Here is a 72,089-nt window from a genome sequence, read left to right as displayed (position 1 = left end):
ACACCATATGATCCCTTAGGACACAATATGGCCCCTAACGACACCAGTGATAACTTTAAGAAACCCCCCCTCAAAGAAAGATATAAAATATTGGCGAATTTTTATTTATTGTGGATAAAAATAATAATTTTTATTAGTGAATTTTTCATTTTTTAAAAGAAAAATATAATTTTATTAGCGAATTTTTTTACATCAAATTTTTTTGATAGAAAATCTTGGCGAATCTTAGAAATAACACAAGTATGCATTAATTACTATTCAAATAATTTTATTTTAAAAAATAAATTCTTATAGAAAAGTAGATGCTTAAGGTGGAAATCATCAATGAGTTTAAAGGGTAAACATTACTTTATTAGTTACTAGCATTAATTTACATTAATCTAATAGAACTGTTTGTAATACTCATGGGGCCCAAAATTATTTTTATACCATTGATTTCCATTGAGGCCAACAATTGAAAAGAAACTCAATTACAACTTGTAGGTACAATTTACCTCATGGAATGCAATGATGGTCATTAGATTATATTTTGAATCAGTGGTGGTAACTAAAGATTGCTGGTAACACCCTAAAGTAGCTAATAACTATGATGTATTATTGGTGAATTAATTTAATTTTTTACAATAAATAATAACATTTTGGCGAATCTTTGATTTCAAAAATTTAATAAAATAAATTCTTTGGCGATTTAAATAAGTTTGAAATAAAATTTTGTAAAAATGTGGCGATTTAGGTTACCTTAAAACTTGAACTATTAGCCAAATTTTGATTTCCAATATTAAAAAATAGTCAATTGGCAAATATTAGCCACTAAAAAAATCACCGAACGATACCTAAGGGGTCATATGGTGTCCTATGACCCATTAAGACACCATATGGTGTCGTTATGGGTTGTATGGTGTCCTAAGGGGTCATATGGTGTCCTATGACCACTTAGGACAACATATGGTGTCATTATGGGTCCTATGGTAACCTAAGAGGTCATATGGTGTCCTATGACCCCTTAGGACACCATATGACCCCTTAGGTGTCGTTAGGGGTCATATTGTGTCCTAAGGGGTCATATGGTGTCCTATGACCCCTTAGGACCTAGAGAGAGGAGGGAGTGAGGAAGAAACTAAGGGAAAGAGGTGAGAGAGGGAATTAGATGGGTGTAAGGATGGAGAGGGAGATAGCTTGAGGGATAGGGGAATAAGGGAATTGTGAGAGATAGAGAGGGGAGGGACAAAGAAGAGTATGTATCTATAAGAATGAAGAGCCCAAGAAAAGATAAGGGGAGAGAGAGAATATGAGATCTAGTTCATAGAGAGAGATGGAACTACAAGGGAAGGGAGATAAAGAAGGGAGAGGTGAGATGGGGGTTTCTCTGTACACATTTGGTGCTCTCCCTATTTGGTGCGCACCAAATGTGGAATATGGACCACATTTGGTGCACGCCAAATGGGAAAACCCATTCATCACATTTGGCGCACACCAAATAGGGCGAGTGCCATATTTGGCGTACGCCATATTTGGCATGCACCAAATGACCCGCTTTGGGAAACACCAAACCTATGGGTTGGATTTGCCTTGGGCATCCAACCTAAAGGTTTGGACGACCATTTTAGGCTAGAGACGTGTTTTTATTAGAACATTGAAAATTTTGACATATTTTGGTCGTGCTCTTTATCAAGTTTGCACGTGTTTCAATGAAGTTAAAAAATACCGTGGTAAACTTGAGGTCCCTCTTAGCTATCCAACAATGTAATTTATTTCAAATTTTGATTTTGTTAAGTCTTTCATCTATAATTTCTTTTGTTAGTGTGTTTGTTTTTTGTCAAAAACCAACATGCACTATTTTGGGTATAGATTTTCACACGTTCATTAGATTTTGAAAACACTTACATTTTTAGAAACTAGACTCCATTCTACACAATTTAAAATTTTATTTTTTATTTTTTATTAGTTTTAAATGATTTTAGGGGGGAGCACGCTCAAACTTCTATTTTTCAGGATGTGTCCACTTCGAAAATTAGTAAAAAATCATATACTCATTAAAAAATTAGCTGAAAAATTTGGCATAAACTACAAGGTGTTAGCTAATTTCTCACTAAAGCGATTTTAAAAATTCAAAAAAAAAGTTAACATTTTAGGGGGGCCACAATAGATGCTATGTTATGTTTTTTACATAAAAATGGGACCACTTTTTGTGGCCCCCCTTTTTGAAGCCCTTAATCTCCACCATTTTCAAAACAAGTTAGTAGTTTAAAAAGTAGAATCAAAGCACTCCGACTCTTGTTCTTGTTGCATCTTCAAATTTGGAGTGTAATTAGGTTCAATTTATCGTTGAAGTTCAGACTTTGCTGATTTCAGAAAAGAAAAAAAAGTGGCATCTTAAGACCCCCTTTTGGTACCACAACTTGGTGCATATACCCCAAAGTGTAGGAAATTATGTATCTTCCTCACATAAATTGATGAATTCTAACCTAACTTAGATACCACCTAGATATTAGCCCTAACTTAAAAGTTCATTTTCTATTTTTAGATATGATATAGTGTGAATTTATTGGTCAATCATATATCATGCCAAACAAAATCTCAAGGTCTCTAATTTCCATGTGACAAAGCCCTGGGTTAATTCTTCCATTGCCATGATATCTTTGTATATGCCTATTATTCAAAATTTGACCATCTCCATTCAGCTCAGCGATGTCGAGACTTCTAATCATAATTCTCACTTTGAATCACTTTGTAATCAAAATAAAAGTGAGATAACCACTGAATATTACAAATCTTAATCTGGGAAATAAATAAGTTACATGATGATGAAAATTTATCATTCTTAGTTGAGAACTCCAATTCCTAATTTAATCAAACCTTAAGTATTGAATATATTAAAAGGACTTAATCAAATTGTTGGGGACATTACTTCCTCTCATGACTCTTCCATCCATCTCATTTGTGTTTTTTATCATCATTCCCTCAAGCAATCATGTAATCACCTTCATGTCATCTTAAGTGTCCTCTCTCATTCATCACCTATAGTTTTAGCACCATTGACCATGCCATTTCAACCTATGTTCATGTCTATAATCCCTTCCATCATTACACCTACCCACACCCATATCTCTCCCACCCATCCTTTCCATTCCATCCCTCATTCTAGACCAATTATACCCTCCTCCATTATTCATTCATAGTCCACTTACATACAATCTATTACGACTTGCATATAAATTCACCCTCTACTCCTCCAAAACTATCAACATTAATTACCATGAAAGAGAATACCAAGGTCAAGAACCATCTTAACAAATTTCCATCTTACTCTAAAAATAATAAATAATGTGTCATGTACCTAATTTTTATAAAGTGACTTGATAAAATTAATTAAATGACATGTCCAAAAATTAATATTTTTTTAAAAGGGATGACTTTAATTAATTATTTTAATAAAGTGAAAATAATAATATGTCATGTTATTAATTAAAGCTTTCCAATATTCATGTTAGTCTAATCTTCTAGATATTTTCTAGAGCTCTTTATTAGGAGGCTGGCTGGGAGTAGTAAAGCATGCATTGGTTTTGATATGATAATTTGTGATTTTTGGAGATGGAAACTTTGAGGAGTTTGATGGGTTAGAAGAAAATCAAACTCTTCCTAGGAGTGGATTCATGATGGAGTTCACAACTGAACCAAATTTGTAAAGTCTCAATTAGGAACAATTTGAGATAAATTCTATTAAATAAGTAATTTGCAAATATTTATTGTTGATTCAGAAGTGAGAATGTGAATATTACCAGATGACTTGTTTTAACACAATGTACTTTTGAATATTCTAATAGCAAGAATAATAATATTTGTGATGATCAATTTATAATAGGTTGATGTTTAATGTTATCATGGGTCTTTCCTCATTGTCATAGTATGTTGGCATTGAGTTGTCATTGATGTCAACCGATATTCCAGGATACCGATAGGGCATGTCAACCTGGTATGAAGAAGATTAAATCGATATAAGGAAGATTAACATGAAGGCTTGTCAACCAGTATGGTGGAAGACAAGTAGGTATTGAGACTATCAGTGACATCATCGGTAGAGGTGATATGAAGTTGTGTGTTGGCATGACCAGTTGTAAACGGTATAAAGGTTGACGGTTTGCTTGTGATAATGTTTGTGATAAAGAGGCAGAGTGACAAAGAGATCACAAACCACCGGAAGTGAAGTTGTGCTACTGATGTAGTGAACAATACCAGTTAGTAGTAGGAGAAGGTCTCACCGGTAAGGGCTTGTGTTGGTATAAGATTATTGAATGTTCAAGTTTAAACCGATCTTTTGTCGGTGAGCTAAGTGTATGCCGATGTGATACCACATGGAGTTGGGAAGGCGAGCATGCAAAGGTCAGTGAAGTTTCCATTGACATGGCTGTTGGAGAAGTTAGTCGACATTAAATGAAACTACCAAAAATCATGGGTCGATAACAAATTGATGCGGCTCAAGGAAGAATGAACGACAGAGAAAGATGAGGAAGTTGTTGGTTCTTGGATCAAAGAAAGGAAATCAGATTGCAAGAGGACCTCGAGAAGGAAACAACTGGGTCATAAATGAGTCAATAAATTTCAAGGCTGGAAATCATGGTCGGGTTTTCTATTTTTGGTAAACATATTATGGACAGATGGAAAATGCGTGATGTCTTATTCCTTCAATGCAGATGTGTGATCCAAGGAAAATCAAATCAGATTGGATGCAGATTTTGTCAGAAGAAGGAAACCCTAGCCACCCTCTGTTTAAATCATTTTTTTGCGGGAAAGCTTAAGATTAAATATGGTGACCTAAGATAGATATAGTTTTTGTTGTTGTTGTTGCTAAAGGAAAAATAAGTGAGTGAAATTATCATCGAAGAGCCGAAGAGAAAGACACTTGAAGTGTTTGTGAGTGAAGATTGTACTAGTAAGGAGAAGTAGGGTAAATTGGTGTAAGGAACAAACCAGAAGAGTGAGCATAGAATGTAGAGGTGACAAACTAAAAGAAGTAGTATCTAATAGAGAGTGACCAAGTGTGATTTAATTTCAGCAGAATAGAGGGAGATAAGATTGAGGGGAGTTAGAATCAGCAGGAAGGCTAAGTTGCAGTGTATGTTGAGTTGATATAAACCAATAAGATAGAAACTACAGTGCAAAGCTTTGAAAGGTTGCAAAAATTCATTTGCAGCAAGGATTCAAATTGTTTATCTAAGTTTTTCATATTGTTTACACTGAGTAGGTTCTTAGTGCAGGGGTTGTAGCGCCTTTAGGTTGTAGCCTATAAATTGTGTAGGGGTTGGTGCTCCTTTGAGTTGGTGCTCATAAATCAGGGGTTGGTGCTCCTTGGGTTGATGCCCTAAAAATTGTAATTAGATCTTTTTATTGTGAGGTTGGATTGGAGCAGAAGATCTCCTCCAGCTATTCTCACCGAGGTTTTTCTCACATTGGGTTTTCCTCGTACATCTGGTGTTATGTGTTGCATCTTCATATGTGTGAAGTATTAATCCTTTAGTCATTTGTCCTACACACATTGTTTGCATTGCTTTGGTAACCGGTCTTCATCTTGTGTATTTTATATTGAACCAATATAGCTCTAATTAAATATAAAGAGGTTAAATCACTGATTCACCCCCCTCTCGGTGATCCATTGTGTCTAACAATTGGTATCAGAGCACAGGTTCCCTGTTTTGTCAAAGCATTCTCTAGCTTGGGTAGATCTTGTCAAGTGTTCACAATGGAAAGAAATGAATCAGCCTCCTCAAAATCCCCTATGTTTGATGGTGTCAACTATGCCTTTTGGAGTAGAAGAATGGAAACCTATTTGTCCTCCCTAGGGTGTGATGTATGGATGTCGATTGTAAATGGGTATACTCTCCCTAATAATCCTCCTATTGATCCAAATGCTAAGAAGGAATATGAGAACAATGCTAAGGTAAAGAATCTTATTCTCAGTGGGATGTCTGATAATGAGTTTGTTAAAATCATGCACTACTCATCCGCCAGAGCAACTTGGGATAAGTTGCATAAAATATTTGAAGGCGATGCTAAAGTCAAGGAAGACAATTTATAGACATTGCAAGCACAACTTGAGGGTTTGAAGATGAGAGATAAAGAGAAGATTATTGATTATCTCCAAAGGATTGATGAAATAATAAACACTATTAGAGGGCTTGGAGAAGAAATAAAAGATGAGGTAGTAGTGAAGAAAGTACTTAGATCCCTTACACCTAAGTATGATACAAAGGTTTTTGCAATAAAAGAGGCAAAAGATTTGAAAGTCTTTACAATGGATGAGTTGTATGGTTCCCTAACTGCTTATGAAATGAGGACTGTTGGTACTGAGGTTGTGAAGAAGGAAGCTGCATTCAAAAAATCAAGAAAAGGAAAATAAGAGTCTACTCATAATGGAACCGGTCAAGAATCTAATGATAACATGGAAAACTTTGTCAGAAGACTCAAGATGGGTTCAGGCAAATACAAAGGCAAGTTGCCCTTGAAATGTTTTAACTGTGGAAAGATTGGACATTTTGTTGCTAGATGTCCCTATGGTGATAGGAAAGAAGATGATTAATCAAGTGGTCAAAGATCATACGGTAAAGACAGGAAGAAGAATGTCTACCTGTATGGTAGAAGAGGCAACTAGAAGCAGAACCGTCTCTACACACATGAAAATGATACCATCGATGAGGAAAGTGTCTCAGATGATTGTTGCAGTGAAGATGATGTCAGTGTAACTCTTTTCATGCCCCAAAAGGTTCTGGTACCTAAAGAAGGAGAAGAGGAAGAGCAAGAAGGAGAAGTACATCTTGAAGCAGAGCTCATCAGTGCTTTAGAAGAGCTAAAGAAAATAAGAAGAGATCTGAAGAAGGAGAAAAAGACTACAACTGAAGAACAAGAGATGTTGGAGAAATCTCTTGAAGAGTCAAAGAAAATAATTTCAGATCTAAAACTTCAATTGGAAGAAGCCAAGAGGATCTATGAAGTTACTAGCACTGATTTGAGTAAAAAGGAGAAGGAGCATCAGAACCTAGAAGAAGAAATTGTCAAGCTCCGGAAGGAATTAGAGAAAAGCAAGGAAGAAATGAAAAGGAGAAGTAAATATGAAGGCAACACTGAAGCTTTAGACAAGATGTTGAGCAAACAAAAGCAATCTAAGGATACCGGTGGCTTAGGATTTGAAGAGGGTCAAAGTTCAAATAGAAAAAACACACCCAATAAGGAGATATTGTTTACTTCTTCAAATGAAAGTAAAGAGAAGAAGACATTCACAGTAAGCAAAGATACCAGTAAGAAGACATATGCAGATGTTGTCAAGAATCATCACACAAACCAATATACACAATCAATGAACTGGAGACCATACTCAATGCACCAACATGCAGATCTAAGGAGAAATGCAAGAGTTGATCATGAAGGATTCACTAGAGTTAGCAGCATGAAAGGAAGACCCCCGGTAAGGCAGTCATTTGCAAGACTGAGATAATCTAACCGGTATGTTCCAAACTTTCATGGTTATTGTCACTGGTGTAATAAGTTCGGTCATAGAATGACAAATTGTAGGAAAATGAATGTAAATCCCATTTTTGAGAGTAGAAACTCATTTGCTACATTACAAGGTCCAAATGTTACTTGCTACAATTGCAGTGAGTTTGGTCATAAGAGTTATGAGTGTAGGAGAAGAGTGCAGATGTCCTACAAGAATGCTTTGGATACATCTTTCATTGCTAATGTAAAATGTTATAAGCATCAAAATTTTGATCACATAGCAAGGCATTGTAAGCTGATAACTGGTGAGCAAAAGAAAATTTTACCAGATCATAAGATAGAGACTAAACCGGAACACAAGATGACAGAAGAGGAGAAGAAAGAAGAGAAACAGGTTTGGATAGAGAAGGAAAAGAACAAGACAATGCCAAGCTTGATTGTGCAGACTGCTCTACATGTTGAAAGGAAGAATTTATAGGTAGTTGATAGTGGTTGCTCAAATCACATGACCAAAGACAAGAAAAATTTTATCAGGCTTGATGATTGGAATGGTGGTTCTATCCATTTTGGTGACAACTCCTCCATCAAGACTAAAGGTCGTGTTACATTGAATATTGATGGCAAGCTTAAGGCTCATGATGTTTACTATGTGGAAGGCCTGAAGAATAATCTGTTGAGTGTAAGTAAGATGTGTGACAAAGGGTACAAGTTCACATTTGATGCTACCGATTGTCAGATAAGAACGCAAAGTATCGATCAGGTTGTGGCAGAATGAAAGAGAACATATGGTAATGTCTACAGTCTGAAGGAATGCTATGTGTACCAATGCATGTTGGGACAAGTTGATGAAAGCTGGTTGTGGCACTGAAGATTAGGTCATGTGAACTTTGACAATCTGGTGGAAATAAGCCATTGGGACAAGTTGATGAAATCTGGTTGTGGCACCGGAGATTAGGTCATGTGAACTTTGACAATCTGGTGGAAATAAGCAAGAACCGGTATGTAAGAAACATTCCACAAATAAGTAAATGAGAAAGTACCTTCTGTGATGAATCCATCAGAGGCAAGCAAATTAGAGTAAGCTGCAAAATAAAAGAGTATAATACCTCAACACCTCTAGAGTTAGTAAATACAAATTTGTGTGGACGATCAAGGACAAGGGCTTTGACCGGTGAGAGATACTTCATGTTATTCATTGATGACTACTAAAGGATGACTTGGGTGACATTTTTTCATGAAAAATCATAGGCATTTGAAAGATTCAATATTTTTAGAACGATGGTTGAAAATGACAGTGGACACCGGTTAAAATGTTTAAGATGTGACCGGGGTGGAGAATATTCTTCAAGTGAGTTTATTGACTACTATGAGAAACATGGAATTCAGAGATAGTATTTAGTAGCAAGAACACCATAGCAGAATGGTGTGGTAGAAAGGAAGAATAGGACAATAAAGGAAATGACTAGAACAATGTTAAATGAGGCTAGCATACCAGATACATATTGGAAGGAAGAAATTCATATTGTTGTCTATACATTAAACCGGTTACAACTAAGAGTAAACCGTAGAATGACTCCCTATGAGTTATGGTACAACCAAAAACCGTCACTCAAACATTTTAGGGTGTTTGGAAGTAAGTGCTTCATCAAGAGAGATGTAGATGGATTAGGAAGTTTTGATTCTAGAAGTGATGAAGGAATCTTCTTGGGTTACTCAACCAAGAGAAAATCCTACAAATGCTACAACAAGAACTTGAGAAAAATGGTTGATAGCATAAATATGAGAATAGATGAAGATCTACATAAGAAAGAATCTGCACCAGCACCCTGTATTGATGTTTTAGATGATGAGCATGAATACCAATATGAAAAATGGACTAGTAGAGGAAGCACTGAGAAATAACTCCAATCGGTATGTGCAGAAGAATCATCTAGAAGAATGGATCATAGGAGATAAAAATGAAGGGATACAAACTAGAAGAAGACTAGCCTGAAATGACGAGCAAGTAAATTTCTGCGTCATGACAGAACTTGAACCCAAAACTTTTGATGAAGCTAGAAAAAGTGAGAAATGGGTAGATGCCATGGATGAAGAGTTGACACAAATTGAGAAGAATAAAACATGGGAACTTGTTCCTAGACTGGCAGACAAGAATGTCATAGGTACCAAGTGATCTATCGAAATAAGATGAATGAAGAAGGCAAGATAATCTAGCATAAAGCAAGGTTAGTTTGCAAAGGATATGCTCAAGTGGAAGTTATTGACTTCGAAGAAACCTTTGCACCGATTGCTAGGTTAGAGGCAATAAGAATGTTTTTAGCTTTCTCTGCCTATAAAGGTTACAAAGTCTACCAACTGGACATCAAAACTACCATTTTTAATGCTAACCTTGAAGAAGAGGTATATATGGAATAACTAGAGGGTTATCTTTTATATGATGATGAGAGTTTTGTATGCTGGTTGAAGAAAGCCTTGTATGGTTTGAAGTAGGCTCCCAGAGCATAGTATTCCCGGTTGGATAAATACTTGAAGGAGCAAGGATTCCACAAAGGGAATGTAGACAGTAACTTGTATGTCAAGGTAAATGAAGATCACATGATTATAGTGGTTGTATATGTGAATGATACTATCTTTGGTGGAGACAAGGACATCATGTGCAAAGAATTTGTAGATCAAATGAAGACAAAATTTGAGATGTCTATGTTGGTTGAGTTGTCTTATTTTCTTGGGCAGATCTCACAACAAGAGAAAGGAATTTCCATCTCCCAAACCAAGTATGTGAAGACATGTTGAAGAAATTTCAAATGGAGGATATCAAACTGGTAAATACTCCCATGGTCACTGGTTGTAAGTTAAGAAAACATTGTATAGGTTTATGATTGGTAGTTTGTTATATTTAACAACATCTAGACCATATATTATACAAGTGATTTGCATGGTAGCAAGATTCCAAGCTATTCCTAAATAGTCTCACTTAAATGCAGTCAGAAGAATCTTCAGGTATATACAAGGAACTATCAACTATGGCCTGTGGTATCCAAAGAAAGGAGACTTCTCTTTGAAGGCTTATACTGATGTAGATTGGGCAGGAAGTATTGATGACTAGAAAAGTACAAGTGGAGGTGCTTTCTACTTAGGAGACCAGTTAGTATCATGGCACAACAAGAATCAAAAATCGATGTCATTATCCAGTATTGAGGCCGAATATATAGCTGTTGCGACATGTTGCTCACAAGTGTTATGGATAAAGCAGACATTGAAGGATATATAGGTGGAGATACAGGATCCTATTCCAATCTGGCGTGATAACTCAAGTGAAATCAACATCTCCAAAAATCCAGTAATGCACTCAAGAACAAAACACATTGCAATCAAGTATCACTTCTTGAGGGAGAAGGTAGTAGACAAGGAAGTCATTGTTGAATACTGGATCCTATTCCATTTGAGCATGTTGATATATTTACCAAGCCACATCCTTTAGGTCCATTTGAGTACTTAAGACAAAAGATGAGAGTTGTCCCGCCATCCAGCAACACTTAAATGTGTAGAAGGGTGCATGGTTTAGGGGGAGTCAACAATTGTTACTATCAAATGACTCTTGAATCATGAAGCATGGACACAGGGGGAGAATGTGTCCTAACTGTATGTAACCAAGGGAGAAATTATTGGTGTCATATTGAGGCTCCCTTTTTCCGTTGTTGTCAAAGGGGAAGAGAAACCAGCATAAGATAATGTTGACATCAATGCCAAAGGGGGAGATTGTTGGCATTGAGTTGTCATTGATGTCAATCGGTATTGCAAGCTATCGGTAGGGTATGTCAACCCGGTATGAAGAAGATTGAACTGTCATAAGGAAGATTAGCATGAAGGCTTGTCAACTAGTATGGTGGAAGACAAGTAGGTATTGAGACTATCAGTGACATCACCGGTAAGAGGTGATATGAAGTTGTATGTTGGCATGACCAGTTGTAAATGGTATAAAGTTTGTCTATTTGCTGGTCATAATGTTTGCGATAAAGTGGCAGAGTGACAAAGAGATCACAAACCACCAGAGGTGAAGTTCTGCTACCGGTGTAGCGTACATTATCAGTTAGCAGCAAGAGAAGGTCTCACCAGTAAGGGCTTGTGCCGGTATGAGATTGTTGAATGTTCAAGTTTAAATTGACCTTTTGTCAGTGAGCTGAGTGTATGTCGATGTGATGCCACATGGAACTGAGGTGGCGAGCATGCAAAGGTCGGTGAAGTTTCCATCAACATGATTGTTGGAGCAGTAAGTCGACATTAAATGAAACTACCAAAAATCATGGGCCAATAACAAATTGATGCGGCTCGAGGAAGAATCAACAACATAAAAAGATTGGGGAGTTGTTGGTGCCTGGATCAAAGCAAGGAAATTTGATTGCAAGAGGACCCCGAGAAGGAAACAATTGGGTCATAAATGAGTCGACAAATTTCAAGGCCGAAAATCATGGTCAGGTTAGCTATTTTTGGTAAACATATTATGGATAGATGGAAAACACATGGTGGCTTATTCCTCCAATGCAGGTGTCCAATCCAAGGCGGATCGAATCAGATTGTATGCATATTTGGTCAAAAGAAGGAAACCCTAGCCACCCTCTATTTAAATTAGATTTTGGTGGGAAATCTTAAGATTAAATATGGCAACCTAAGACAGATAGAGTTATTGTTGTTGTTGCTTCTAAAGGAAAAAGAAGTGAGTGAAATTTTCGTCAGAGAGCCAAAGAGAAAGACACTTGAAGTGTTTGTGAGTGAATTTTGTACTGGTAAGGAGAAGCAAGGTAAATCAATGTAAGGAACAAACTGGAAGAGTGAGCATAGAATGCAAAGGTGACAAAGTAAAAGAAGCAATACTTGTTAGAGAGTGACCAAGTGCAATTTGATTTCAGTAGAACATGTTAGAGTATTCAGGTATTTACTTGATTAATTAAACATTATTTGTTTAATTATTTAAGTTCCCTTTATCTCTTTTACAATTAAGCTAACTTTAGGTGCATATAATTAATTATTTTAATTAATTATTATGTGCAAACCTAGGTTGTTCCCTTTTAGGGTTTCTTGACCTATTAAAGGTTGAGTTCTTTCTTTTCATTGTAAGAATCACATTACATATTTTTGTGAATATTGAGCTCTCTCTTTTTGAGCATATTCTCTATATATTTGTTTTTTTGTAATTTACTTCATTGCTTCTCCTTGTAATAGGTTTTTCAGCTTGCAGAGATTATTTGGGTTCCTGTGGTGTTGTATTTTCTCAACTCCTATATGGTATTAGAGCTTCAGATCTGAAACTACCTGTTCTTGTTTTGAGAATTTTGCTTTGGAAGCAGATCTGGGGTTTTAGGAAATTTTTTTATGTACCTAGGGTTTGACCTTTTTCTGAGCACTTTGGGCCTAAACGAACCTCACCATCATGCTCAGAAGGCCCAAAAACCCCTATGGTCATATAAATTCAACCTATTTTGGTTCTTGAGCCTCTGGGTGAATTTTTTTCTCAGATCTAGGCCGTACGGCCCTGGCACGCAGATCGAGAAAAAAATTTGAAAAAAAAAAATATTTTGCCTTTTTACGGCATGTAGGCCGAAATTTGCTTTTAAAAAAAAATCTCTTGAAAAAAAAACAAAAAAAAAAAAGAGTTTGTTTCTTTTTAAGAAAAAAAAAAATTTTGGGAAAAGTTTTTTTGGGGGGTGGGGATCCCACGGTACGTAGGGTACCGTGGCCCCCTTGGCTCCGCAGACCCTACAGGACCTCAGGCCCCGCACCCCCTGCCGACCTCCCTGCACTTTCTAGCACCGGCCCCCACCGGCCCCCTTCCGGCGACACTCGTCACCACCTGCGGCCCCACGGTCGCTACCTGCAGCCCCCACCACCCGGCCCTCTATCGCTGGAGCGCCACCGGAGCGCCGCTCCCTGGCCACCAGACCACCCACTGGCCACCAGACCCCTTTTTTGGCTTTTTCAAGGGGGGATTTGGTTTTTTGGCCCTATCTTGGGCATACGGAGTCATTTTTTCGAAAACGAATAGGCATCGGAAAGCTGGTTCTGAGGCCAACCTCTTGGTGTTGGTATTTTTTTCTATTTTTTCTATTTGACTATATTTTTTTTGCAGTCAAAATGAAGTCTCTTTTTTGCACTCCGGGAACCATAGAATGAGCATTCGACCTCCGTTTTTCAAAAATTTATATTTTTGGAAAGCGTGTGTTGTGTACTTTCTAGCCATCTAAGTTTTATTTCCAGATTCTGCTCCATACATATTTTATTCAGTTTTTTGCTTTTCAACACTCTGGTGGATATCGTGGTTGTTTCAGGTCCTGGGATCTTTTCTCTGAGTAGGGTGTCTCTTTTTTGGTTCATGTTTCTTTTTCCAATCTTCTTATCATTGTAGCTTGTATATATGCAAATGCACTAAGATAAAGTGCCATCATGCATTATTTACTTGGAATCTTGCATATCTTGTGTCTTGTTGTACATGCACTATTGATCAAGTGCCATGAGGGGGTTGATGTTTACCTATTGTTTGCCATCTTCCTTTGTCAAGTGAGTGTTCCTTCCATGACATTCACCTCATGATGATGTGTCTCAGCACCTTTGATGTTCTTGGTTCTTCGTCATGCAGTTTTTAGTGGCTGTCCTTTTTAGTGTTCTTGTCCCTCTCCCACTTCTGCATTATGGGGAGGTTTATCCTATTGGTTCTACTGCTTCCATGGTTCGATTGATCAGCTCTTCAGGCTTTGGTTTCTCATGCCATCTATATCTTCGATTTCAGTTGTTTTTGCCTTGTTTGCCTCCTGATTCGAGTAGTGTCATTTGAGCACACTCATGTAGATTACAGTCTTCTCTACCTAGTCATGTTCTATTTCAGTGGAGGTTCTCCAGATCAGCAGTTATTCTTTGACAGAGTTTGCAGGTTCTTCATGCTTCAGTGATATTCTTTTCCATCTCTTTTTGGAGTAGAGTTTTGTTCCCACATGGTTTTCTCTATTTCTCCAGTTCATAGATATTTCATTGTATTTGGGTACCTGATCAGGCCTTGTTGCCGGAACCTATCTTTATTGCTTTCAGTAGCTGTTCTAGGTTTTAGCTTCTCCCTAAGTCTAGCTTAAGGGGGGGTGTTAGAGTATTCGAGTATTTACTTGATTAATTAAACATTATTTGTTTAATTATTTAAGTTCCTTTTATCTCTTTTACACTTAAGCTAACTTTAGGTGCATATAATTAATTATTTTAATTAATTATTATGTGCAAACCTAGGTTGTTCCCTTTTAGGGTTTCTTGACCTATTAAAGGTTGAGTTCTTTCTTTTCATTGTAAGAATCACATTACATATTTTTGTGAATATCTCTCTCTTTTTGAGCATATTCTCTGTGTATTTGTTTTTATGTGATTTGCTTCATTGCTTCTCCTTGTAACAGGTTTTTCAGCTTGCAGAGATTATTTGGGCTCCTGTGGTGTTGTATTTTCCCAACTCCTATAGAACAGAGGGAGAGAAGATTGAGGGGAATTAGAATCAGTAGGAAGGCTAAGTTGTAGTGTGTGTTGAGTTGATATAAACTGGTAAGATAGAAACTAATAGTGCAAAGCTTTGAAAGGTTGCAAAACTTCATTTGCAACAAGGATTCAAATTATTTATCTATGTTTTTCATATTGTTTACACTGAGTAGGTGCTTAGTATAGGGGTTGTAGATCCTTTAGGTTGTAGGCTATAAATTGTGTAGGGGTTGGTACTCCTTGGGTTGGTGCCCTAAAATTTGTAATCACATCTTTTCATTGTGAGGTTGGATTGGAGCAAAAGATCTCCACTATCTATTCTCACCGAGGTTTTTCCCACATTGGGTTTTCCTCATACATCTGGTGTTATGTGTTGCATCTTCATGTGTGTGAAGTATTAATCCTTTAGTCATTTCTTCTACACACATTGTTTGCATTTCTTTGGTAACCCATCTTCATCTTGTGTATTTCATATTGAACCGGTATAGCTCTGATTAAAGGAAAAGTGGTTAAATCACTGATTCACCCCCGTCTCAGTGATCCATTGTGTCCAATAGTAGTAATATACATATTAGGATTTTTATTAATTGGGTACGATAAGTTTTATATTGACCATGGGAAATGATATTTCTGAAGGCTACCAATAATAGCGATTGATCATTCTAATATTCCTTTGTACTAAGCATGAGGGTTTATAGTGACATTCTTTGATAGCGTGATGATCTTCTCATGGAGAAGGTTCTTGTTGTGATTATTCAAACTCTGATATTTCATTGTCGTATCTGAGAATAAACTTTAATATATTATTTCAGATTTCAACGCAAATGATCTATATTCATTTGAGCAAATTACAATGCTTAAACTTAATACTTCTGATATCGATTGAGTTTTAGGAGAGTGTTTGAAGCAAGAGCATCCTCAATTCGTGGCAATCTCGCATCAACTGAAAATATTTCCTTTCCATTTTTCTTTATGTTTTATAGTTTCAACATTTCCATATGTATTTTTTGGCATTAGCTCACTGGATCTCGAGGAGTTGTATTTTTTATTGAAGATTTGATCATCTACCTTATTCCCAAACTGCGAAGAATTTGGATCATTTTTCGGCAAGTTATCGCTATCGGTTTCTGAGATAGTTTTCCGGTACCAGTTTCCTAGACCTATTTGCATTTGTAATCTACCAGATCCCTTCCATAGCTTATGGAGCCCTAAGCATTGATTTCGATGTTCCTTGGAATGTGACCGACCTTCCACTTTATCAGCACTTTATCGCTTGTATTTTATGGAGGAATTTCTTTGGTGGAGGTCGACCTTGTTATTTTTACACGTTAGGTCTTGTTCTTTGGTATTTGATCCCTTTTAGGCTGACCGGATCCCCTTGGATTGTATAAATCATTGTAATTGAGCATTAGAATAGAGATAAATTAAGAGATAGAACATAGAAGATAGATCCTAAGATTTGAGGTCCTGATTGTGACCTGTTATGTAATTAAGCATGTTTTAGCAAGCCAGTACGCCAGTTTCTGTAACTCGATTGTTATCAGTTGAGTGTAATCAGTTTTCATGATATAATTCATTCAGTTTTGCATTGCCTCCATCATACCCTTGTGTTTTCGTTGTGTTTACTCTTGTTGACTGGTTCGGATTGATCTCTTTGAGGTCCCTCCTAACTAGTGATTGCACCAAGTGGTATCAGAGCGAGATTTTGTTCTAGAGATTGCATTGTCCTAAGAATTTTGTTGTAGGGTGGCAGACTATGGATCTGACCTCTAGCTGCAAAGGACTAGCCTGAAGATGACGCGAAGAGGAAATAGGAATGGTGGAGCACATGGGAATACAGACCTTGTTGTGATAGAAATGTTGCAAGGAATTGCAACCTGGTTGGAAGTCGTTTGGACAACCCAGAGAAGAGGTTGACATATTGAAGATGCGAGTGAAGATAAAGGAGAAGAAGCCTTGGGAGAACAAGTTAACCCATGGGCGATTGATCCAAATGAAGAAATGTTTTTGATGGTTTTGAGTAGGGTGAATACTAAACCTCATTTACCTCACTGGAATATGATGAAAAGTTGGATTCGGATGAATTGATGAATCGGATCTTGGAGATGGAGAAATATTTTGATTTTGAGAACACTACATAAGAAAGAAAGGTGAAATATGCATGTACCAAGTTAAAAGGTCATGCATCTCTTTGGTGGAAGCATTTATAGGTTGATAGACAAAGAAGAGGTAAAGAGAAGATCAAGACATGGGATCAGATGGTTGCTAAGTTGAAATCAAAATTTATGTCAGCTGACTACCAAGTGAATTTGTTCCATAAGTTGCAGAATTTGAGGCAGAAGGAATCTACTGTGAAGGAGCACACTGAAGTATTTTACAAGTTGAATATCAAATCTAGACATGTTGATGATGAAGTTAAATAAAATTCAAGATATTTGAATGTATTGCGGATTTCTATACAAGATGAACTCAGTTTGATCAAATTGCAGAGTGTTGAAGAATCTTACTAGTATGCCCTAAAAGCATAAGAGAAGCTGAACAAATGACATGATTAGAGATAGAGTGGTAGAGGTGGAAGGTTTTCTGAAGGAATATTTCAAGGAGAAAGAGGATATACCGAAGGTAGAGGAACCTGTACAAATTAGAACAAGGACAAGGAAGTGAGAAAAGAAGGTAATTCATATTGGAAAGATGATAGAAATTTCTACTCGAGGAGAGATCCAAATGGCTACCGGAATAAGAATTTTGGAAAAGATGACAAAAGAAAAGACAAGAGAGTGTTTAGAGGAACTTTCTATAAATGTGGAGGAGAAGGACATCGTTATTTCGAATGTAAGAAGACAAAGAATACTATAAGAACAAAAGTGGTGGAAGAAAACCCCACTGGATCAGCTAATAAACCAAAAGATGGAGAACTGTTGATGATGAGAAGAGCTTTGTGTCATACCAAAGGAAATGATGAGCCCTTGTAGAGGAAGAATTTGTTCAAGATCAGATGTCAGGTATCTCGTAAGTGTTGTAAAGTTGTTATTGAGAGTGGTAGTTTGGATAATCTTGTTTCAAAAGAGATGGTGAATAAGTTGAATTTGAAAACATTGAAACACCCTAAGCCTTATCAGATAGCATGGAATTGGGATGATCATAAGTTGTTAGTAAGTGAGTAATGTTTGGTGAAATTGAAAATTGGGAATTATCATGATGAAGTCTTGTGCAATATTATGCCTGTGTATATTTGTCACCTTATTGTTGGGTAGACCTCGGTAGTTTGATAGAAAGACAATACATGATGGGAGGAATAATACATACACAATTGTGGCCAATGGGATGATGCAAACCTTATTGCCCTTGGAGGATCCTTTGAAGAGTGAAGTATGTACGAATGCTAGAATTTGTTTGGTGGATTGAAGGAAATTCCTAGATGAAATGAGACATGAGAATGCATGTTTTTCCTTAGTTCCTAAAAAGACTGAGAATCTAGAGCATGAAGAAGAACAACTGAAAGAGATAAAAGAGTTGCTGACAGGGTATGAATACATCATTTCAGATAATGTACCTGATGGATTACTATCTGTGAGAAGCATCAGTCATTGCATGGACCTGGTTCCCAGAACTAGTTTGCCTAACAAAGTTGCACACCAGATGATGTTAGAGTATTCAGGTATTTACTTGATTAATTAAACAATATTTGTTTAATTATTTAAGTTCCCTTTATCTCTTTTACACTTAAGCTAACTTTAGGTGCATAATAATTAATTCTTTTATTAATTATTATGTGTAAATCTAGGTTTTCCTTTTTAGGGTTTCTTGACCTATTAAAGGTTGAGTTCTTTCTTTGTATTGTAAGAAGGATTATAACATTACACATTTTTTGTGAATATTGAGCTCTCATGTTTTTTAGCATATTTTTTGTGTATTTATTTTATCTGTTATTTGCTTCCTTGCTTCTCCTTGTAACAGGTTTTTCACCTTGCAGAGATCATTTGGGCTCCTGTGGTGTTGTGTTTCTCAACTCTCACATGGTATTAGAGCTTCAGATCTGTAGCTATCTGTTATTGTTGTGAGAATTTTTGCATTGGAAGCAGATCTGGGGTTTCGGGAAGTTTTTTTATGTACTTAGGGATAGGCCTTTTTTCTGAGCACTTTGGATGTTAACGTACCTCACCATCATTCTCAGAAGGCCCGAAAGCCCCTATGGTCATATAAAAATTGACCATTTTTTGGCTCCTGAGCCTCTAGGGGTATTTTTTCTCTAGTACCAGACCATACAGCCTTGGCACACAGTTCGAGAAAAAAAAAAAAAAATTTTGCCTTTCTATGGCATGTAGGCCGAATGATTTTTCTTTAAAAAAATCTTTGGAAAAATAAAAAAAATATATTGTAAAAGGCGAAAAGGGCAAGTTTTTGTTTTTGGAAAAAAAAATTGTTTTTGGGGGGTTCCCCATGGTATGCAGGGTACCGTAGGGCCCCCTGACAACTTGCAGGCTGCCCGCCACCACTGTTAGAGCGGGCCTCGTCAACATCCCTTAGCCCGACACTAACCCTACCCTCTCGGGGCTTGCTAGCGCTTCCTCCGGCTTCCCGCAACTCCCCGGTCCCCCCAGCTACCCGGTCCTCGTCGTCGTAGCCCCTATCGGCCCCTTTCTGACCCACGCTGCCACTGCAACACCCAACCTGCCACCCAGACTGCACTTGTGCCCAACCACCACTCTGTCTACGGCCTCTCTGCACCACCAAAAACAGCCCGACCACCACTCAATCTCTGCCCTGGCATCGGGGCACCACCCGACCACCACCCCTACGCCGCCCACTGGCCACCACTACCAAGCTCCAGCCACCAAACTACCCCTCCCTCTTGTTTTGAAGGAGGGTTTGGTTTTTTGGCCATATCTTGGGCATATAGAGTCATTTTTTCGAAAAATGAATAGCCGTCAGTAAGTTGGTTCCAAGCCAGACCTCGTGATGTTGGAATTTTTTTCCAATTTTGTTATTTGACTATTCTTTTCAGTCAAAGTGGGGTCTCATTTTTGCACTCTGAGAGTCGTAGAATGAGCATCCGAACTTCATTTTTCAAAAAAATTATATGTTTGGAAAGCGTGTGTTGTGTACTTTCTAGCCATATGGGTTTTATTTCCAGATTCTGCTTTAGGAATATTTTCTTCAATTTTTTGCTTTTTCAGCACTCTATGGATATTTTGGTTGTTTCAGGTCCTAGGATCTCTTCTCTGAGTATGATGTCTCTATTTTTGGTTCTCCTTTCTATTTCCAGTCTTCTTATCATTGTAGCTTCTTTTATGCAAAATTACTAAGATAAAGTGCCATCATGCATTGTTTACTTAAGATCTTGCATGTCTTGTGCCTTATTCTACATGCACTACTTATAAAGTGCCATGGGGGGGTTGGTGTTTGTCTTTTGTTTTCCATCTACCTTTGTCATGTGAGTGTTCCTTCCACGACATTAGCCTCATGATGTGTGTCAAGTGAGTGTTCCTTCCACGACACTATATACTTTCTTAGCACCTTTGATGTTCTTGGTTCTTAGTCGTGCAGTTCTTGATGGTCATTTTTTCAATGTACCTATCCCTCTCCCTTTTCAGCATTATGGGGAGGTTTGTCTTGTTGGTTCTATTGCTTCCTTGGTTTGATTGATCAGCTCTTCAGGCTTTAGTGTCTCATGCCATCTGTATCTTTGATTTCAGTTGTTTACCTTGTTTTCCATTTGATTCAAGTAGTGTCATTTAAGGGCACTCATACAGATTACACTCTTCTCTACCTGGTCATGTTCTATTTCAATGGAGGTTCTTCAGATCAGCAGTTTCTCTTCGACAGTGTTTGCATCTATTTCATTCTTCCGTGGTATTCTTTTCCATCTCTTTTTGGAGTAGAGTTTTTTCTCACGTGGTTTTCTCTATTTCTCCAGTTCATAGAGATTTGGTTGTACTGGGTACCTGATCAGGCCTTGTTGTCAGGACCCATCTTTCTTGCTTTCAGTAGTTGTTCTAGGTTTTAGCTTCTCCCTAAGTCTAGCTTAAGGGGGGTTATTAGAGTATTCTGGTTTACTTGATTAATTAAATAATATTTGTTTAACTATTTAAGTTCTCTTTATCTCTTTTACACTTAAGCTAACTTTAGGTGCATAATAATTAATTCTTTTATTAATTATTATGTGCAAACCTAGGTTTTCCTTTTTAGGGTTTCTTGACCTATTAAAGGTTGAGTTATTTCTTTTAATTGTAGGAAGGATTATCACATTGCACATTTTTTGTGAGTATTGAGCTCTCATCTTTTTTAGCATATTTTCTGTGTATTTGTTTTATCTGTTATTTGCTTCCTTGCTTCTCCTTGTAACAGGTTTTTTAGCTGGCAGAGATCATTTGGGCTCTTGTTGTGTTGTGCTTCTCAACTCTCACAGATGACATCAGAAGAGAATGAAGAGTTGAATAGAAAAGTGCAAGAATTGTTGAATAAATGTTTGATCAAAGAAAGTTTGATTCCTTTTATAGTACCAATAGTATTATCACCTAAGATGAATGGAGAATGGAGGATGTGTACCGATTCCATAGCAATAAACAAGATCACAGTGAAATATCAGTTTCCTTTGCCTAGGATGGATGACATAATGGATTGTTTGAGTGGAACCAAATACTTTACAAAGATAGACTTGAAGAGTGGATATCATTAGATCATGATCAGAGAAGGAGATGAGTAGAAGACAACATTCAAGATAAATGACAGAATGTATGAGTGGTTGGTGATGCCTTTTGGGTTAACTAATGCACCAAGTAATTTCATGAGGGTGATGATTGAGGTATTGAAGAAATTATTGGGTAAGTTTGTTATTGTATATTTGGATGACATTTTGATTTTCAGTAAGACAAAAGAGAGGCATTTGTTGCATTTAAGACAAGTTTTGCAGAGGTTGAGAGAAGAAAAGTTGCTAATAAATATTAAGAAGTGTACTTTCATTAAGGAAGAGTTAGTCTATATGGGATTTCTGATATTTGAGGATGGTTTGAAGATGGACCCTGAGAAGGTAAAAGAAATGATTGAATGGCCTACATCGGAAAGCATTGGAGAGGTAAGATCATTCCATGGATTGGCTAGTTTCTACCATAAGTTCATTAGAAATTTCAGTTCAGTTTGTAACCCTATGCCTAAGACAATGAGGGGAGATAGGAAGGAGTTCAAGTGGACCACTAGAGAAAACAAAATTTTTGAATTGTTAAAGCAGAAAGTGACTGAGCATTCTGTGTTATCTTTACCGAATTTCAACAAAGTATTTCAAGTGGAACAACAATTGGAGCAGTATTGAGTTAGGAAGGGAGAGCAGTAGCTTATTTTAGTGAGAAATTGAATGATGCCCAGAGGAGATATTCAGTGTATGATCAAGAATTTTATGCCATAGTTCAAGCCTTGGAGAAGTGGTGACATTACCTATTGCCTAAGGAGTTTGTGTTTTATATAAATCATCAAGACTTGTAGTAATTGAATAGTCAGAGTAAGTTGAATCAATGACATATGATATGGGTAGAATTTTTGCAGAGTTACACCTTTGTGTTGAAGCATATAAGTGGGAAATATAACAAATTTGTTGATGCATTGAGTAGAAGAAGGAATTTGCTGACAAAGATGACAATGACAGTATTAGGATTTGAGGAGTTGAAGACCTTGTATGATAATGACCCAAATTTTGTAGAACCTTGGAGAGCATGTAGAGAATAGGTTACGGTAGATAGAAGAAAGTGGTTTGATTACTTCATTCAGGATTGGATGTTATCTAGAGGAGTTCAATGTTGCATACCTAAGAGTTCTACGAGGGAGAATCTAATAAAGGAGAAACATAGTGGAGGATTATCCGGACACTTTGGTGTTGATAAAACAATAGTAGTGGTGAGTGAGCATTACTTTTGGCCCTAGATTCATAAGGATGTTGGGAAATATGTGAAAAGTTGTAGAATTTGTCAAGTTGCAAAGGGTAGTAGTCAGAATGTGGGATTGTATAAACCTTTGACAATACCAGAGAGACCTTGGAAAGATATTAGCATGGATTTCATACTTGGATTGCCTAAAACATGGAGATGGAATGATTCTATATTTGTGGTAGTGGATAGATTCTCAAAGATGGCTCATTTCATACCTTGTAAGAAGACATCAGATGTAGTGCATATAGCTGAGCTATTTTTCAAGGAAGTGGTGAGATTGCATGGATTACCTAAGAGCATAGTTTCAGACAGAGATACTAAGTTTGTTGGTTTCTTTTGGAGAAATATTTGGAAGAAGATGAAGACAGATTTGAAGTTCAGTTCTACTTTTCATCCATAGACTAATGGATAGACAAAAGTAGTTAACCGGAGCTTGGGAAATTTGTTAAGATTCCTAGTTGGAGACAAAATTGAAAGTTGGGACTTTATTCTTGCACAAGCAAAGTTTGCCTACAATAATTCAGTAAATAGGAGTACCGAAAGGATACCTTTTGAGATTGTTACCAGAGCACACCCTATAGGTATATCAGAATTAAGAGATATTAGCAATGAAGACCGGATAAGTTCAAAAGAAGAAGAGTTTATAGATCACATAAAGGACACATATTCAAGTTAAGAAACATTTGGAGGATATGAACAAAAAGTATAAGGAGAAAGAAGATGAGAAGAGGAGACATAACGAATTTGAAGTTGGCGATGAAGTGATGGTGTATCTAAGAAAATAAAGATTCCCAGTTGGAACTTAAAACAAGTTGCAAATGAGGAAGTTTGGACCTTGCAATATTTTGAGAAGGTTCAGCTCTAGATATGCATATGAAGTGGAGTTACCAGATAGTCTGAGTATTTCACCTGTATTTAACATTGCAGATCTACATCAGTATCATGAACTAGAATTCAGTGAGGATAATATTGCAGACTTGGAGAAATAGTTTCCCCAGAAGGAACTAGATTAGATTGAAGACATTTTGGATAGTAGGATTGGGCGTAGTACCCAGAGCAGTCAGTATAAGGAGTATCTTGTAAAGTGGAAGGACAAACCAGTTGAAGATTCATCTTGGATTTCTCAAGCAAAGGTAGACCGCCTCGCTTTTCCTCTGATCCCAACAAAGTGAGAGACTCACTTTTTCAACCACCCCAGATGTGTGATATAGGAGAATCCCCGGTTCGTGACAATCTTGCATCAACCAAAAATATTTCCTTTCTATTTTTCTTTTTGTTTTGTAGTTTTAGCATTTCATTCTACATTTTCTAGCATTGCCTCACCAGATCTTGAGGAGTTAGATTTTTGTTTGAATACTTGATCATCTACCTTATTCCCAAATCATGGAGCATTTAGATCATTTTCCAGCAAGTTATCACTACCGGTTTCTGAGATAGTTTTCTGGTATAGGTTTCCTAGACCTATATACTGCATAGTATATCACTCCTTGGTGCCTGCAACAACTGCGCATCTTATGTTTACACAATTATAAATTTAAAAACCCTTTCAATGTAATATTTTTGTGGGAGGGTAATGAGGAGGTTCTCATCCATATTATCAATGACTCCATCAATGTTGCACAAATATGCATGCTCTAACACCATCTGGGTGAGTTTTTTCACCCACTCCTTGGAAACCCTGACATATGACAACATGCCAAGAAAAAAGGTCAGAGTGTCCGAACTAACCCTATGCCTGTGATACGCCATCAGAAACTCCAACCCTAGCATTGTCTTGACCACATGCATTATGTACGAGTGGCCATTCACCAAGACCCCCCCTAACCATTTATCTGTGACTTCACCTACAAACGTTGTTTATGGTTTTGTTGCCCTAAGCATAATTGGCGTGTCTATCACTCCCACCTCAATGTTTCCAACTCGAACATGTAATGTGAAAATATGATAATTACCCCAATGCCCAATTTAAAGGCTTTTGATTAGCTTCAACATAAATGTCTCATTAAATGCACACTTACCATAAGTTGCCTTGGGCGATATATATTAATAGTATTTTTTTTTTCTAATTTTTTATACAAGTATATAAACCCACAAACAAAATTCCACTTTCACAAGAGATTTGCAAAGACAAATAACAAAACCATTGATATTATTATTCATATGAGATCAAGAAGTACATTCTACAGACTATATCTATAGTAATTGTCATGACAGATCATAAACTAATTAATATTGCTGAAGGAGTATATACATTCTTCACTGTGTAAGACTCCACATTATAACTTAGACACTACTACTATACCCTTTTCCAAAGAGACCAAGATTCCCTCCAAACAATTCTCTTAATTACAGCCTTGGAATTCCTTTTATAAGAGTAAGGAATGCAACAAGCTTCAGGCTGTATACAACTGCCATGGTCTCATTTGACATATGTTTGCTTTATATGCATGGAAATGATATATTCCGCTATGAAATCTAAAATAGAATAGAATAACTTATTAAACCATATGACTAAAACTATCATGAAACTATCATGGACCACGATGAAGAATAAAATATTATGGACCATCACATTGTTGATAACTTTATGGATTCAAGATTCTAACTATAAAAACTAGAGTAGTTTTACAAATGCAAGATTCTAGCTATAAAAACTAGTGGATGAGCTCCACAAAAACTACTAGATGAGCTCTAGAGATGAGTATTGTAATCATAACAGGGGTCCAGCTTTAGTTATCAATTTTAACTAAATAGGCTCCTTGCTAGAGCTGACTCTTCCCTGTCCTCATTGTTCTCCTCCCCGCTCCCTCTCACTATTGGGCTTCAGGAGACGAGGGGGAAAATGTAGGTAGCCAAGGAAAGGACATCTAAAGCTATAGATGGCCTTTAAAAATCCCTTTATCTACCTCCTCTAATTTGAAAGTCCCTTTAGCTACAAAGCAATCTGTTGTGCTACTATAAACACAGCCTTCCTGAAATATTCTCCACCCGGTGTCATTAAACCTATATCTTATGAACACACAGGAAACATCTACATATGGACATTCCATTTCTGATATTGTTCTTGAACAAGTGTAGAGGGAAATATTTATAATGCTCCTTAATCAACTCAACTGCTACCGATTTATGAAAAACCTCAAAGCTCTAAATATTCCTTTTCACCTTTTTGCCTTTCCAAAGAATTAGAACTCTCCATGTTGGCATGCAACTCTTCATTCCACCTAATGAAAGGATCAAAACTCATCAGTCTACTATAATAATTTAACCTTCAATTCAATATTTTCTTCAAGATCAAGCTAACATCCATACCCATGCAACTCTTCATCAAAATGACAAGCATAAAGTCTTATGATAGGAGGAGTGTCTTCTATGCAAAAAGATCACTTATAATCTGAGATGAAGATTTTATATGTTCTAAAAAGTACATTTATAATTTCAATGGATATGCAGTACACTTTCTATATGTGTTATTTTTCAGAAAATAAAAGTGAAAGATGTGCCTTAATTATTGTACATTTAATTGGACTTTGATTGTGAACCCTGCAGTTGCACTCGAGCCTTTTAATAACCCTCTGACTACAAGGTAAGTCATTAATTTTCTTTACTCATGGCATCTACAAACCTTCAGCCATATCTCCTTATGCCAGAATTCAGTTGCACCTGCTATGCACTTCATTTTAAAACCTCTGTAAGCAAAACAACAACACTTCCTATAAACTTATCTCTAGAAAATGTCTATCTTCTACATTCTAAAATGCAACATGCGAATGATATAACTTCTATCTTCTACAATCTAAAATGCAACATGCAAATAATGACCCTATTTCTCGATTTACGAAGTGGCGACAATTGACTGTCAAGTCTATACTTTGGATTATTCCATATACTATATTAATCTGTGTGAGATGTACTTTTCTCCCATTCCAAAAGAAAGATTTCATTCCAATATTTCTAAAATGTGTACATGACTCACAAACCTCAGCACAGATTAATACTGGTAGCTTCTCATTGAATATTAAATATGTGTTATCCTCTGACACACGCAGTGTTTTGAGTTTTCTATGCAAAAGGATAGCAAAGAATCTTCGATCAAGATTTCATACGTGTCAAAAAGTGCCTTTCTAAAAGATTTCATATAGATATGCAGGATACTTATAGCAAAGATTTGATGTGTTTGCTATATTAGTTTTCTTCTCCAATTAGTAATGGAAGGTTAGCCTTAATTATTATTTTCCCCCAAAAATAATGAATGATTTGCCTAAATTTTTCCATAATTTTCATGCAATATAAACAAAATCGGCAATGTAATTATTATTTTTCCCCAAAAATAATGAAATATTTGCCTTAATTTTTCAAAAAAAATCATGCAAAAGAAAAAGATTTGCCAATAAAATTAATATTTTTTCCCAAAAACAATGAAAAATTGGCCTTAATTTTTGTATAATTCTTACGCAACTGAGAAAAATTTGCCAATGGAAATTTTTTATTTTTCCCCTATTTAAAAAAAAAATCGCCAAAAAAATTAATATTTTCCCCCAAAATATTGAAAGATTCACCAAGATTTTACACCTTTACCTGGGGGGTTTCTTAAAGTTATCCTTGCACTAGATCTACAAACTTAACTACAAAAACATATATGATAAACTATAGTAATAATAACGATAAGCAAATTAATAGCACAACACACAACACTGAGATTTTGATGTGGAAAACCTGTTTAAGGGAAAAACCACGGTGGGAACCTACCCATAGTAAGATGATACTCTGTAGTAGTGTGTGAAATATTACAACGAGGAATGCACATCCATTCAGGTACACTTTCTAGAGGTCAATGTTCAAATATAATGACCCGAAGGGCTACAACCCTCAAGGAATTCTCACTGACTTACAACAAGATTCAGACTGCAATCTAAAAGAAATGAACTAAAAGAATAGCATCCCCAAATGCCTGATTACAGTTCTGGTTAAGCACAGTTGTTTGCTCAGCAACACCAATCTCTCCTTAATCACAACACTGAAACATGAATCACTTGATCGCACATACACCACTCTTTCATAATGCATACACAACCTTGACACCTAAATTACATAAATATATCGCCTATTTATACAATTCATCAACCTTGATGACAAGGTCAACTAAACCCTCAACTCAAAATTGCAAAGCTACATCAAACAGTACAAAGATCAACCATTGGACCAATATAATGATTTACATGACATAACATGGACCTAATTCAAATTCCCAAACACACAACTCAATCGAAAATTATGCCAAGATCAACCGCAACATGCTACACCACCAAAAATACTACATAACACAGAAATCATCACCGGTTCATAGAAACCATCAAAAAATCACACAACAATCAATGCACGTCACCAGAACAAATATGACATGACTAGGAAATATGAGCAAGCACGTTAGAATCCTCAGAAACAAATGCACTAATGCCACTTATCAAATCTTCATCTATTTGTTGTCCATATGATGGAATTGATTATGTGTTGCATTGATGTTTTGTCATTAATGTCAACACTAGTTGTTATGGTTGTTTATCGGCTTCTCGTAGAAGGATTGGATTGGAAAGATTATCAGTTGATTATCACCGGTATGATTTGGATGATAGAATAAGTTTGTATGGATGGTTCATATTCTTCTGAAGTATGTATTAGTTAGTTGGTATTGACTTAATGATCGTATTCTATCTCATGTTCTAGTAAGCCTGCTTTATTGGTTCGATAAAGGTTTCATCGACATAGCTTTATTGAAGATATTTGATGTAATCCATAAGTGGTGTTGGTGCATCTTCTAGAAGGGATTTAGGATGATGATGATGATTATGTTCATACCTCAACTGATTGGTATCATTGCTTTGGCATGTGTGGATCTAATTTAGGTCTGGTGCTATCTAGGTTATGGATCGGTTTTCATGTAACATGTTGGTGGATCCTCCGATGTGCTTCTGAGATGTTTTATTGATTCGATCATGTTTGTTTGGTCTTAGGCCAACATGTGTTATGATTTTATTTCAAGATTATGTAATGGATCTATTGAATTATCATTTGGGTGGCTGACCTAATTGGTTAGGTCCCAGGTTGGTATAAATGTATGTAAGATCTCATTGTAGATCATGGAAAGGAGTGAATAATGTAATAATAATTTGTGCAAAGGATTTGGTCAATCATAGGTGATCAAGTTGGGTTTATGTAAGAGGTTTTAGACCTCCAGTATTGAGCTTAACTGGAACTGTAATCTGGCATGTTTGATGCTCTCACCGACAACTCTTCTTTCTAAATTTTTGTCCAAATATCTTGAAGTGGTTGATATATTTGTAGTCAGTGATACTCCATTGTGATGAGCAGTGCACTCTAGGAAGTGTGCCTTCCTGCATGTGCAGACCCACATTGTAATCATATACTTTCTGTAGAAGTATCATCTGACTATGGGTAGGGTTTCCCACCATGGTTTTTCCCTTTACCCATTTTTCCATGTACAAATCATGGTGTTATGTGTTATGGTTGCCTGGTATTGATTCTTTAGTTTTCAACTATGCTTCAATGCTTAATCAGTTATTTCGGTATAAGGTTTTAAGTGCTTTAATTCTCATAATCTATTAACAACTGATTCACCCCCCCCCCCTCTCAGTTGTTCATTGGTTATCCTAACAATTGGTATCAGAGCTTGGTCCTCTTTTTGCAAAAGCTTAACCGCTTGAGGAAGTTCCTATGACAACTAATAGTTAAACTACTATTTTTTGGAAGGACAACCCTAGGTTTGATGAAACAAACTATGGAGTATGGAAGATTCAGATGGAGACTCATTTGAGATGCATTGGAAAGGAAATTTGGGGAATAACTCGGAATGGTTACACTCCTCATAATCCGACATCTAGCATTCCTGCACTGATAGAATTGGATAAGAACATTGAGAATGACTACAGAGCTAGAGAAGCCCTCTTAAGCACCTTATTAGATCAGCAAATCATGGGACTATCAGACAAATCATCGAAAAAAGCTATATGGGATAGGTTGGAGACTCTAAATGAAGGTGATCCTACTGTTAAAATTCCAAAACTTGAATGTTATCGGGTAAGATATGAAAGCTTGAAGATGGAGGAAGATGAAAGAATTTTTTTATTCATGGAAAGGGTAAATGAAATTGTATTGGGAATTCAGTGTTGTGGTGGATCTCTTAGTGATGAAGAGAGTGTTTCAAAAGTGTTAAGGGTTTTGCCACCAGCATATAAGATGAAGGTAACTGCAATTAATGAGCTAAGAACCATGCCGAATTCTTCTTTCAATAGAGATACTCTTGTTGGGAAGATATCTACTTCTGAGCTTGAAGAATTTGGTCCTCCTGGAGCTGCAAATATTGATATTGCATTTAAGGCATCTACATCATCAACCGGCAAGCGAGATTGGAAAGTTTTGTATGCGAAGGAATTGGAAGAGATTAGGAGAGAAGATGAAGGTCTTGAGCAACTTGAAGCCCTATTTTCTATAAGGATAACTAGAGGTCCGACAGGAAGTAAGTACGAAGGAAAATCTTCTTTCAAATATTTTGCATGTAATAAGATAGGTCATTTTGCATCTAGATGTCCTGAAAAGAATTCAAAATTGGAAGAAAGAGCAAGTAGATATTTTAAGCCTAACCCTGAATATCAGATCAATCATAAGTATAGGAGAAACAAAAACAAATCATGCTACTATGTTGATGAGGAAGGAGTAACTAATGACTCAGAAGAAGAACGGGTAGGAGATTTAGCTAGTGGATTCAACAATAGAAAAGACTAGGTATTTTATGCTATGAAGGAAGATGATCTGAAACTAGTTATCATAAATAAGGAAAAGATCCTTGCAGAAAAAGTTGAAGACAAAGATGAATGGGTCATAGATAGTGGATGTTCTCATCATATGACAGGGGACAAAATAAATTTTATAACCCTATAATAATTTGATGGTGGTCAATTCAGATTTAGTAATAACAAGGCATGCATGATCAAGGGAAGAGGAACCATTCCATTGGATGGTAAGAATAACACTGATAATGTCTATTATATTGAAGATTTGAAGCATAAGCTTTTGATTGTAGGACAGTTGGTAGACAAAGGATTTCAATTACAATTCAAGGATGGAAATTGCAAAATCATTAGCAAATCTGGATTGAAGATTGCAACCGGTACACAGACAAAAGGTAACATCTTTCATTTGAACTCTAATGAAAAGGCATGTTTGATTGCACATATTGATGAAAGTTGGCTATAGCATAAGAGGTTGTGTCATGTAAATTTTGATTGCATTATAAAGATTAGTTCAACTAAGGTAGTTAAAGATTTACCTAATATTGTGAAGCCTCATAATCCGATATGTAAGGAATGTCAAATGGGTAAGCAAATTAGAACTTCTTTTAAGAGAATAATAGATAAATGTAATGATATTATTGATTTGATTCATACTGACCTATGTGGTCTTGCTAATACAAGAAGATTTCAAGGAGATAGATATTTCATGCTAATCATTAATGACTATTCTAGAATGATGTGGGTTGCTTTTCTAAGGGAGAAATCTGAAGCCTTTGAGAAATTCAAGATATTTAAAGCTATGGTTGAGACAGAGACATGAATGAAAATAACGTGTCTGAGATAAGATCAAGGTGGTGAATTCAACAATTATTGTGAGATAAATGGCATTAAGAGACAGTTATCTGCACCTCGAACACCTCAACAGAATTTCATTGTGGAAAGAAAGAACATAACTATTTTGGATGCAGCCAGAAGCATGATGATGGAAGTTAAGTTGCCTCATATCTATAAGAGAGAAGAAGTAAGTACAATAGTTTATACATTAAACAGAGTTCATATCAAAAGACATACCCATAAGACACCTTGTGAATTATGGTTTGGTCATTCTCCTACTCTTAAGTATTTTAGATTCTTTGGGAGTAAGTACAATATCAAAAGAGATGATTCCATTGGAAAGTTTGACCCTAGATGTGATGAAGGAATATTTCTTGGTTATTCAACTAAAAGAAAAGCATATAGATGTTATAAGAAAAGATTGCAAAGAATTATGGAGAGCGCTAATGTGAAAGTGGATGAGAAGTACAAAGAGCAAGCTAAATCTTATGACAGTCAACCGATAGTGGAAATGATAATAATAGATCCGGTAGTGCCTATACTGGAACAAAATATTGAACCACTTACCTCGACATCATTAGAAAACTCAATGGTAACTGAAGAGCAGCACAGAGAACCTGAAAATCAGAAAACACCAAGGTATGTAAGGCTAAATTATTCTGAAAATGATATCATTGGACACAAAAACAAGGGAGTTATGACAAGGAGAAGATTGGCAAATCAAGAGGTGTGTTTCATTTCTCAGATTGAACCGACATCAGTAATTGAAGCTTGTAAAGATGAATGTTGGATGAAAGCTATGGAAGATGAATTAGCTTAGATAGAAAAAAAAATACTTGGACTTTGGTTCCCCAACCTAAAAATAAGAATGTTATTGGAACTAAATGGGTTTGTAGAAACAAACTGAATGAGGATGGACAAGTTGTAAGAAAAAAGGCTAGATTGGTCTGCAAAGGATATTCGCAGAAGGAAGGAATTTATTATGGTGAAACTTTTTCACTGGTAACTAGAATTGAAGTTGGTAGACTATTTCTTGCTTATGTAGCCTATAAGAACTACAAGGTCTATCAAATGAATGTTGTGTGCATTTTTGAATGGAGATATTGAAGAGGAAATCTTTATTGAGCAACCTGATGGATTTTTACTGACAGATGACAAAAATATGGTTTGTAGATTAAGAAAAGCCCTATATGGACTAAAACAGGCTCCTAAAGCTTGGTATGCAAGGTTGGATAAGTATCTCTTGAAGCTTGATTTTATAAAAGGTAATACTGATAGTAACCTATATTATAAGATCACTAATGATGATATTCTGATTATTGAAGTATTTATTGATGATATCATTTTTGGAGGTGAAGAAAAATTATGCATGGAATTTTTTGATAATATGCAGAGTAAATTTGAAATGTCTATGACTGGAAAAATAAGATTTTTTTCTAGGTTTGCAGATTACTCAAATTGACAAAGACATCTTTATTTTTCAAACTAAGTATCTAAGAGAATTATTGAAGAAATTTGGTATGGAAAATTCTAAACCGATTAATACTCCTATGGTTACAAGTGAAAAATTGTCAATTAATTATGTATCCCCTTCAGTAAATTCTACAAGATATAAATCCATGATTGGTGATTTGCTATATTTAACTCAGACTAGACCAGATATAATGAATGTAGTCAGTATTGTATCAAGATTTCAAAGTAATCCAAGAGAAAATCATGAAAGTGCAATAAAAAGGATATTCTGATATTTGCAAGAAACAACTGAATATGGTTTATGTTACCCTTAAGATTATGACTTTACTTTATGTGCATATACAGATGCAGATTGGGCTGGTGATGTTGATGACTGAAAGAGCATATTTGGTGTAGCATTCATCCTTGGGAAGAAGTTGTTTTCATGGATTAACAAGAAGTAGTCATGCATTTATTTATCTACTACTGAAGTTGAGTATGTTGCAGCCGCAACCAATTATACTCAAGTTCTATGGATGAAGCCGATGTTGAAGGATATAAAAGTGAGTTGTATTGATCCAATTGTTATCCATTATGATAACTCTGCAGCTATTGACATATCCAAGAATCTGATAATTCACTCCAAGACTAAGCACATATCCATCAAGTATAACTTTTTGAAGGAAAAGGTGGAAGTAAAAGAAGTCAGATTGGTTTATGTGAACACTAAAGAACAAATAGAAGACATCTTCACTAAACCTTTGTCCCAAGAATCATTTGAGTATTTGAGAGATAGATTGGGGGTTTCTACCCCTTCGACAGAGACTTAAATGATGCAGATGTGCATCAGTCTGGTATGCATTATCAAAGCTATCTTTTGCTCCAGATTGATAAAATAATGCTACTAGTCAGGGGGAGTAGTTAGCCTTGAGACTTGGAGTTTTTTAATTCTGTTTGATTCTTTGGTATTGTTGTCAAAGGGGGAGGAATATATGTGAAAATCCATTGCTATTTATTTTTTAGACTCATTGCACTCCTTAGAAGGAGTTTGGTGGTATTTGGTCTTTTGTTTCAGATTTGGTTCAGAGCTTCATTGCTATATCATTTTATGGGATATTTTTGGCGGTCTTCCATTGGGGGAGACTTGTTTGGCACTTCTTGGCACTTGAATATTTTTCACATCTAGTGTTGTCATCAATGTCAAAAGGGGATATTGTTGGCCATATGATGGAATTTATTATGTCTTGCATTGATGTTTTGTCATTGATGTCAACACTAGTTGTTATGGTTGTTTACCGGCTTTCGGTAGAAGGATTGGCTTGGGAAGATTATCAGTTGATTGTCACTAGTATGATCTAGATGATGGAATAAGTTTGTATGGAAGGTTCATATGCTTTTGAAGTGTGTTTAGTCAGTTGGTATTGATTTTAATGATCGGATGTTATCTCATGTTCTAGTAAGCCTGCTTTATTGGTCCAGTAAGTGTTTTACTGGCAGAGCTTTATTGAAGATCTTTGATGTAATGCATAAGTGGTGTTGGTGCAGCTTCTAGAAGGGATTCAAGATGCTGATGATGATCATGTTCATGCCTTGACTGATTAGTGTCATTTCTTTGGTGTGTGTGGATCTAATTTAGGTGCGGTGCTATCTAGGTTATGGACCAGTTTTCATGTAACATGTTGGTGGATCCTTCGATGCGCTTTCAGGATGTTTTATTGATTGGATGATGTTTGTTTGGCCTTAGGCCATCATGTGTTATGATTTTATTTCAAGATTATGTAATGGATCTATTGAATTATCATTTGGATGGCTGGCCTAATTGGTTAGGTCTCAGGTTGGTATAAATATATGTAAGATCTCATTGTAGATCATGGCAAGGAGCGAATAATGTAATAATAATTTGTGTAGAGGATTTGGTTGATCATAGGTGATTGAGTTGGGTTTATGTAAGAGGTTTTAGCCCTCCGGTATTGAGCTTAACCGAAACTATAATCTGGCATGTTTGATGTTATCACAAAGAGTTCTTCTTTCTAGATTGTTGTCCAAATATCTTGAGGTGGTTGACATCTCTATAGTCAGTGAGATTGCATTGTGATGAGCAGTGCACTCTAGGTAGTGTGCCTTCCTGCATGAGTATGCCCATATTGTAATTATATACTTTGTACAGAAGTATCGTCTGACTATGGGTAGGATTTCTCACTGTGTTTTTTCCCTTTATCGAGTTTTCCATGTACAAATCATGGTGTTATGTGTTATGGTTGCATGGTATTGATTCTTTGGTTTTCAATTATGCTTCAATGCTTAATCCGTTATTCTGGTATAAGTTTCTAAGTTCTTTAATTCTCATAATCTATTAACAACTGATTCAACCCTCTGCCCTCTTAGTTGTTTATCGGTTATTATAACACTATCAATGTTTGAAAAATTAAGAACACAACCAATCAAAAATTGTCACGAAGAAAGATAACTTGCGGAGCACCAAATCAAGATCCATCTAAAATAAAGATACACAAGGCCATCCCAAAAATATCCCAAAATATCAGCACAAGATCTGATCACATCGGAATATACTAGAGGAAATACTGAACTCTGCAAAGCATCAACACAACAAAATAAAATTGCAAAACTGGATCACAAGATCTTACTAATCTGCAAACACCAAAGCAAATCACAAGAATATGTTGACATCTATGAAAACAACATATTCAAGCAGCAACAATGTCCAACAATATTCAACATAATATTCATGTAATTTGGTGTGGAGGAGTTGAGTCTGCATTATCAGAGAGTGGTGTATGTGTGATCAAGAGAAATTATCTTTCAGTGTGGAGTTTAGAGCAGAGACTAGTGAATAGAAGACATTTGTGCTTAACCGAAACCGTCATCAAGCATTAGCAGATTCTATTATAGCAGCTCATTCTTTCCGGATTGTAGTTTGAATCTTATTGTAAGGTAGTGAACCTTCCTTGAGGGTTGGAGCCTTCTGGGTCATTGTAATTTGAGCAGTGAGCTATAGGCAGTGTGCTTGAATGCATGTGCATTCCTCATTGTAATATTTACACATACTACTATAGGGCATTATCTCATTGTGGGTAGGTTCGTACCATGGTTTTTGCCTTAACCAAGTTTTCCATGTCAAAGATATTGGTGTTACGTGTGTTGTTGTTATTACTATTATCTTTCCTTGTACTATAATTGATCTGATCTAAGATTGTGCTTAATTATTTTTGTAGACACCCAAATTTGTCCACTTAATTAAATGAATACTTAGTATTTATTTGATTATTTAACCATCGATCAATAATTAATTAAATTAATATTTAACTAATTCATCTTAACCCTCTTCTCCTATTAATTAAATAAATTATTGAATTTATTTGATTTAATTCATTTAACCAAGGATGGGAGTCGGGTAATCCCAACTGCAGGAAGGAACTATTGGGATAAGAGAAGTACTCTCTTATCAGTTTCATTGTTCGAAGGTAGGGCAGGTGTATATACGGACTCAGGTAGATTTTCTCTGGTTTTTTGGGACTCTGGAGGGTGTAGAGACGGTGATAGACTGCCATAAAACTCGTAATGGAGTGATCAAATCTATATTCACTAGGAGTTCACCACATTTATCGTATGTATTGAGAAGGCAACAAAACAATAGAATTTCTGGTGGATATGGGGATTGAGGAGGATTTTGGCAGAGATTTTGGCAAGGTTGACATGATGTTGATTGGACTAAAGATGATCATATCTTTTTTTTGCTTTCAATCCCGAAGTCTAGAAGTGTATAAGATGTGCATCTTTTGATGGTGATAGGATACCAGAGTGTTGTTCTCTCGTGAGCGAGGATATCATTTACATAAGGAAATAAGCTTGGGTATAATGAGACTGACAGTCAGATTGTCCCAAGCATTATTGATTTGGGTGTCGTTGATGCACGAGTGATGGGGAGGTCTATTTATGGACTCTTGTTCAGCCTGGTTTTAGCAAAAAAGAAAATGGCAGAGCATTTAGGCATTGTTTATAAGTGCAGCAACGTGGTTGGCTTGGAGAAATCGCCCAAGGAGCAAGTAGAAAGACTTTTCAAAAAAACAAATGAACAAGAGAAAGAGATCGTGGTTGATATTCTGGGATCTGATTACTAGTCTGGGAGACATGTCCACAATAGAAGGCTGATGGAAGACTTGTTCCAACTGATTATTTAGGTGTTGGGCCATGCTCTATCAGCAAATGGCATTTTGCGTAGGATGGTGGAGGAAGGAATTTACCTGGAGGTGATGAGAGCTTTGGATGGGTTAGTCTCCATTCTAGTAGATGGGTGCATGTTGGGTTACTTCAGTTTGCAGTCAATAGGGAAAACCAAGATGCAGAAGGCTTGGTCCATTTTTAAGGCTGGCATAATGAAGGAAAACAGTATGGAAAGGTTTGCAACTTTCCTTCAGGAAAATAATGACCTCTTTCCAAAAGGAGTAGGAGATAGGTTGATGGTAATAGGTAATGGGATCAAGTATCTTTATAACTGGTCCCCTATGGATGTTTGTATTTGGAGTGGCATCTCCTTCATTTTCTCTTGGAAATATAATGGGTACTGTCCCCTAGGCAGAACTTGCTTAAAAAAAAAAAATCACTTAACCAAATTCAAACCATTAATTAAATAAATAAATCATATTTATTTAATTAAATATTCTCTCACATTTAAATAAATTAATATTTATTTAAATCCCCCAAAATGCCATCTCTCACATTTAAATAAATTAACATTTATTTAAATCACCTTTATCCTCCACCCACTTGTATTTTCCTACAAATGCAAGTTGCACAACTATTTTAAATAAAGAAATCATTTATTTTAAATCCTATTTATCCTCACCCACTTGAAACCTTTGATTGTTTCCCTTAAAGTCTTCAAACTTAATGGCTTCCTTCTAGAGTCTTCTCAAGCCTTTAATGGTTTCCCTTAAAGTCTTCAAACTTAATGGCTTCCTTTTAGAGTCTTCTCAAGCCTTTAATGGTTTTCCTTAAAGTCTTCAAACTTAATGGCTTCTTTCTAGAATCTTCTTAAGCCTTTAATGGTTTCCCTCAAAGTCTTCAAGCATTTAATGCTTTATCCCCCCTTTTCTCATTTAAATAAATTGAGATTTATTTAAATAAAATCCAAAATTCACATTCACATTTAAATAAATTAATATTTATTTAAATATCTATCCAAATGCAAATTACACCATTTAATTGAAATAAATGATTTAATTTTAATTGAAAATCCCAAAATTCCTCCCACTTGCATTCTCCTACAAAATCCACTTGCATGCCTAAATCCCTTCTAGATTCTTCTAACTGCTTTTAATTAGCCTAATCCTATCCTAATCATTGTAACATTCCTAAATAAAAGGAAGTCACTTCTCAAAAACCTCCAAAGTCTTCAATGACCATTAAAGGCTTTATGTCTTCAAATGGTTAACCTCTAAAGTCTTCCAAACCATTAAAGGCTCTTACATAACCATTTATGGTTAACTCACCTTTTACATTTGGTTAGAGACTTTCCTCTAACATAACCATCCTTTTGACTCATGGGACTCTTCAAAGCATTTATTTCTTTGACTAAGGTAACCATTTAACCCTTGCACATTCATTATCCCTTGGATAAAAGGAATATCCATTAACCTAACCCTAACCCAACCCCCTAGGGTAACCATCACATCCCCTCAAGCATTTAATGCTCCTTATCTCTCCTCTCAAGCCTCCTCATGGTGACACTTGTCAACATGGGATTGGGTTGAAAGTCTCACGTGGATTGAATATCTTTCAATCCTAATCCTTGTTAAGATTGCTCAATCTTAACCCTTCATTTCCCCATTTCTTATATAAATAGAACCCTTCTCCTCAAGAAAAGGAGGAACCATTAGAGTATTGTTACTATACTGGTAGTAGAATAGATCTTTCTCATAGCATCACTATCTACACTTGCATAGCATTTGTTTATCATATCCAACCATATTGAATCTCCATATGGCATCCATGGCTAGTGCTAAAAGTTGAGAGCTACACTCATTTGGGACTTGGAGAGGGGAGAAACAAGGGAGAAGCATCAAAAGGAATCATGAAATAATCTTAGGGAGACTCTTCTCCTTTCTTTTGTTTTGTTAAACTTCTTTCATGCTTTTTGAAATCTATTTTGATATGTTTGGAATGGCTTTTAGTTCTTTGTTTTGGTTTTATGGTTGAAACTAACTTATTAACATTGAACTTTGTTGTTGCCTTGTCCCCATTTCCACAACATCAATTTTAATCTGATAAAAATTGATTCAACCCTCCCCCCTCTCATTTTTCCTTCTTGTTGTTGCCAACAAGGCTTTGAAGGGGGACAAGCTCTAAAGAGGACACGAAGAACCTAAAAAACATGACCAAAAAGACTTTTTCATTGGGCAAAAAATTCACACCAAAATCCCAGCGAAGGATGCAATAACTTAAAAGAAAAGTATTGACTAAATGAAACCTTAAAAACCTAAATTGAAAAGGTTGGCAAGAGATTCCTACCTTAAAACAACATCTCGTTGAGTCATGCATATCCATTAACTGATTGAGAAAAATAAATCTTGTGATGAAACAGAAGATGACAACTACAAGATGTTCTTGGATTGAGATTTATATGTGTTCCTAGATCTTTCAAATTATGGACACAAGCATGCAAGGATACTTTGTTCAATATTATGCACCCAAATAGCCACCATTCATAAAAAAATACAGAATCTAGGGATAACTTCAATTCTTCTTGTATGTAACTAACCACCTCCTTTTGGATAAGTATAAGTATTAAAATTTCAATCTTTTTAACGTCTCTTTGTCGATTATGATCTTTTTCACCACCATTTCAAAACTTTTTCTATCCTATTTGATGTTCAATTTTCTCAATTTCAATGTTTTCAGTTGAAACTTTTAGACAACCTCTTGAAATCTCAATCTTCATGATGTCGACTATATTGTGCATATCAACTGATTCTACTCGTTCAAGAACACAAACTATTCTATTAATGGTACTTAAATTCATGACTTGGATAAAAAGGGTGTGAGGATTTTTATCGCCAAGGATTACACTATTTAGAAATTCAAAACCATGATCTGCTTCCACATTTTTATCTATGTAAAGATTCTTCAGAATTTCTTTCAATTCTTCGAGGTATATGTATCCCTTTTTGTCATCTTTATACCAATATTCTAGACAACTTGTTCACTTAAAATGCCACTTCCATGCATAACCCTTGTCTGACCCATGATATCATTATTTAAAATTCCATTCACCAATGTGTGACCCTCTTTACAAGCTATTTCTTTGGAACTCTGGAAATAATCCTTAGTGCATGACATCTAATATTCATCAAATGGGGATAACTCAGAAGCTTCTTTTCTAGGAAGAAACCAAGAAGAAGAGTTGAATGGTCTCATACTTTTATTATCATCCTTTAGAAACCCTTAAGTAAGAATGGTAGATGAATAAGAAAATCCTCTCTATTAGGAGAATATTCACTTGGAGTCTTAGAATCTTAAGAAAGAGTATGATTATTACAAAATTTCCTTTGCCATATTTCTTCTTTTTCCTCCTATCTCTTCAAGTCCACACCTTGTCTTATAATTTTTTGGTCGAGGTTTATGCAAGAAGACAAGAGGGTTCCACCACTAAAGGTAATCAAGGACATATCCAAGTCTTTTTTGATATACTGACAATAAAACTCTTCATCAAAGGCAGAGTCACCTAAAGGTGAAAACTTCTCATTTACATCATCATTCTTTACCTGATTTTATCCTTTTATCTTAAACAATATAGGTGACATTTCTATAGAGGTAGAACTCAAATTATCACAAAAAAATCTTAGGAGATTAATTGGTGTGGGCTATTATTTAATCATGTTTCCAACCATCCCTTTTGATGGTACAGATGATTGTGTTTTCCGAATATCACATTCTACAAGCATCAGGTCAAAATGGACAAAGGTGACTTCCCCTTTATTTGCATAGAAAGAATCATCATGTGGCTTATCATAAATTATCTTCTCTTGAAACCAAAAGACTCAGTCAACAAATATTTAGGCAATGAACAATTCCTAGTTCTTTCCATTGTTTCAATATTCACCTTGTCAGATGTTAGGAGATCATCATTAAAAAAAAAATTCCTATTTTGAACCAAGGTCAATATTATAATTTGCAGATAACAATTTTCCTTTTATAGGATTCATTTGATCGAAATCAAAGGTAAATATTTCTACTTCAGGAGATGAAAACTGAGATAAAGCATTGTCTGTACCTTTTCAGGTACCATATGGAACTCGATTGACCTTAAAAATATGTCCACTTTCATCCATTATCCCACATAGGAAGTCATAATTTGAACTTTCTAGGCACCAATTGGGAATCCAAATAATATATCGTTCTTTATGTGATAACCCTTTTCTAGGAGAAGCGGCCAATTGTTGGTCTAATCAATTTTACATGTAGGTCATAGGGGTTTCTTCTTCTGTATATTTAATTTGACTTGAAAGGATTAGTGAGATGACCAATGGTTTGTCATTATCTTTCTTGTTTGAAATAGAGAGATCATATATATGATAAAGATCAATAGGGCCTTAGTATTCTCAAGTTCCCCTCTAAATAATTTTAGTCTTGACACATGCTTTGTAACAACTATGTGGATTTATAATCTTTGGATGGGTGAAGATTTTTCTTCTTTGCTTCAACAATACTTTCTTTTAAGACAAGCCAAGATGAAAGGATATTCTTATCATTTTCAACAAATATTTCTCTAATAGTTGGCATAGGTTGTCTATTTGAGGGATTCATATAATTCGACTGATGTTGAAACATTTTCTATCTTTTTAAATAGGACATAGTCGCTATACCTAACCCTTGTAAGGAGGTACCTTTAAATATTAATGAGAGAAAAGTTTGATTTCCACGGCAGAGTCACCAAAAATATGTTGGTTGATAGATTTTGTCAATTAACTCTATATTCTTGTGAAGTGACAACTCTAACCATTAGTTGAGCTATAAATAATCAATTTTACATCAACTCAAAGATACTCAAAGAATTAAAAACTATGGATGCTTTTATCCAAAAAGAAAATAAGGCAGAGCTTTTAACTAGAAAGATTTAAAAGGCTACAAAACATAATAGAGATAAGAAAAAAGAGCACAAAGCTTATGCCTTCAATACGGTAAATTCCTTACAATACCATGATATTATTGTATACTTTATTCAAAGCCAACTTCTCTACAACAATGTTCACAATTCATCATATAAAGTCTTTCAAAAAATACCAAGAAGAATCATCCAAGCAACAACATATTCAACATAAGAAGAATAAACACCCATTAATCATAACACACAGTTTACAATTCATAGAATTGCATTTAGATAATCTCATTAATATCTATCAAAATTAAAACATAAAAATTTCTTTCTGAGAAAGATTTTTAAAACCCAAAAGGCCAAAAAAGAGTCCCTATCAACTGCTCAGCCAGCTCTCTTCTCTTAGCCAATGAAGCTTTGTACTTGACTCTTAACTCACCAAGGGCTTCTTTAGATTTTGCAAGCCTGTTAGAAAGCTCTCTGTAACTCATTGAACCTTCCCCCATGTTAGCTTTAGGGATCATTACCAAGCAGTTAAGCCTTAAGGGAATTAGGTTCTGATACCAATTGATAAAATTATAAGGCATTGAGAGGGGGGTGTGAATTAGTGCAAGCAAAACCCTAATAAATCTGATTACACCTTTTACCAATCCATAAACAATATGCATGCAAGAAATAAAACCACATAAGAAAACACTCAATAAAGTATGCAATGATGGTATGATGAAAGAATAAGTATCCAGTAGAATACTGAGAGGGGGGGTGAATCAATATACTGAAAAACTGATACAAAGTTCCCAAACTCAAATTCAACCACACAAAGTAAACTTATCACAGTCAAGATCAATATTCATAAGAATAATTGACATCAACCGGTTTGACTGTTATGACAACTTAACAGTAAACAAATTCAATCTTTGTAAACATCAACAATGATTAATCACATCTCAACGTATTCATCTCTTAATGCTTCTAGTTATCGTGCCTTATCAAAAATCAGTCAAATCAACAAATAAGATCATAACCACAAAAACATTCACCACTTGACACAAATGTTTATACATGGAAAACCCAAATAGGTAAAAACCACGGTGAGATGAGACTCACAAGGATAGCTATCTGAACTCTTCTGAAGTTCACCTTGTTAGGAACCAAGCCTGTTAAAACTTTACAATAAGTCCTGTTAAGAACTAATTCCAGTTAGGAATCACCTGGTTAAGGGATTTACAAATATGCCTTGATGAAAAGCACAATACCCTATTAGGAGTAACCTTGCTGGAGGATTTAAGAATCCAAGCTAATGGACCACCTTGTTAGAGGATTTAATAAGTAACCAATCTTGTTAGAGCTTACTCGGTTAAGGGATTTCACTTATGCTATAATTGTTAGAAAACAACAGTTTTCTTGATTTGTCTAAATAGCACTACATTTTCTTGATCAGATCCTTTTAAGCTTCAATCTACCTTTACTCAAAGGGCAAATCCATTCACTAGTTAGGCAACTACACACTCAATAGGTTTTTGCCAATCTTGTCAACTTATTTTACAAACAACTTCATTGACCTTAAATACAAATCAATTAGATCGGTAACACAACAAAAAACTAATTCTCATCATCAAGATTACAAACAAGTCAATACAATCTTGACCGTTAGAAATTATTACAATCTCTTCACATTCTTAAAGAAAATTCCAACCACTCCATGATCGCCGCTTCATCAGACTTTGTAACTCATCACGTGTTATGCATTAGATGAAATCCACTTTCCTCCTTCCCAAGACATCAAACAAACATGCCAAAACAATCTGAACTTATCCTCATACAATGATCACACGTGTCTCCATCATTACCGCTCATCAGATAATAAACCAACAAACTTGATCGGTTAGGGTTTAACAAAAACAACAAGTAGGGTTTACCAGTTATATTGCATAGAAAGATTTAACCATTTTCACTGGTTTACCGATTCAACTCACAAACCTAACATACCAGTTTACAACATCTTCCACAAAGCTCTTCCTACTAGTTACTAGCCAATATCAAAAACAACAATATCAGCAATAACATAAATACCATTACCGGTTCAATTGAGATCAATGACAACATATCATTAATGCAATCTATATGCAAAATGCCAACAATCTCCCCCTTTGGCATTGATGGCAATACAAATATTAATGCCTCTGATTGTTGATGAGATTGGTGAATAGGAATCCTGGTTTACATTACCAAGTATTAACCTTGCTCTGTCTATCTTCAGCATGTCGCTGGTTTCCCTAATCAGACACATAATTCTTCTCCTCAATCACATAATTCTTCTCTCCCTTTGACAACAATTCCAAAGTGAAAGTAAAAACATGTAATTCTTCTCTCACTGTGCATCAACAACATATTGCAATATGATGCTTCCCCTATGGAATATATCTACTTCTTCATCAATCCATGTAAGATTCTACAAGTAATTCAGGGACTGATGCAATTAACATCATGCTCAACTAACTTCATGAAGAGGGACAACCCCCAATTGACTTCTAAGATACTCAAAAGTGGTCTTAGGCAGAGGTTTGGTAAAGATATCTACAAGCTGCTCCTTGGTAGAAACATGCTCCAAGATAACATCTTTACATTGAACTTTTCCCCTCAAGAAGTGATACTTCAATTCAATGTGCTTAGTTCCTTTGTGCAAAACAGGATTTTTAGAGATGTTTATTGCACTTTTATTATCACACAGAATCTTTATAGGTTCTAATATTTTCATCTTAAAACCTTACAAAATGTTTCTCATCCAAATAGCTTGTGTGCAATTCATGTAAGTTGCTACATACTTAGCTGTAGCAGAAGATTGTGAAGTACAACTCTGCTTTTTACTACTCCATGAAACTAGCCTTCCTCCTAGAAAGAATGCTCCACTAATAGTACTCTTCCGGTCATCAATATTTCTTGCCCAATAAGCATCTGTGTATGCCTTCAAATCAAAATTTCCACCATATGGATACTATAACCCATAGTCAACAATACCTTTCAGATATCTAAAAATTCTCTTGGTTGCCATCAGATGTGCTTCCTTTGGATTCTTCTGAAATCTAGCAACTATACCAACTGCATGGGCAATATTTAGTCGACTATGAACAACATAGTGTAATTTGCCAATCATTGACTTGCATTCCTTTTCATCTACAGACTTAGATGTATCTTCCTTGGAAAACTTACAACCTGTAACCATTGGGGTTCAAACTGGTTTATAGTCACTCATACCAAAGTCTTCAAAACCTTTTACACATACTTAGATTGAGTAATGAAAATACCAATCTTCATTTGATGTATCTGCAAGCCATAGAATTTTTTATTTCCCCTACTAATGACATCACAAACTCATACTTCATTTCATCTACAAAACTATTGCTCATGTCATCATTACCTCTGAATATAATGTCATCAACAAATACTTCACTGACTAGTATTTCATCTCCTTTAGACTTGAGATAAATATTGTTGTCATCACTTGTTCTAGAAAATCCTATCTTCATTAGATGTGTATGAAGTTGTTCATACCATGCTCTGGGTGCCTTCTTTAATCCATACAAAGCTTTATGCAATATGCATACCATGTCTTCCTTATCTATCAATGCATAGCCATCAAGTTTCTCTATATAAACATCTTCTTCCAATATCTCATTCAAAAAGGCAGACTTAACATCCATCTGGTATACCTTGAACTTCTTATGAGATGCAAATGCAAGTAAAGTTCTGACACCTTCCAGTCTTGCTACTGGTGCAAAAGTTTCTCCATAATCTTCTCCTTCTTCTTGTGCATAACCTTTGTAGACTAATCTTGCCTTGTTGTGAACTACAACAACATCTTCATTTAACTTGTTTCTGAACACCCATTTAGTACCTATAACATTCTTGTTTACCGGTCAGGGTACCAGGGTCCAAGTGTTGTTCTTCTTAATTTGATCCAATTCCTCCTCCATAGCTTTAACCCAATGATCATCACCAAATTCCTCCTCAGCACTTCTAGGTTCAAAGGTGGAGATCATGCAAGAGTTCTCTCTTATTCTCCTTCTAGTTAGTACTCCATCATCCTTATCCCCAATAATTTGTTCAGGATTGTGATTCAATCTCACATACCTAGGAATATCATGATCATTCTCTTCAGGTTTAGCTTCTTCATTATCATCTTCTTCTAAATTTATTTCTTTCGGTTGAACAAGTACACCAGGATTTGCTTTACCGATTTCTGATTTAACAATTTCAAGTTCCAAAAGCAAAATGCAAGGATCTTCATCCTTTTTGTCTGAATTGGTTCCTTCTGAGACTTCAGGACATTCATCTACACAAACATCAACACTCTCAACAATTCTCTATGTCTAGTTGTTGAGGCATTTATAGGCCTTACTCTTGGTGGAATAGCCAAGAAATATGCCTTCATCACTCTTAGCTTCAAACTTGCTTATGTAATCACCTCTTTTAATAAAACATTTTCTTCTAAATATCTTAAAATAGATAACATCAGGTGATCTCCCATACCAGTATTCATAAGGTGTCTTGTCCTTACCTTTTTTCACTAGAACTTGGTTCATTGTGTACACGGCTGTACTTACAGCTTCTTTCCCAAAAAAATTCACTACACCTCCTTGTATCAACATTGTCCTAGCAACTTCAACCACTGACCAGTTGTTTCTCTCTGCTATACCATATTGTTGTGGTGTGCTTAGTGCAGAAAGTTTTCGCTTGATGCCATTCTCATCACAATACTTAGTGAATTCCTCATAAGTAAATTTGCCACCTTGATCTATTCTCAGACATTTTATCTTTTTTCCACTCTCTTTCTCAGCTAAGGCACTGAATGCCTTGAATTTACCAAAAGATTCATTCTTATCCTTCAAGAATGTGACCCACATCATCCTTGAACAATCATCAGTGAAGATCATAAAATACATGTCACCTTGAATGCTTCTTGTTCTTATTGGTCCACATAGATCTATATGAACCAAATCTAACAAGTGCTCCACTGAGAAGGACTTTCTCTTGAAATTTGAAGAAGTCATATTTCCTAACTGACATTCTTTACAAACAGAATTAACCGGTTTGTCTGGCTGAGGTAGACCTCTTACTATCTTAGACTTGCTTACTTTAACAATATTGTCAAAATTTATATGACAAAATCTCATATGCCAAAGCCAGCTATCATCTATCTTTGCAATCAAATAGTTACTAACTTTAGGATTAAGATGAAATAGATTACCTTTGGTCTGTTTCCCGGTTGCAATCAATTCACCTTTGTTGTCAAAGATTTTGCACATACCATTTCTAAACTCCAATGGGTATCCTTTGTCATTAATTTGTGCCACACTCAAAAGATTGTTCTTTAGGCCTTCAACCCAATAGACGTCATCAGCACTTCTCTTCTCATTAAGAGAAATAACTCCCTTACCTTTAACCATACAGGGTGAGTCATTGCCAAATTTGATAACACCACCATCAAATTCCTTCAGGGAAAGAAATTTGCTCCGATCACCGGTCATGTGATGTGAACAACCACTATCAATGATCCAATCATCAGAGTTATCTATTCTGGATACTAGTGCCTCCTGATCTAATATTTCTTCCTTAATAGCTACAAACACAATATATTCACTAACATCATTATCAAATTCTTCATCAGTAATACCAATATCAATAGCTACAAGACAATCTCTCTTGTCTTTACTCTTATACTTCTTAAATTTGTCTCTCTTGTATTCATTTTCACCATTAAGGCAATTAGCTGCTATATGACCAATTCGCAAAACATTTTAAAGGTAGATTACCTTTATATTTACCAGTACCTTTAGGTAGTCATTTTGCCAATAATGCTTCAAGTTCCACTAAGTTGTCTTCATCATCAGCATCTCTGCTGGATCTAGATTCATAACGATGACTAGTATCTCTACTTTTTCTCACGGATTAGTTAGAGACAAAAGCTCTAAATGCAAATTCTGATTTCTATACACTACCATCATAGCCATTCAGTTCAAAAGCAGTAATTTTTCCAATAATAGAGTCAAGAGATAACCTAGTTTTGTCAATGGACTTCAACTCCTGAATAGCTGCAACTCAGATAGTATAGACCGGTAGCAGGGTTCTTAGTACCTTACTGATCATTATGGAATCTTCCACTTTCCCTCCTGCACTCTTTATTTCACCAACTATCTCTTTTATCTTTTGACCATACTGTTGGATATTCTCACCTTTAGACATTCTCATGTCATCAAACTTTCCTCTTAGACTCTCCTCTTTAGCAATCTTAACACGTTCATCACCACTATAAATATCTTCAAGTTTTTTCCATACTTTATATGCAGTTTCAAGAACATGAACATCTACATATTCGGCACCAAACATGGAACTAATAATAAGCTCTAATGCTTGATGATTTTCTTGTTGTTCTTTCTTCTGATCATCAGTCAAGGTTCTAGAAGGTGTAATATACTTAGTTTCTATATGATCCCAATATCGACTACCGAGACTCTTAATGTAAATCTTCATTTTGTCGCTCCATATTCTATAGTTATCTTTGTTGAACTTTGGACCTTCTTTCTTCATCATGATCTACAAGATCTTTTTCTCAAGATATTAGGCTTTTAGATTAAAGAGGACCTGAGATGCTATGATACCAATTGATGGTATGATGAAAGAATAAGTATCTGATAGAATACTGAGAGGGGGGTGAATCAGTATACTGAAAAAATGATACAAAGTTCCCAAACTCAAATTCCAACACACAAAGTAAATTTATCATGGTCAAGATCAATATTCATAAGAATACTTGACATCAACCAGTTTGACTGTTATGACAACTTAACAGTAAACAACTTCAATCATTGTAAACATCAATAATGCTTAATCATATCTCAACATATTCATCTCTCAATGCTTCTAGTTATCATGCCTTATCAAAAGTTAATCAAATCAACAAATGAGATCATAACCACAAAAACATTCACCACTTGACACAAATGTTTATACGTGGAAAACCCAAATAGGTAAAAACCATAGTGAGATGAGACTCAAAAGGATGGATATTTGAGCTCTTCTGAAGTTCGCCTTGTTAGGAGCCAAGCCTGTTAAATCTTTACAATAAGTCATGTTAAGAACTAATTCTAGTTAGGAATCACCCGGTTAATGGATTTACAAATATGCCTTGATGAAAAGCACAATACCCTGTTAGGAGTAACCTTGCCAGAGGATTTAAGAATCCAAACTAATGGACCACCTTGTTAGAGGATTTAATAAGTAAATGGTAGAGCTTACCCGGTTAAGGGATTTCACTTCTGATGTAATTGTTAGAAAACAACAGGTTTTCTTGATCTATTTGAATAGCACTACATTTGCTTGATTAGATCCTTTTAAGCTTCAATCTACCTTTACTCAAAGTGCAGATCCATTCACCGGTTAAGCAACTACACACTCAACAAGTTTCTTCCAATCTTGCCAACTTCTTTTACAAACAACTTCATCGATCTTAAATACAAATCAATTAGGTTGGTAACACAACAAAAACCTAATTCTCATCATCGAGATTAGAAACAAGTCGGTATAATCTTGACCATTAGAAATCATAACAATCTCTTCACATTCTTCAAGAAAATTCCAACCACTTCATCGGACTTTGTAACTCATCACGTGTTATGCATTAGATGCAATCCACTTTACTCCTTCCCAAGACATCAAACAAACACACCAAAACAATATAAACTTATCCTCATACAATGATCACATGTGTCTCCATCATTACCGCTCATTAGATAATAAACCAACAAACTTGATCGGTTAGGGTTTAACAAAAACAACAAGTAGGGTTTACCGGTTATATTGCATAGAAATATTTAACCCTTTTCACTGGTTTACCGATTCAACTCACAAACTTAACATACCGATTTACAACATCTTCCACAAAGCTCTTCCTACCGGTTACTAGCCAATATCAAAAACAACAATATCAACAATAACATAAATACCATTACTGGTTCAATTGACATCAATGACAACATATCGTTAATGCAATCTATATGCAAAATGCCAACATGCAAACCATAACACAACAATTTTTCACATGGAAATCCAAATGGAAAAAACCACGGTGAGAATTAGCACCCACAAAGATCAACTATTTACAATATAGAGATCTAACCAGTTAAGGTCATACAACACCCTGTTAGGAGTGACACCTGGTTAAGAGCTATTACAATAAGGCATGTTAGGTCTCGGCCCTATTAGGAGCTACATTTCTAGAGGATTTACAAAACACAAGCTAATGTGTCACCTTCTTAGAGGATTTTAACCTTTAGACCTGTTAGGATCCTACTGCACCCTGTTAGGAGTGACCTTGTCAGAGGATTTTCTTGTTATAACTGTTAGGGAACAACAAGTTTGATTGATCTGTTGTTAGCACCTTTGTGCCTAATTAGATCCGCTTCTGCTGCTTCTATCACTGACTAAACATAAAAACCTAACTCCTTCCACCGCACGATCAAATTCTCACTCATGATTCATAAAATCATTCAACATTCATCTCCTTATAACAAACTCTATTAGGTTAGTGAAGAACCTTTAAAAAATTCCCTAGGTTCATTGAATCTAGTCATCTTGCACATTACACTTTCCTTATGTCAGCCAAACAAAACATAACTCAAAAATATAATATTATGTCTACCGGTGACCAATCAAACTATCTCTGCTTTACCGGTTTCGTGTTCTTCATGAGTGTCATTGTTATACCGGTTGCAACTTTCTCAATACTCTGAATCTGTTGATACGGATTCAATCAAAGACTTATACCAATGTCACAAACCAGTTGTCTGATCATCGCTCTGGTTTTGTTTACCGATTTGACTGCAACTTAGCAGTTTTGTTGTTTAATTGACTCCACTACTAGGTAGGCTCTACCAGTTGGTCTAGATGATTTAGATGAATAACAAAACATTGTTTCCATCAATGACAATACAAATAAAGTCATAAATCAACCTATTACAAACATATCATCATCGTCAAGCCAACAATCTCCCCCTTTGGCATTAATGGCAACACTTAGGAAAATTTTTGTCTAAGTGTCACATTACAAAAATCATGACATGACTCAACCCAAATACAGAACTCCCCCTTAGCAATTACATGCTATTACAAAATTTTAACTAACCAATACTAATCCCCCCTTGACAATAATGACAAAGGTAATAAAATACATTTGAAATAAATGAATACAACATATAAAAAATTTGCATTACCAAATGTATAGGAGTTCAAAATAGTTTTACAATAATTACATTTTCAGAAAAATGTCAGCAAAATTAGTCTTCATGACTTTTAAATCATTCTCCCAAGTCTCCAAAAGAGTAGATGTAATCTTTATATGTGTCTAGATCTGGTATGCAAGTTCTTCCATGGCATCAAGTGTACTCATCTCCGGTGTAGCCAAAATTACCTCTATCTCCTTGTAACCTCTCTAGAAAATTTGTAACTTTGGGACAAGGTGAGTCTGTAACTCTTGCAATGATGCATTCCTCTTTACCTATTCAACTTCATATGATTTAAGCCTTTGTTGTATACATATAACTGATCTACCAAAAATGGTTGTTGAATCATTTAAGGAGTGAAATTGGTGCAGGGCACACATCACTCCAAGCAATTTTGGTTTGTTCTAATTTTTTGTGTTGTCTTTCAAGTTGTAATAATGGACCAATCATTTGGGACTCAATGGAACCATGGTTGAGTTGTCTAAGTTTTGTTGAGTTCAGGATGTTATTAGTATAGAAGGTTGTAATGTTGATGTTGTTCATAGATGTACTATTCTAGAACAAAGTCATCATGTAATGGAGTGCAAGGCATTGTTTTAGGTCTCCTAGAATGCATTGAGGGCCTTTTAGAGCCTTCGGGTACACTTGAATGAAAAGTTGCATCTTAAGGTTCAAAAATGTAAAAGTTGCTAAGCAACATTCTGCAACATTGCAAAAGTTGCATTTTTTATGTTGGCGGTGAAGAAGTTGGTTCTAACCAACTGAACCAGGTAGTTTAAATCCCAAGACATCATCATTGTATGGGTTGGAAGTTTGGAATGCAAAAGCAAGTTTTTGTTGCAAGAAGAAATGTTGTTTTGACACCATTTTAACTATTTTCCTTTGTTTTGTTGCATTGTACGGTCTAGTACAGCCTTGTCCGAGGAATTTTACTAGTAGTGGATGAAAGATTGTTGAGTCTACTTTCCAACAAGGTATATTAGCAAATTTTATTGTGTCTGGTTGTAGAGATTTAATCCATTCTCTGTGACTAGGTGTAAAACCCTTGCAAACTATGGTTTAAGCAAAAATGGCTCTAACCTGAGCATCCACTGATGGAACAAGTTAAAAACCAATGGAATGCTAGGTTATGGAATGTAAATATGTTTAGAGTAGGTGTTTTGGATTTTCAAACCTTTGTAGTGAACTTACAATGATACCCTAGGCTCACAGCTAGGAGTTGGTGAGACTAGGACAGCAGAAGATGTACATTTTCAGAGCACACATGGATTGGTAGAGACAAATTTAACACATGGTTGGAGACCCCTTTGAATGCCCTTAAATAATCCCTGATTATTTTTTTCAGATGATTTGACTGGTGAAACTTTTCAAGAACAAGTTTATAAGACACCCGAGTAGGCCTAAAACCCTTGAAAATAGGACAATTTTGGAAACCCCTTGTGTATGGAGAACCCAGATGCCAATTTGCAATATTGTTTGTAACTAGGAAAAGGATACTCAAATCTGTAATTTATTTGTGGCCTTGTGTGGGAAGATTTGAAACAAAGCCCTGAAAATTTCAATAGGAAGGCTAATTACATTAGGCCTATTTGGAGCCCGATAGATACATAGTGAGGTTGAGAAGGCTTGGAGATGGGATTGAAGGTGATAAAACCCCTCAAAGACAACAAAGACCCTATGTAAGTTCATTTTACACACCTAGAACAAGTTGGTGAATTAAGATCCTTTGCAAAGGTTGTTGGAGCCCTTAGGAGTGGTGTTAGAGATTGAGGTGGAATCCTCAATAGGAAGTTAGATTGTTAAAGATCAGTGGCCATACCTTGGAGGAAAGCCAAATTAGATTAGACCTTGGAGGTCTAAATAGAAAAAACCTTACCAAGTTCCATTGGATGGCCTTGAGGAATTAGTGGGTTGTGGAGAACAAGAAAGACAAGAAGGTGAATAGGATCAACTCCAAGAATCTTTGCATCACAAATGATTTACTCAAAAAAATTATCTCTTGTTTCTCTGCCTTCTTCTTCTTCTTATAAATATCATCAAAAAACAATGAGAAGTTGCAAATAGTAGATAGAATTTTACCTCTGGTCTGTAATGCTTCCTTGATCTAGTCCATGTTAATAGTAAAACCTACTATGTATTTATCAATAGCCTTGATCAATGTTTCAATCCTTCTCTCCTCATATTCTTTCTCAACATTATATATAGAAGCCTCTCCAATACTCTTCATTTTCTCCCCTGCAGATGTAACCAAGTGGTCTAGTTTCTCAATAGGGGTTGAGAGACTATAAGTAACAGTCTCTGGTAACAGACTTGAAAATATCTCAACAACAGTCTGTATAGTCTATGCTTCTCTCCTTTGAGCTCTTAACATTTTCTTATTTGCCTTAGATTTCATAGTAGGAGCAATCTCCATCAGTTATGTAGGACTCAACATATCCATGTTTATCAATCCTTGAATAGACACTGTATCATCTTCCTCATTATCATCAATGATCTTCTTTGAAGTAAGTGACCGGTAGGTCACTTTCTGTTCTTGGTCTTCTTCTTTCTGATTCTCTTGTTCTTTCCGCTTCTCTTGTTTTTTATGCTTCTCATCTGCATTTGTCGGTGGCTTTTAATTTGTTTTCTCAACATCAATTTCTTCACTCTCTTAAGTGCCTTTCTCTATTTCTTCATCTTTCTCTATTGGCTCAGTGATTTGCACATCATCAACTTGTGTATTCACATGTATATCAGTCTCCTCTTCATCTTTATCTATTGGAATATCATTCGGTATCACTAGTTCTTCTACTATGACAGTAGGAACATTAGGCACTAATGTAGAAGTACCTTCTGGTTCTTTCTCTATATGAGTAAATATCTCATCAATCTCAAATGTATCTGGTAGCTCTCCTTCAAGTAATGGTGCCTTAGGAATATCATATTCCTCAGGGGAATTTATCATTTCCGATTCATCTTCCTTCTCAAGTCCTAAAAATTTCTTCAAAATATCCTCAGTCTCAGCTTGAACCAACTGGGATTCTCCAACAAGCAATCTGGTCAACCTCTTCTTGGTTCTAAATAATGGTTTTTGTTCTTGAAAGAATTTCCTGCACTTCTTCCTTAGATGTCTCCAGTTTCAAATGCATCAATACATACTCAATTATTTCTTTGTCCTACCTAATAGCAGTCTATCATCTTGCTTCCATTTTATTATACAAAGAATCAGGTATTTGACCTTGTAACTCAATCAATGCTTTGCAATAATGATTCATGTACCAAACAACTAAATCTTCAATTTGTTCCTGCTCTTCCTCATCAAAATGATTATAATTCTTATGTACACCAACCAATATACCATAACTTTTTATATTATTCAATAATTTCTTAAGTAAAGTGGCTTTAGTTACCTGTGGCTTTACTGATTTAATAGTAGGTGCTCCAACCACTTTGGATTTCTTACCACTTGCTCTTAATTCTTTCTTTCCTCCTTCAAATTTTCTTTCCTCTACCTCTTCCTTTGCAGTAGCTCTATGTGCTTGTTTTTCTTCCTCTTACCAGTAGCCTTAGGTTCTTCTGGTGCAATCTCCTTAGCTTTTCTACTAATTTGTATCTTTGGAGGAGGATGGGGCTTCTCCTTAACAAACCCACTCTTTGTTTGTCTGTCGGTAGGTGCACTAGAGGTTCCTGTCTTTCCAGCTTCAAATTTGGTTCTAACTTCAACACTCATTTCCTTTGTTAAACCTTGTTTCACAGCAAATTGCCCAACTTCTTTTCTGACCTTTTTGGCTATAATAGGTTTTGCCATCTCAGAATGTACCTCTATTGATTTCTCTTTAAAATTTCCAAACCTAGTTACACTAGGATCTACCGGTTTGGATAGGAGGTCTTCGGCATAAATAATCAAGATATCTTCTCCTACCTCATACCCCATAGGCATAACCCATGAAGTTCTTGGTTCAGCAACCTCCATTTGACATGTATTAGTATCAACCATAAAACAAATAGAATATGTTGGCAATTGACACTCATCCAGTTTAGTTGTGTTGTTATTGATGGCAACACACATCATTTTGGGTTGGACACTCAACCGGTACTCACCGGTATTCATGATTTGGCAACTGACATTCAAGTCATCTGGCAGACAAGGGAAACCAAAAAACTAGGAACCGGTATATGAGGCCGACATAGGAGATTGATCCAACGGGTTTGCATGGCAACAATCAATGACATCAATCACGAAGTTTAATGTATTTATTTTTGTCTAGGCTGACGTGTAAATAAATTGTAATATCTTTGTAAGCCAATATAAGACATTTATGTTTGTGATTGGGAAGGGTATTTAAGTCAGTCCGGTTATGTTATTTTGAAAATACACAAAAAGATGGAATATATAGTGATATGATATTGTGCGAGCGATGTTGATCGACTGAATGCGAATATAATATTATGTAGTCAGTCTTGATTATTGGTTTAGAGGTTTGGGATGTGAATTAAGTTACCAGTAACACAATGAAAATTGGTACAAATAGTGCTTGAATCAAAACTCATCCAACATACTATATGCATTCTCTAAGTTCAGAATTTTGTTTGTAACTCCATATTTGGTGTTTGTAGTCAGCGAGGCTCCTTTTGTGATGAGCAGTGCACTCTAGGCTATTGTCCTTCCTGCATGTGCAGGCCCATATTGTAATATTTATTCATTTGGCCAGTGGATAGATATTCTGGGTCATCCATCCCATCGTGGTTTTTCCTCTTTGAGGTTTTCCACATATAAATCTATGTGTTATGGTGTATGCTCTTGTGGTTGCTTCATTTCTACTTACTATTATATTATTTAATACCTTGGAGTAAGTCTAACAGCTATCCATGTAGATGAGTATGGAGAAACAACTTGAAGTAGCACTTAAAGACTATGATGTTGAAAGGATGAAGAACTTGAAGTTGCAAGATGAGTTGAACTCTACAAAGGAATTCATTCTTATCCTACAGGAGAGGTCATCATCTACTCAAGCTAGAAGGAAGGAACTTTTATAAAATCACGATGATGAAGAAAATAATTCCCTTAAAGAAAAATGTTAGAAGCTAAGTCAGGAAAATAATGTCATGAAGAATGAAATGCAAGCCCTAACTATGAAGATTTCCAAGGAGATTGAAGATCGGAAGAAGAATGCAAAAAAATTTAGCAAATCTCTGAAAGACAGATTTGAGGAATGCATTAGGATGGCACATGAGAATGACATGTTGAGAACTGAGTTGATGCAATCCCATAATAATGAGCAGGAGTTAGAAAGATTGATAACAGTCGTAAGGGGAGATCTGGATACTGTAAATAAATACAAAGACAAGTTTAAGGATAGTTCTGCAAAGCTTGATGAGCTATTGAAGGATCAAAGCTACACGGGAGACACTAGAGATCTTGGATTTGAACATGGAGAAAACTCTGGTATTGTAAATAAAGTTGAAGCAACCAATCAAAAGGATAATCCTCCTGTCAATCGGAACAAAAAATCATCGATAAGGCAACCCAATGCACATAAATTCAATGGTAGATGTTTTGTTTGCAATAAATTTGGTCGTATGGCAAGAAATTGCATAAATAGAGCAAATCAGGATAATAATGTAGTTCCCGATCAGTGTTCAAATTGTAAGAAGTATGATCATAGGACAAAAGATTGTAGAATGAATGTGAAATGTCATGCATGTGGAAATTTTGGACATATGGCTAATCAATGCAGGTAAGGAATGATCAAGGATATAGTAAAGAAATTCAGAAAAATAATGTCACTTGCTATGCATGCAACAAAATAGGACATTCTGCTAAATTCTGCAGAAGAAAGAACAATCTGATAGGAAATTATGAGAAAGGAAATAGAAGGTTGATGATATCCAAAAGGAGCATGAGAAGAAGCAGGTTAGGAAATTTGAAGATCAACTGGCAGAGACGAACCACCTAGTTACTCAACCGATAGACCAAAATGTTCTTGCACCGATAGGAAACTCATATGGTAACTAAGGCATTAGCCTTAGGGGGAGGAAAATTAATGATAGATCTTGCATTACCCTTGGTAGCGGTGTGAAAGCTTGTTTTAGATCTTGGAAAGGTCAATCTGAAGGTTTTCTGGTACTGAGATTATGGATTTTGAATCCAATATGATGGGTTGACATGCATTTATGTCAATATGAAATTAGGGTTTCCGTAGAATAAATAGGAAATGTTGGTTCATTTATGATCACACAGCATTCAAAGTGAAGTAGAGAGAGTTTAAAGCGATTCAAGGTGGTATAGAGCATTTTAAAGAGAATTCTAGTGCATTTAGAGTAGATTTTCAAAGCTTTCACCGGTGAACATTGTGAGGTATTTAATCAATTTTTGAGCTATCTTTTATTTGCAATCGCTTTTGGATCAACTCCCACTCTGGTAGGTGTGGTTACCCCTATTGTTGTTGACATCAAGGATCGTCCACACCTGGTTTTCAAGCAATGCCCTCAGATTGTGAAGGTTGATAATTCCGTCAGCGCCTTTTCTAGGGTTCTAGACAAAGTTCTATATATTGAAGATGTTCATGCATATATCCACTGCACTCTGGAGGATTTAGGCTCTATTGAAATCAAAACAATGTACATGACAAATCTGTTGGACAAGAAGGGATTGATGAAACTGGAATTCCAAATTCTGAAGGATCAAGGTTTCACAGACATTTTAGAGATGTTGGAATTTGAAGATGAAATGATCCGGTATGTACTGAGTCACGTCCATGGGGAATTCATGTGGCTAGACTGGCCTTATAAAATCACCAAGGAGTCTATTCATGCAATCATTGATTTTCCCCAGACTGGTCAGACTCCCAGAAAGAATAAAATATCTAACAATGAGGTGGAGAAGTTAACTAGTGCAACTTTTGACAACCAGTCAATGAGGATAAGCACTATCAGAGACAAAGTTGTTCAATTTGCAAGCATGATCATCGGTTACAAGGTAACCCAATCAAACTAATTGAACTCTATTTTTAGTTCATGCATTTACTATGATCATAAGATGGTCAAAGAAAATGATAGGTATGATCTCTGTCAATGGATGTGTGAAGAGATAATTTTAAACCTAGGGAAGATTAAGGGTAAGAAGAAAGATATTTTTCAGTATAGCAACCTTGTTGTTTGCTTGATGCTTTTATTTTTGAATGAGTTACGAGGATCTAGTAAAATACAATGGAAATTTGATATGCTGGTAGGGAAATAAATAAAAAATGCTATAAGAGGCTTGGGACAAGAGAAGGAGAGAGACTCCATTTTATGGGATTATTTCAAATCATTTCAGAAGACAATGAAGAAAAGAGAAAGAGTTCCTAAACATTGGTGTTGATAAATTCTCTACAAAAATATTCTTTATGGTGAAGAAGGATGAAACATTGATAGAGGTAGTACAACCATGAAAGGTTTGGATCACTGAGATGGGCTATGAGGTTGATGTTGAGATCTTGGACTTATATGCCAAGACTCTTATTGATGCCATGGTTGATGAAGCTAAGAACACCTTTGGGACAACAAAGCAAAAGGAATCCGAAGTTCAGATAGGTTTTAGCAAGAAGAGAAGGAAAGGAAAAATCAAGAAGGTTAGGGAAGTTGTGGAGAAAATGTCCTCCAAAATCAAATAGATCATTGGACTAGTAGAAGGGTCATCTTCGGTAGTAGTTCATGTTGGCAATTGACACTCTATTGGTTGGTTTCACTATGTTGTCATGGATGGAAACATGATTTTGTGTTCTAGCTTCATGTTTTGATTCTATGGTGTACTGATAGACACTTCATAGATTCTACACCGGCACCGACACCGACAGGTCAAAGATTTCTTTGGTCACCGACAATGTAGGCCAACATGGTATAGTAAAGGTTATCGGTATTGGAGGCCGACATATCTTAGATCCAACATCAGCAAGTTTTTTAATGTTTATACATTTATGTTATCTGGCTAACATATAATCTGATATTGTATATATCTGTGTAAGCCGACATAAGGCATACAATTTGTACAGGGTATACAGGTCAGTTTGATAGATCATTTTGAGATATAGACATGAGATAGGAGATTATGGATATGTGAATGTAATATGATGTGCAATTATTCATAGAGATTATATATGTGAGGAATTTATTGTAAGGTTTATTTCGGTAAAGGGGTCTAGGGTTTCAAACCGGAATAGACAGAGCTTAAAACGGAACTGTATTCTGGCATAGAAGATACTATCTTAGCAGTTTACACTTCTCCGGATTGTAGTCTGGAATTTTATGTAGTCAGTGAGGCTCCTATTGTGATTGAGCAGTGTGCTCTGGGCTGTAAGCCTTCCTGCAAGTGCATGCCCCTCATATTTTTGTAATATCTCTTCATATGGCTAGTGGATTGATATTGTGGGTCACAAATCCCACCGCAGTTTTTCCTCTTTGAGGTTTTCCATGTATAAATTTGTGTGTTATGATTCTCATTTATGTGTTTGTCTTATTGGTTGCTTTACTTCTTTCAATTTTATATGTATCGGTATACCAGTTGGTGTATGAGTGTTTTAATAAGGCTAAAATATACTATTCTGGTATAACACTGATTCACCCCCCCGCCCCCCTTAGTGTTATTGGTTTCCAACAATTGTTATCAGATCCTTATGCCTCAGAGGAAGTTTAACAGCTTGAGGAAGATCCTGAAACCAGAATCCATGAATATGGCTTTGAAGAAATAGCTTGAGATGACACTTGAAGATTATGATGCTGAAAGGTTGAAGTACTTAAAGCTACAAGATGAAATGAATTCTACTAAGGAATTCATTCTTGTCCTACAAGAGAGGCTATCATATGTTCAAGCTAGAAGGAAGGAACTTTTGAAAAATTAGGATGATGAAGAGAAAGATGCACTTAAGGAACAATGTCAGAAATTGAGTCAGAAAAACATGGTTATGAAGAATGAAATACAAGTTATAACTATGAGGATGTCTAAGGAGATTGAGGACATAAAGAAAAAGGAAGAAAATCTTGTTGTATCCCTGAAGAACAAATTTGAAGAATGTGGTAGGTTGGTTCATGAAAATGATATGTTGAGAACTGATTTGGTACAATCCCAGAGTAATGAGAAAGAGTTTGAGAGACAAATGATAATACTAAGAGAAGATTTAACTGTTGCAAGTGAGTACAAAGAAAAAATCAAGATCAACTCAGCACAACTTGATGAGTTATTGAAGAGACAAAGGTAGATTAGAGATTCCAGTGGACTTGGATTTGAGCAAGGACAAAGTTTTGGTACTGCTAATGAATATCAAAACCATAAGGCACTGGTAAGACAATTAAATGCTTATAAATTCAATGGTAGATGTTTTGTTTGTAATATATTTGGTCACATGGCTAGGCAATATAGAAACAAAGCAAATCAGAACCCTGATTCTTCTCCCAATAAATGTTTTAAATGCAATAAGGTTGGTCATAAGACAAAAGATTATAGAATGAATGTTAAATACTATGCTTGTGGAAAATTTGGACATATGGCTAATCAATGCAGGTCAAGCAATTTCACCGGTTTTAGCAAAGCAATTCAAAAGAACAATGTTACATGTTATGCATGTAATGAAGTTGGACATATTGCTAAGTTATGTAGAAGCAAAATTCCACCAGTTAGTAATGGAGGATCAAATGAAAAAGGAAAAGAGAAGGTTAGTGAAATCTGGCAAGATCATACTCAGAGATGGGTTAGGAAGACTGAAGATCAATCATCAGATGGGAATGTCTCGGTTACTTATCTAACAGAAGAGGTTGCTCTTGCACTGGCAAGAAGCTCATCTGGTAACTAAGGCAGATGCCTTAGGGGTAGGGAAAATTCATGAAGATGTTGCATATGCCTCGGGAAGAGGTTCCAGATATTAGAGAGGATTATCTAGCATGGATATGTTCTTAGCGAGATCTAGTATCTTTCACCGACAATCATTTATGTCAATGGAAGATTAGGGTTTTTCTCGAAGGATAAAAGGTCAAATACACTTCATTGTTAATCACCCTGCATTCAGAGTGATTTCAGAGCAATTCAGAGTGACCAAGTGCGATAAAGGATATTAAGAGGCAATCAGATTTCTTCTTGAGCGATTTCACCAACGTCTAGAAGAATTTGTCGAAGGTTTTCATTGATAGAAAACAAAAGGTATTTTTCTTTAAACATGGAAGCGAGATCATCTTCTATTCCTATTTTTGTTGTAAACCCAACTATCGTAGAGGTCAAGGACTACCCCAGGCTAATTTTCAAGTGGTATCCACATGTGGCTACCTTGGAATATTTGGTTCTTGCGTTACAGAGGGATTTGTGTATGTAGAGGATGTTAGGGTATATATTCACTATCATATCGAGGACTTGGGAACTTGAGAAATTAAGGACATGTATATGAGTGAGCTAATGGGAAAATCTAGAAATATCAAATCAGCATATCAACATATTGAAGGCCTAGGGTTTACAAACATTCTAGATATTTTGGAGTTTGAGGATGAGATAATCATATATGTACTGAGCAGAGTATATGGGGAATTCATATGGCTAAAAAGACCTTACAAAATCATCAAGGAAGTCATCTGGGCAATCACTGGTTTTCCATCGATAGGGAAACATCCAGACAAGAAATTTTCAAACAACTTCGTGAGGAAGATCACCGACACTACTTCTGACAAAAGATCCATGAAAGTGAGCACTATCACCAACACAAACATCAAATTTGGTAGCATGATTATCAGGTATAAGGTAACTAAGTCAAACCGACTGAATTCTGTTTCTAGTTCATGCATTTTGGCTACATACAAAATGGTGAGAGATAATGTAAAGTTAGATCTATGCGGTTGGATGCTTGATGAGTTGTTAATCAACTTAGGAAAGATTAAGGGTGAGAAGAAGGGCACTTTCCGATAAGGGAACTTGTTAGTTTCCATATATGAGAACTTGTTAGTTTTCCTAATGTTATATTTTATGAATGATATACCTAGTTCTGGTAAGAGGTAATGGGCTTTTGACATTCTAGTAGGAAGACAATTGAAACAGTCAATTGTTGGATTAGGAAGCCAAAGAGATGATAAGATATGGGGGTATTTTAAGGCATTTCAAAAATATATGAGATCTAGGGTAAGGGTACCCAAACATATCATAGAAAAATATTCTACCGACATATGTTTCATGGTAAAGAAGGATGAGACTCTCATGGAAGCAGTTAAGCCTCAGAATATTTGGATTGAAGAAATGAGTGATGGTATGATGAAAGAATAAGGATCTGGTAAACTACTGAGAGGGGGGGGTGAATTAGTAGATAAAAAAATGATATAAACTTTCACCAATATCATAATCAACCTCTCAAAGTAAACTCTAAATTGACAAGTTAAACCACTGAACTACAAATGCAATATCAGTGTCAAGTTTAACCGGTTGACTGTTAGAGCAGATTAACAGTAAACAACTTGAAAATCACAAACATCCAAATACTTTACTGACATAAGTAAAACCTCATTTCATATTGTTTCTAGTAATCATAACATATCAAAGTGGATTAAGCAGTTAAGCAATTCAACCATAGTAAACATAACCACAAAAACATTCACCACTTGACACAATATTTTTAACGTGGAAACCCAAATGGGAGAAACCACAATGGGGATGAATACCCACAAGTATTCTTAACTCTTCTAAAGTTCACCTTGTTAGGAGTCAAGCCTGTTAAAGATTTTACAAAAAATCTTATTAAGAACAGATCCTGTTAGGGACCACCTGGTTAAGGATTGACTATAATGCCCTATTAGAAACAATACCCTATGAGGAGTAACCTCGATAGAGGATTTGAAATCCAAACTAATGGACTACTTAGTTAGAGTATTTGAATAACACTAAGCTTGTTAGATCTTACCCAGTTAGGGGATTTTACTATTGTAATTGTTAGGAAACAATAGGAGTTTGTTGATATGTTTAAATAGCACTACACTTGCTTGTTCAGATCATTTTCATGCTCCTATCTGCCTTTACACAAACTGTAGATACATCATCTGATTCGGCAACCACACTAAACTACAACTTTGCCAACACTGAAACAAAATAACTCATTGACCTTATAAACAAATCAATAGGTTAGTAACACAGCAAAAACCTAATTCTCTCATAAAGATTACAAACAAGTCGGTTCAAGTATGACCACTGGATTACATAACAATCTCTACACATCATTCAAGATAGCCTTGACCGGTCCTTGATCACCACTTCATCAAACTCAGTAACTCATCACGTGGTTTTCATTTAATGCAATATACTTGCTCATTCCCAAGATAAAAAATATTATCTCAATGCACCAAAAATACTTTGAAACTCTTCTCATATAATATCCATACGTGTCATAATCATTACCGCTCATCATTAGATAATAAACCAATATAAAAACTTAATTGGTTAGGGTTTAGCATATCAATAGGTAGGGTTTACCGGTTCAACTCTCCAATACTTAGCAATACTGGTTCACTCCACAAACTCACCTACCGGTTACAGTTCCCTTCACTAGCTCTTCCTACCAGTTACAAAAACAACATTATACCAATATCATTACCAGTTACAATTGACATCAATGACAACATAGCATTTCATTAATGCAATCTTCATGCAAATGCCAACAATGGGCTATGAGGTAGATGCACAGATTCTTGATGCCTACGCAAAAATGCTAATTGATGCACCAATTGATGAGGTAGAGAAGCTATGTGGTACTGCACAATGGAAAACTCAAGAGGTTGAAACAAAGTTCAACCGAAAGAAAAGAGAGAAACTGGAAGGAAAAGCAAGTTTGTGCAGAAGGTCTAAAAGGACATAAAATCACTAATTGGTGTTGCTCCAAAGAAAGGCAGAAAGAAGAAGGATCCAGAAGTTCATATTGAACTTGTTACTACAGAATCTGAATCAGAGGATGATAAACTGTTAGCATTTAAGAGGGTTGTTAGGAAGAAACTAGAGGAAACCAATGTAGAAGCAAAGAAGCAACTGGTTAGGAAGGTCACAATCAAGCTACTGCATAGAAGAAAGCACCTAAAGCTACACTGCAGGTACATCCGGTATTGCCAAGAGGAAGAAGAAGAGTGGCATTCACTTAGCAGTTGAAACTGGTAATGTAACCATCATACCACCTAAAAATTGTGCAGAATTGGTAGATGAAATCACTAAAGATGGCATGTTGAAGAATGTTAGATTTTATTATGAAAACTTAGAGGATGATGAACAGATAGAGGTAGAGGAAGCAGTCCTATTATACTTGGATATTTATAAGGAAGCCTTAATAAAGATAGAAAATCAAATACTAGCTGAACTATATAACATGTTAGATGCTAGAAGATTATCCACTATGCAAGAAGATAAACACATTAAAATTCAAGAGCTATTATCTATCTGTGTTACTATAGCTCTACATGAAATGGAAAAGACACTTGAGGCGGCAAAAAGAAAAGTTTTCAATAGAAAACATAAGATAACTAGTTTGATGCTAGGGAGAGTGAATGAAATAATAAAGGAAACTCAAAAAGCATGGATTACATTTTTGGGATAAAACAGAGGATTCTTTACTTCACCAGAAACCAAGACAGACACTATAGATACCTTGATTGAAGGAAAAGGAAAGGGGATTATGGGCACTTCACCATCAGTTTTGAAAAATATTAAGATAGTAGAAATTGAGTCATCGGTAAATACAGGTGTACATAAAAATACTGAGATATCGGTTAATACTGAGAATGAACAAACTAACATTGTACAGGATACTAATATTGAGGACAATTGTCCTCTAGATACAAATGTACAGGTTGAGGATACTATTCCTACAGAGGAACCAATAGTTACACAGACTACACCAAGTGGCGAAGCCACCAGTGCAAGTGAGGGGGTTATAAAGGATAAAACATCAAAGGAGAAAACAGTGGAATCCGGAAAGGAACCAGTTGTTGGCCCATCATTATTGTCAATTGACACTTCTTAGGTAGAAAAGAAAACCATCATAGAGATGAGTCCCACTAAACTGATGATGGTGGTTGCTCAAAAACTGATGAAGGAGGGATCCACAGACAAGGGGATTATAGATCAATCAATCACTGTTCTATACAAATTGGTCCCAGAGTGTAAGATTGAAAATGAAGCAAGCCTATTCAGCCAACTTGAGGTAATCACTGATTACATATCAAAAGACTTTCAATCCTTACAACTAATATCAAACCGACAAGCACTAGAAAGATTTACTCAGGCTAAGAGAGCCGCTTTTGATCAGGTAATTAAAATAGAGAAGAAAAATATTGAGGAGAAGCTAATCCTAATAGAAAATTCTTTGAAACAATGTACAAATATATATAGGGTATATTGTAACACTGAAATACTTACAAAAAATGTAGATAAAAAGATAAAAGAGATTCAGGAGAAAATTGCAAGTATTGCTAACTCTTTTGACGGGTTGATTTCATTGACTACATCAATTGATGGTCAAATTTTGATTTTGGAGAACCAAATTTTTGCTCTTGAGAAAGAAAGAGAGAAAATAATTCAAAGAGCCAGAAGTCTGAGAGGCTTGGTGAGTTCACAATTGGATTCACTATGCGTACACAAGAAAGAATGCATGGATATGGTGGGAAAGCCCATACTGGCATAGGTAAATGAGCAAGAGTCTTTTGCACATTTATTGAGTGGACTTGTATCTATTTTCGGCACATTCAAAACTGGCTGAGATACTTATGTGGAGCTACTAAAGAAAGCTTATTCAGAAATTTTGAAGCTGGTCAAGCTTTGGTAAGACATTTTTAGGGATATTCATTGTACAGTTCTTATTCTTTGACATTTTTTTGGGCATTGATGTCAAAGGGGGAGTAGTATAGATGTGAAAAAGAGTAAAAATAATAAAAGAGTTGCATACATTAGGGGGAGTTACAGAGTTTTGACGTTTGTGGAGATATGGAGTATTTTGCATATTCAGCTCAGGGGGAGCAAGGCGGGATGAAACCTTGACCATTTTTTACATGAGAGTTGTCATCAATGCCAAAGGGTGAGATTGTTGGCAATTGCCACTCTATTGGTTGGTTTCACTATGTTGTCATTGATGGCAACATGATTTTGCGTTCCGTCTTCATGTTTTGAGTCTATGGTGTACCGACAGACACTTCATAGTTTCTACACCGACACCGACATCGGCACTGGCAAGTCAGAAAGATTTCTTTGGTCACTGGAAATGCAGTTCAACATGGTATAGTAAAGGTTAGCGGTATTGGAGGTCGACATATCTTAGATCTGACATCAGCAATTTGTTTTAATGTTTATACATTTATGTTATCCGGTAGACATGTAATCTGATATTCTATATATCTATGTAAATCGACATAAGGCATAAAAGTTGTATAGGGTATATAGGTCAGTTTGATAGATCATTTTGAGATATAGACATGAGATAGGAGATTATGGATATGTGAATGTAATATGATGCAAAATTATTCAGAGAGATTATGTATGTGAGGAATTTATTGTAAGGGTTATTTCGTTAAAGGGGTTTAGGGTTTCAAACCGGAACAAACAAAGCTTAAACCGGAACTATATTCTGGCATAGAAGATGCTATCTTAGCAATTCACACTTCTCCGGATTGTAGTTTGGAATTTTATGTAGTTAGTGGGGCTCCTATTGTGATTGAGCAGTGTGCTCTAGGCTATAAGCCTTCCTGCAAGTGTAGGCCCCTCATATTTTTGCAATATCTCTTCATATGGTTAGTGGGTTGATATTGTGGGTCACAAATCCCATTGTGGTTTTTCCTCTTTGACGTTTTCCACGTATAAATCTGTGTGCTATGATTCTCATTTATGTGTTTGGCTTATTGGTTGCTTTACTTCTTTCAATTTTGTATGTACTGGTATACCGGTTGGTGTATGAATGTTTTAATAAGGCTAAAATCTACTATTTTGGTATAACATTGATTCACCCCCCCTCTCAATATTATTGGTTTGAAACAGTTCAGACTCCACTGACAGAAACAACTGACAAGGGTGTATTGAAGAGAAAGAAACCGAAAACTTATATTGCCCCTGTTGAATCTAGTTCTGATACTGATGTTGTGCCCCCAAAGATTCCCCAGACTTACATCAAGTTACAAAGGAAGAAGCCTGGGGAAGGAAAGAAACAGAAAGTAAAGGTCACCCCTCCAGTAGCCCCAAAGAAAATTTTGAAGGAGAGGAAACCCACAAAGAAGAGGAAACCTGTTAAGGAGTCTACTTCTACTCCCAGCAAGAAGAATAAATCGGATATAGATATAACTCTCGAATACAGTAAGAGTATTGAAGTTATTCCTCCTCTCTCAATTGCTGAATTAATTGATCAAATAACTAAAGATGGAATTTTGAGCAATATTCATCACTACTATGAACATATGGATGATAAGGAACAAATGGAGATTGAGGAAGTAGTTTTGTTATACTTAGATATATATAAGAAAGCATTAATTGAGATTCAAAAACAAATACCAGGAGATTTGTACAATAAGCTAGATGCTAGGAGATTGTATGTAGTTGAAGATGATAAATATATAAAGATGCAGGAGTTATTGACTATTTGTGGTGCAATAAATGATGAGGAGATGCAGTAGTATCTTGAATATGAAAATAAAACAATTTTCTAGAGCAGACATCGACATGTGAGTCTCATGGTAGGTAGAGTAATGAAATAGTTAATAAGACCCATGAGGCATGGGTAAAATTATTTGTAGATAAACCTGATTTCTTTACTCCGTTGATATTCCCTCCTAAGTTTGGTATTCAAGACATCTCATTTGATGGTAAGGGGAAAGGTATATTAGGTTTGGATTCACCGATTTTGGAATAGAAACTAACAGGGGATAATCCTCTGGCAGTATCACCTGTACATAATATAGAAAAACTAGAAGATAACATTGAAGTTGTGCATGATAAGCAAGATATACCGGAATAAAACATTTTGGATGTAGAGGTTATTGATATAGATAAGGACAATAAATAGGTTGAGGATATTGAACCTCCAGAAACAAATGTACATATAGAAGAGGCTAAGGTTGAGCAAGTTACTGTACCAAGTGGAGAAGAAGGTTGGAGAGTCTAGTCATTCATTGTTGGCACTTGGCTCATCCAGTCAAGTTGATTTTGGACAAAGGAATATTGAGCAACTGAGAAGTTTTGAATTGATGTTTGTTGCATCTCAGAAGTTAAGGAAGGAAGGATCAGAAGACAAGCAAGTCATTGAGCAAGCCATTTCGATTCTGCAGTAGCTAGTTCTAGGATACACTAGTCTGGTAGCTATCCCCTTTGGTAAGCTTAAGAGTTTGACAGAACACATTGAAAAAGAGTTTCAAACTCTTCAACAGATATCAAACCGACAGTTAATAGAGAGGTAGAATGTGGCTAGGAAGGTCACCTATGACAATATGATCACATCAGGCAAGATCAAGATGACAGAGCAACTAACAAATATTGATGAGGCTCTTAATCAGTGCACTTGTATATATAGGTCTTGTACTAACACCGACAAACTTACAGCTGACCTGGAGGTAAAAATAAAAGTGGAAAAGGACCGGTTGGAAGTTTGGCTAACAATTTTGATGGTACTCAGTCATTGACCAATGCTATCTGAGATATCAGCCTTGGAGAAAGATATGGACAGATTAATCTGGCGAGCAAGGGAATTGAGAGGATCGGTTAGTCCTCGGTTGAACACTTTGTTACTTCATAAGAGGGAAAGTATAGAATTGATGAATAAACCCACACCAATAGATCTAATAGAAGAAGAACTACATGCATGCATTCTTAATGGGTTTGTATCTATTTTGGGATCATTGAAAACCGATTGGGATACTTACTTAGGATTTTTGAAGGGTGCTTACCCGAATATATTCAAGTACATCTAGATCTGGTAAATACATTTTAATTTCATTGTTTCATTCATTTTCCTCGACCTTTGTCATTGATGTCAGAGGGGGAGAGGTTGAATTTATAGCTCAAGGGGAGCAAGTTCAATTTTGGTCATCAATTTTGGGAGGAACTGGGATAGAACTTCAGTGATCCATTTTTTCACATGAGTGTTGCCATCAATGCCAAAGGGGGAGATTGTTCGCAATTGACACGCATCCAATTTAGTTGTGTTATCATTGATGGCAACACACATCATTTTGGGTTGGACACTCAACCGGTACTCACCGGTATTCATGATTCAGAAATTGGCATTCAAGTCATCTGACAGACAAGGGAAACTGACAAACTAGGAACTGGTATATGAGGTCGACATAGGAGATTGATTCAGCAGATTTACACAGCAGCAATCAGTAGCATCGGTCACGAAGTTTAATGTATTTATTTTTGTCTAGGCCGACATGTAAATAAATTATAATATCTTTGTAAGCCGACATAAGGAATTTATGTTTGTGATTGGGAAGGGTATTTAAGTCAATTCAGTTAGGTTATTTTGAAAATAAATAGAAAGATAGAATATATAGTGATATGATATTGTGCGAGCGATGTTGATTGACTAAATGCAAATATAATATTATGTAGTCAATCTTGATTATTGGTTTAGAGGTTTGGGATGCAAAGTAAGTTACCGATAAGGGAGGACACGGTGAAAACCAGTACAAACAGTGCTTGAACCAGAACTCATCCATCATAGTACATGCATTCTCTGAGTTCAGAATTTTATTTGTAACTCCATATTTGGTGTTTGTAGTCAGTGAGGCTCCTTTTGTGATGAGTAGTGCACTCTAGGCTATTGGTCTTCCTACATGTGCAGGTCTCTATTGTAATATTCATTCATTTGGTCAATCGATAGATATTGTGGGTCATCCATCTCACTGTGGTTTTTCCTCTTTCAGGTTTTCCACGTATAAATCTCTATGTTATGGTGTATGCTCTTCATGCAAGAGCATCCCTAATTCACAGTAATCTTGCATCAACCAAAAACATTTTCCTTTCTATTTTGTTTTATTTTTGTAGTTTCAATTTTCCTTTCTGTGTGTCTCAATTTTGGCTCACCAGGTCCCGTGGAGTTGGATTCTACTTGAAGACTTGATCATCTTTCTTTCTTTCAGACCACATCACATTTGGATCACTTTCTGGCAAGATATCACAACTGGTTTCCATGGCAGTTTCTTGTTATCGAATTGACATTTCTTTGTTACCGATTGCCTGAGACCTATTTTGGTGATCTACTAGAACCTATTCTGAAGCTTATCAAACTCTAGGCGTTGATTTCAATGTTCCTTGGCATGTGTTCGAACTTCTATGTTTCATCCTTTGCATTTTCCAGAGGAATCTCTTGGCAGAGGCTAACCTTTGTTATTTTTATGTTAGGTCTTGTTCTTTGGGTTTTGATCCCTTTTGGGCCGACTAGATCCTTTGGATCGATATATATATATATATATATATATATATATATATATATATATTTGTAATTATGCTTTAGAATGTAATCATTCAGAGAATCAGATAGCTAGATTGTGCATAGATGATAGATCTTTCGATTCAAGGTCTCGTTTGTGACCTTTTCTACCAGGCCTCTGAGTCGGTATGTTATAACCCAATTGTTACTGATTGGATGTAATCAGATTTCATGCAGTAAAATTATCTGTTCTGCATTGCCTCCATCATATCTTTGTGTTTTTGTTGTGTTTACTCTTGTTGGCCAGTCCGGATTGATCTCTTTGAGGTCCCTCCTCACCGGTGACTGCTTCAAGTGGTATCAAAGCGAATTTTCATTCTGGAGGTTGTGTGTCTAGAATTTTGTTGTAGGGTGGCAGATTGCAGATCCCACCTACAATTGCAGAGAACTAGCGTGAATCGATGGCGCAAAGAGGAACTAGGAATGGTGGAGCACATGGGAATGTAGACCATATTGTGATGGAGATGTTGCGAGGAATAGCAACCTTGTTAGAAACCGTGGAGATAGCTTAGAGAAGAGGTCGACATATTGAAGATTTAAGTGAAGATGAAGGAGAAGAAGCCTTGACAAAACAAGTAAACCTACAGGTAGTTGATCCAAATGAAGAAGGGTTTTTAAGGGTTTTGAGTAGGGCGAACACTAAACCTCATTTTACCCCACCAAAATATGATGGGAATTTAGATTCAGATGAATTGATAGATTGGATCTCGGAGATGGAGAATTATTTTGATTTTGAAAACACTGCAGAAGAGAGGAAGGTGAAATATGCCTATACCCGGTTGAAAGGTCATGCATCTCTTTGGTGGGAGTATTTGCAAGTTGATAGACAAAGAAGAGTTAAAGAAAAGATTAAGACATGGGATTAGATGATTGCTAAGTTAAAATCGAAGTTTGTTCCGGTGAATTATCAAGTGGATTTGTTCCGGAAGTTGCAGAATATGAGGTAGAAGCAATCTAGTGTGAAGGAGTACATCGAAGCATTTTACAAGTTGAACATCAAATCTGGACATGTTGATGATGAAGTTGAAAAAATTGCAAGATATTTGAATGGATTGTGGATGTCTATGCAAGATGAACTCAGTATGATCAAATTAGAGAGTGTTGAAGAGGCTTACCAGTATGCCCTAAAAGGCTTAAGGTAAATTGAACAAAAGACACTAGCAGCAACAAAGAGGTAGAGGATGAAGGATTACTGGAGGAAGATTTCATGGAGGAAGAGGATATATCGGAGAAAGAGGAACCAGTATAGATCATAACAAGGACAAGGA

Source organism: Cryptomeria japonica, chromosome 5, assembly GCF_030272615.1.
Source record: "Cryptomeria japonica chromosome 5, Sugi_1.0, whole genome shotgun sequence".
NCBI lineage: Eukaryota > Viridiplantae > Streptophyta > Pinopsida > Cupressales > Cupressaceae > Cryptomeria > Cryptomeria japonica.
The sequence above is the reverse complement of the archived record's forward strand: the minus strand, read 5'-3'. Positions refer to the sequence as shown.